General features: G+C 41.6%; 1 protein-coding gene across 2 annotated transcripts; it reads right to left on the minus strand.

Moving 5' to 3' along the window:
• Positions 1-19,841: 19,841 nt before the first annotated feature.
• On the minus strand, positions 19,842-43,189 carry VPS2.3 (vacuolar protein sorting-associated protein 2.3). Of its 2 annotated transcripts, none has more exons than XM_086492606.1 (11): positions 42,917-43,189; positions 42,719-42,763; positions 42,443-42,477; positions 42,302-42,352; positions 21,952-22,056; positions 21,799-21,870; positions 21,636-21,707; positions 21,044-21,124; positions 20,917-20,952; positions 20,771-20,823; positions 19,842-20,263 (listed from the first exon to the last, which is right to left on the minus strand). In XM_086492606.1, exons 1-11 carry the CDS (start codon positions 42,948-42,950, stop codon positions 20,209-20,211), a joined length of 639 nt encoding a protein of 212 aa, XP_086348732.1. In that variant the 5' UTR covers positions 42,951-43,189; the 3' UTR covers positions 19,842-20,208. The 2 variants fall into 2 exon arrangements, with proteins under 2 accessions (XP_086348732.1, XP_086348733.1); XM_086492607.1 differs by having other exon boundaries at positions 19,842-20,260; positions 42,917-43,188.
• Between the last annotated feature and the right edge of the window lie 18,038 nt (positions 43,190-61,227).

A 61,227-nucleotide genomic window follows, 5' to 3' on the forward strand; every position in this document is an offset into this window, starting at 1 on the left:
AGTTCGTAGAATCATTAAGTGCTACTGGGTTCTCTAAGAAGCCCCAACTGTGCAACCTTGAGAGTGAACCGAGATCTTTGAGAAATAATTAGAGCTAAACACAACACACATAATGATCGCAATTTGAACACATGACATAGTCACACTGGAGAAACATGTGCAAAGATTTTGGAGTTGGATGTTTTGGTGAGGTTTTGGAGAGTCTACTAAAACTTGAACCAACACATGTGGCATAGCCATGGAAGAAGATGAGGATTGGAATAAACAAATGTGGGTCCCTATGGAAAGTATTGGTTGCTTTTAGCTTAGAGACTTGGTAGTACACATGGTACCAAATAATGTGGTGTATTGTAGTTAAAAGTGTGGGGGTTAGGAAGCAAAAAGATCATACAAAAAGAGCAAAGATTGATAGAGAATGAATAGCTTTTGTATTAAAAACACATGGTCTATAGTCATCATCATGGTTGGAAGAATTGAATTTTGGGTCACTATGGAACTTTGGAGCCATCTTGTCTATAGATAATAACAAAGCAAGGCAATGGCTTTATCACTTTGGATCCACCAATGGGTCATAGCTCTTTCTTCATGTCAAAATAGATCCTCCAATGGGGTGCAAACATATATATGAGAATATTTTAATTGGAAAGCAAGAAAGGCAATGGCTTTGTCATCCCTAGACCTCACCTATGCCATCATGACTCTCTTTTGATGTCACAACAGATCCTCCAATGGGATGCAAACCTAGAGGAGAATATTTAATTAGCAAAGGCTTTAAAAATCAAATTTGTAAGGATTATCTATATCTATGTGGGTTTTTTTTTTTTCCTTTTCTAATGTTTTGAAGGGCTATGCCTACTCAAAAGGTTCCACCTTTTATGTTGAGTGTGAATATATTCACTAAAAATGAAGGAAGGGCAAGAAAAGGGGGGGAGAGGTGTGTGTGCGTGTGTGTGTCTCAAATTTCAATGAGTAACACACACACACACACACTCTCTCTCTCTCTCTCTCTCTAGTCTCTATCAAAGCCTCACTTGGTACATGTGTCTATTAGTTACCATCACATAGAACACAAAAAGGCGCAAAGGGTACTTGTGCTTGCCTGCCCATGCTTTGTCCTTCTCTACCCCTTCTTAACCCTTAGTCAAATCTTCCCTTTGTGCACCCCTTACATGCAAATCATTACAATCATGTCAAATTATTTCTCTTAACTAATTATCAACCACCCTCGCCCTAACTTTCAAGTCATGTGAAGCTGAATTGGCTTGAGTCAGCCTCAATAAGAACCACACAAGAAACACACCTCTCATATGGTGCCTTGTCGTGCGGTATTTGTCGACCGCAATCACACTACGCTTGTTTTTGTCAGTGGACATGCATGTTTTGCTGTTTTTTAGCGTCAAAAAGTGGGTAAGGCTTCTCAATTTTTTTTTTGTAAAACAAAACAAATAAGGGCACTCTTTTTTTAAAAAAAATAGCAAAATTCACAATTGTGAGTGAATTATATTAATCAACCCAAATAATTACAAGGTCTTGTCATGCTCATGTTGAGCCATGACATCATCCAGGGACCAAAATTACACCGGCTATCAGTGTAGCCATCCCATCCAACTCGCCCCCTTATCCTTGATACATAAGATCCATTATCATGTTCTTTTAAGATCTTTTAATTACCGAAAGCCAAGATTTTTCCCCGTCCTAGGCATACCCTATGTTGACCACAAGGCACAAGTAGTCCTAAACCAATCCTCCGAGTGTTGCTTACGCCGGAGTGTCCGGTTTTTAGGTTAGAATTTGTAGCATTTGCCAACAAATGTTACCAGTTTTCTTCAAGACTAGCTTCAAAATTTAGCTAGTTTAAAATATACTAAACCCCAATTTTTTGTGAACACTGATGGTGGGTAAAGACTCAAGTGTAAAGACTAAAGTTTCTAGGCAAAACCTACATTGATAGGGTGCATATCCACGGACATCCTAGTTGGTTTGAATCCAAGGTCCTATTGGCATCCTATTTGTCTCCAAACCACACAATGAGATAATTGAGTCTACAATGTTTGTGATGTGGATGCAGTGTTTGGGAAAAATGTGTCTCAGCTTAATATCATGTCGTTTTCAATTTCAAAAATGCCAGTTGAGGGCAAGGGGAAAAGGAGAAATTCCACCCCAAAAGAGAGAAAAATAGTGTAAAATCCCAAAAAAATAACCTAATTTCCTCTTGGCAAATTCAAGGAAGTAATTTTGTATGTTTCGAAAAATGATTTTTCCTGAAGACTGTGTGGATGATAACTCTATGATTAGGCACGCATATAAGTACCTTGACCATCGAGTCAAGATTCCACAAGCAATACCAAGGTTTTCCTAAAATAAATAAGTAGATTTATCTTTCATGATTAGTGTCAATTTCTAGCCTTATTTATGAAATATGAGATTACAAAATCATCTGAATCTCAATTGAATCCTTGATTACAACAAAGACGAAAGTTTGGTACAAGTAAGAACTATGATAGACCTATTCTTTGGAGAGATGAGGGTGAAAAGCCAAGCGCTCCGGGTATGCACTCAAGTTGTCATCTTTTGCTGCTTTAAAAAAACTTGGAAGGTTAGGAACCATAAGGTGTTTGAAAGTTGTCTCGTTACAACTAGCTTCAACAAAATAGTACTTGAAAGCCAGGAACTAATTATCTACATCGATAGAATAAAGGCCTCGGATGATTGACATTGGGCCATCAACGTCGTTTTGACGGAACATAACTGACTTGTTGAGGGGCTATTGGTTGCCACTTTGAGAAACCCGCTTGTTATGCAATGTAATCGGTTAGCCCTCAAGGTGGCTCGTCACGAGCTTGAGGTATCTTTGTACATTATTTTGGTGAATACAATACATACACTCACTATTGTGACTTTTTTTTTGGGGGTGTGTGTGTGGTGGTTGGGGGAGGTGGGGTGGGGGGGGGGGGGGGGGGGGGGGGGGGGGGGGGGGGGGGGGGGGGCGCTATGATAGACAAACTTACATGACATAAATTAATTTCCTACTTGCAAAAAGCATAAAAGGATTATATCTAAGTTTGGAAAATGGATTTATAAGTTTTTCCAAACACTCCTTTTGGTTTATTTGACTATGTGGACGTCTTTGATTGCATCTTTTATGTCTGAATTAGAATTCTAGCCTTCTAATGACGACCAAGAAGACCTTAAGTAGGGATATGCAACAAGCGATAGCTCGATCGATGGAACGTTTGTGTATGAATTGTGTGGGTTCAACCTCTATCGTAGCTTTGAGGTGCTCTATCAAAGGGTAGTGCTCATAAAAACACTAGGCTTAGAGCAACTACATCTCCAAAATTTGATCATCTCTACATTTAAAGTTAAGTGACAATACCTACAAGTTGGAGAGCTAACCTACAAAAAATGGAGGAGTTTCGCATCTAGAATTTTCAGCACAAAGGGTTTTTAAGCTTTTTTGAGAAAATATTTGTGTTTAAAAAAACCCATCTTTTTGTGAATTGCCATTAGAAATAGAAGACCAGTCCAAACACAATCCTTTTGCATGGCTTTTGATTGAAAATAGTCTGCATTGGCAAAAATTATGTTTATTTTCTAAAATTACCTATAGGACAAAGGAGCTAGTTTAGAGGCACCTTTTTAAAAAAAGGGTAATTTTGGGGAGATTTTGTAAATCTAGATATTTTTGAAATGTGAAACTTGCAGATTCGTCATGAAGAGATATTTTTTGGATCTTGAAAAATTCAAACTTAAGGACTTTTGGGGCATTAGGGACAACCAAGGTCCAATAATGGTACACTTTTTAGCCAATGACAAAGGTATACATAAGCAAGGTTCCAAGCATATTCCAAATTTTTGTCCCAAAATTTGGGGTGTGTATGTTTCCTTAGAGGTTAGTCTCTTAACTCGCTCCTCTATCCTTGCTAGAATTGCATTTAAGTGACTTGTGTAAGGTTGCAGTTTGATGTCGATCAACATCGGATCGTGTTGGGTCACCTATTTGGTGTTGTTTATCTTTTGGCACACTTACTAGTTGCAAGTTATTGGTGATCCTATATCACACTAGGAGACTTCAGGGTTGATTGTTGATGGGCACCTTTACCCTTACAATTCAAAGATTTTACATATTTTGATCTAATTTAGTATATTGGTTTATAGGCAACTTAAATTTAAAAATTGACAAAATATCAAAATATGGTTAAATCCCTATCAAAATCAATCTTGCTATTGGAGGAAAAGTGTGTCTTATCTTAGCTTTGAGCCAGCTAGAAATTCAAGAGAGACGGAGGAGAGGAGAGTCAAAAGGAAAAATCACTTGGCTTTGCAAGAAAATAGTGTAATTTGCAAAAAATTTCCTTGAGAATTGGCTCAAAGGCTTTCATGTATGCTTGGGATTCTTAAAGTTATGTCTCGGTAGGGCAATTTACTTAGGTGGGTATATATGCTACACATTGCCCCCGGTGTATTTGTATCAATACATTGCCAAGGTTGGTTGGTTTAGTTCTCTCTCTCTCTCTCTCTCTCTCTCTCTCTCTCTCTCACTTATATTCTCCCCATTGCTCTACGCTTTTTGATCAGCGACTTTGACATGGTATTAGAGCTTTGTGCTCGATGAGCATGGGAGGATAATTGCACAAAGAAGAGGAGTGGTGAGCATTGTGTCTTAAGCGTTTTTAGAACTCAAGTGGAAAGTTGCATCATTGGTGTTTTTGAAGCGGCTCAAGTATTTGCATTTTTTATGTAAGATGTATCAAAGGTTGAAGAGACCCGTGATCAACTAGGCTTTATTTCCAACAACGTGTTGAAACCTAGTTGGAAAGGGTACACGCGCTAGCGGGAGGAGGAGGAGCCCCGTGCGAGGTATTGCAGGGGGAGACCATCGGTAGGCTACAAAGGAGCAGCATTTTGAAACGATGTGGCAAAGGAACTCTTTATTAACTTGGGCATGTTGAAATGCAGTTAATAGTGGTTGCTTTGGGAATGGCTTTGTTTAGCTCAGGAATACAAAGCCAAAGGCAAAAGCAAGAACTCACAAGAGGACAAAGGTAAAGGCAAGTTGGACAAAAATAATAGTGATAAAGAATTGATAGAGGAGATCGGCATGACACAACGGTGGCGACGAGCACAATGGCCACGACACCAAATTTCTAGTTAGAGGGCAATTGCCACCAAAAGCTTCAGCCAGAGAGACGCTTATGAGAGTGGCAGGGAGGGACAATCAATACTCCCTATAAATAATTTGGACCCGTACATTGGAGTTCAAGTTATCAATGTTTGAATCCATGTTCAATGCACATGCATCTAGCAAGGAACCAATTAGACGTATCTGAAACACTATGGATCTGAGCGCCACTGTATTGTTGTTGGTTGGACTAGGACAACATTTGTTTCAAAATTCATTGTCTGAAAAGTTTGGACGTGTTGTATTCAAAGTTCATGACTAGGGATCCTTGGACATAGTGTGGTTTATATTTCAATTTTCTAAAAGACAACCGATGCTTAGGATGGCATTCTTCTACGGTAAAAAGTTGAGGGTAGCATAAGCGAGGTATACCCATTTGCAGGCCTCTTATGGGGTGTCCATGTTAGCTTCTTCATCGACTTGGTCTCACTATTTATGTCCACTATGAGCTTCAGAGAGGTTTTTGAACTTATGGCATCTCAAGTAAATTGTCCAATGTGATCCCATATTTATTTTGGCTTTTAGATATTTATTTCACTTACTTCTCAAAGTCTCTGCACGGCAATTTACTTAGGTGGGTATATATGCAACCCATTGCCCCCAGTATATTTATATTAATCCATTGACTAAGGTTGGTTGGTTCATCTCTCTCTCTCTCTCTCTCTCTCTCTCTCTCTCTCTCTCTCTCTCTCCCCCTGTATGTGTGTGTGAGAGAGAGAAAAAAGTAATTATAAAATTGGCTTCCATTATCTAAGAGTACTAGATTGGGTATTGCATTTTTTGTCATAAAAAATATAATGTCTAACTATACCAAATGATTTTCTCATATTAAATTGATCATTTAATGTGGGAGAAGAAACGGGAACAAGAGTTAGAATAGAGACATGTGCTTTTAGACCTATCTCAACACGGGACCAAAAGGAGAGATGGTTGCATCTCAATAGGGGTCCAAAAGGAGATGGTCTATCAAAGAGCAAGGTGCAATAATTGCTTCTACACTTACCTCAACAGGGGACCAAGAGGAGAGATGGTTATCTCTCAATAGGGGTCCAAAAGGAGGTAGTCTATCAAAGAGCAATGTGCATCTAATGGAGCTTAAAAGACCTTAGGGTTAGCTTCATTAAAGACCTCCAATGGTTAGTGTTAAAAGTCCTTTGACTTTAGGCAAGCTAGGGCTGAGCTTGAGGTGGAAACCGGACCCAGCTTGAGGTTCTGGTCGTGCTTGATGACTAAGGTGCTTGAGGTGCTTGTCGTGCTTGATTACTAAGGTGCTTGAGGTTCTTGTCATGCTTGATGACTAAGGTACTTGAGGTGCTTGTCATACTTAATGAGGAAGGTGCTTGAGAAGCTTCCTATGCATGGGGGGGTAAGGTGTTTGAGTCAAAAAGAGACCCTACAACTTAATGAGGAAGGTGCTTGAGAAGCTTCCTATGCATGGGGGGTAAGGTGCTTGAGTAAAAAAGAGACCCTACAAACTTAATGAGGAAGGTGCTTGAGAAGCTTCCTATGCATGGGAGGTAAGGTGCTTGAGTCAAAAAGAGACACTACAAACTTAATGAGGAAGGTGCTTGAGAAGCTTCCCATGCATGAAAGTCTCAAAGTTAAGGGGAATCTTTGACTTAACCTCCCACTCACCCAAAGGGCACCCATTTTCTCAAAGGGCACATGGGACACATGTCAGACTCTCCCTATGCTTAGCCACATGGTGTGCTTGAATGCTATTGGTTGGTCTAAAGAGGGGTCCAATGAGCTTCTAGTTCCATCCAACAAATATCTAGATATTTTCAAGCTCTCTCTCTCTCTCTCTTAGGGGTAAGGAGGACACTTGTCCAAAAACTACCCATGTATTTGAATGCATGTGGCATGTGATTGGCTAGGGGGCAGAGGGGTCCAATGAGCTTGAAACATGTGTAAAAACTACAACTTGCCCCAAGCAAGCAAGGGGAGTGCTGGGGGGATATACACCACACACACACACACACACACACACACACACACACTCATTTTGTGATTCATTCTCACTTGGTGAAAGTTGAGGAACTCCACCTCCTTCTCCAAGCTTGTGAGAAGTGAGAACCTATAGCAACACTCTTGGCTATAGAATGCAAATCCAACCAAGAGCCATGCTTCAATGCTTAAGCTTACCATCTTCTCCATCTTCATTACTATGCAATTATGTGTGCTAGCAAGAAGAGTGATGATAAGTGAGGAACTATTTCTTTCTCCTATGGAATGTTTCTTCTTCCTCTTCCCTACCCTCATTCCTTGCTAGCTCTCTCCACCTTCGAAGGTGTTTGAGGCCTTGGGACTGAGGCTTGGGATAGTTAATGCTTTCTACAAAGTTTATGTTATGTTTGTGATGCATGAAGCTTTCCATCTTCATTGCATCACCTAGGTCACAAGGAATGCAAAGACTGTATTGTACCAAGTCTCTCTTGATGGGAGAAACTATAATACAAATGCCTATTGGAGGGGGGACTGGCTCCGTATGAATCCGGTCCTCAACTATTGTCATGTTCTCTAAACTCTCTCTCTTGCAGAAGTATTTTTCATGCAAGTTAACTAAGTACCATGTTTATGTTGCTACCATCAATTAAGTTCACCCGCTATGCTCACAAAGTAATCTCACAAAAGTGCTTCATCTAATTTCCTAATTCCGCTACTCTCAAAGTTCATAGGCCATTTCCATTACATTTTCCATATGAGAATCCATCTTGAGTTCAAAAATTTAAAGATAATTATAGTAGGTAGGACATTGGGAATCTAGTTAATCCATTCATGCACGGCACTAATGAAACGGTAAGGTATTTGGCAACTTTACCATAGTCATAATTACCCCCCCATTTACCCGTGCTTGGTTGAAATGATAAATCTTTGAGGTCTCTGATCTATGATGTTAAAAACCTCTCTCTCTCTCTCTCTCTCTAGCACCCTTTCCCTTCATATTCTTTATCCATAAGAGAATAACGGAGCTACAATGTGAGCTGCAATGATCACAAGAAGCTCCATATAAATACTTTGTCCTATCCTTATTTTGGTGGAGAAAACATAATGTGAACAAGATAGAAGGATATTAAGTCATTGTTGTCTAATGCATATTCCATCTTTCGGTAACCATTTGTACTTGGTAACTTCATTGGTGGAGGTACTGAAGGCATGCATGGGTCTATGCACTTTCAAGCTATCAAATGTATTTATGCACCTTAAATAGAATTAAAATTTTGTATATGGTTATTTTGTAGACACCCTCCCTCAGGACTAAGTGGCACGAACATGGAAGGGTGGGATCTATGGCTGAGGCATTGTGGGCCGTAGATCCCAGTGGTGGTGCCGAAGTAATTTAGGGTACCTTAGATTACTTTTTATTACAAAAAGTAATCTAGGGTACCCTAGATTCCTTTCGGTGCCCGCCCTTGTGCGTACACTTTTTTAATAAATTAGGGCCCCCACGTTTCAGAACGCGCGCATGGCATAGTGATGAAGATATGCGTCTCTCATGGGTGAGGTCACGGGTTCAAAAACCACGCCTGTAAAAGTGGATACCCTATATTACTTTCAAAACATGGGTACCATAAATTACTTTTTACAAAAGTAATCTAAAGTACCCGTATTTCAGATCTACGACCCACAATCCCCCGACCGTAGATCCCATCTTCACATGCCCGTGCCACTTAGTTTCGAGGAACACCCTCCATCCTAATCAAGGGAGGTAGTACCTCAAAAAATGCTTATGCAATTTTGGCAAGTCGTGGGATAAAAACAATCGTACAATGTTGTATACCCCTAAGCAAAGTGATGTTCTTCAAAACAAAAATAGGTCAAATATATGGATATGGCACAATGCTCGCACATTGTATGATCAAATAATATGTAGTCTATCACTCCACACAAAGTTTTGAATGGCAAGAAGCCCTCTAATGGTCCTTTGTGTGTCTTTAGTTGCTTGGCTTTTGCTTTAATCCCCCGCTCCTTTCTTTTTCCCCTCAAAAAAAAGAGAGGTTTTTTCCATTGATTTTTAGCTTGTGATTACAATCTTTTGGAAGATCAAGTATGGATTGTGAATCCTAGCCTCACTCCCATGAGTATCCAAATTTGTTAATAATGTAGCCCTTGTTACGATCTTGTCTTCCCTCCATGACTCTAGGGGATGCTTGGTAGTCACCATGTTGCATGGGTTCTAGCAGCAGGATGTGTTTTAGGTCGTAGCTTGACTCATAGTGTTATAGTTGCCTTTTTCCTTAATGATTGGTGGTTTATAACTAATGTGTGGCTTGATTAATTTGTAGATTAGATCTTATGAAATCAAAAGGAAGGATTGTAATGAGTTAAACTGTCAAATAGCTAGCTAGAACAAATGCTCTTACCAAATCAATTTGTGCATAAGCTAACCTACACAATTTAAACTATTATAAAAAGGGGAGGAATTTTGTGGGGGAGAGAGAGAGAGAGAGAGAGAGAGAGAGAGAGAGAGAGGGGAAAATATTGAATTGTAGAAACTTACATCAAGTTTGAGAGAAATGATAGACATGGTTTGTGTGTGTGTGTGTGTGTGTGTGTGTGTGTGAGAGAGAGAGAGAGAGAGAGAGAGAGAGAGAGAGAGAGAGAGGTAGAATAAGGGAAATTTATTCATTCCCTTCCAAATTAGGTTGACCTTGGATGAGCATCAAAATTTTTTGGGAGATTATGCTAGAATTATGTTAGATAAGGCAAAAGGTTACATTTATGCGAGATAGAGCTTAGAGTAATTTGGAATAGGGTACAAAATGACGATACAACCTTTTAGACATATATACAATTATTGGTCGGATCTTACACTTTCAAACAGCTAGGTATACATATCAACAACTTTGTTAAGGTGTTCTTGAATGATGTCAAGCTCAACTAGAAGAGCTATATCCACGAGTTCACGTTCCCATTTATGATTTGGTTGGAGAAAAGCTACAGCGTGATCCACCATTCCTTCTGCACTTTTTTTTCTTCAGTGACCAATTATCTTTCTAGGTGGTGCACAAACCAAAGTCTGGTACGTAGATGGGTTTTTTCTTCAAATGCCTGCAAAATAGCATAGCAAGCCAATCATTCTCGACTAGCTGTAAGTTGCAGAAAACTTTATTACATCTTTTAATTCTGCTCAAATGGCATTCCAAAGAGGGTGGGAAAGCCCATAAAGTATCCTATGAGTCTTGATGCATTGTTAGCTCTTGATGAGTGTTATGTCTAGAGTTGAATAGTGGACTCATGTGCTAGCTTTCATGTGACTCCTCATAAGGAGTGATTATCTACATATCATGCTACACATGGTACAATGAAACTGGCTAATTCTTATGAGCTAGATATATGTGGTATTAGGGCCGTCAAACTTTGTATGTGTATTTTGGCACTATGCTGATCTCCACCTCAAATTTGAGTCCTAATGCATTGTTAGTTCTTGACAAGTGCTATGCCCAAAATTGGATAGTGGATTCAGGTGCTAGCTTTCACGTGACTCCTCATAAAGGAGTGGTTCTCCACATATACTGCTACACATGGTACAGGGGAACAGGGTAATTCTTATGAGCTCAATATATGCAGGATTGGAGCCATAAAACTTTGTATGATAATGGCACTGAATTTATGTTGCAGAGTGTCAGATATGTACTAAAATTGATAAAGAGTTTGAAAACAATTAGATGATTTGGGTTACACTGCTATGTTGGAACATGGTTCTTGGATTATTAAGAAAGGAAGTTGGTCATGCTTAAAGGCCAAAAGTTTGGTTCATTGTATCCATTCTATGTCTCTTCAATGAAAGAGAATTCTATTTCAGTACTCGAACTTTCATCTACAGAGTTGTGGCATAGCCGACTGAGACATATAAGTCAGAAAGGAATAAAGGTAATGTAGCATTCTGGTTATATCCCCATGTTAAATTATTTTGATTTTTCTTTATGTGAGCATTGCATTCATGGAAAACAAACGACTTATGTAGACCTATGCTTATTAAGACTCTAGGGGGAGCACTGATGACTCTACTAGGAAGGTGTGGGTTTATCTCTTGAAGTAGAAGAGTAAAGTCTTTATTGTCTTTTAGAAGTTCTTAGCAATGGTCAAAAACCAGCCAAGTAGAAAACTTAAAACTTTGTGAACTGACAATGGAGATGAGTATAGCTTAAAGCTTTGTGAAGTGATGATGGAGATGAGTGTATTTCCTTTGAGTTCAAGGACTTCTATAGTAAGCGAGACATTAGAAGACATTTCACCACGCCTAACACACCCGCTCATAATGGTGTGGCGGGAAGGATGAATAGGACTATCCAAGAATGGGCACCCCTATGTTGTCTATGTCCACTTTACTTCAGGAGTTTGGGGGGAAGTTGTTATGACAAATGTTTACTTGATAAACCGGCCGCCTAGTACACCATTGAAGTATAAGATTCTGCAGAAGATGTGGATGGATAGACAATGTAATTACGATAGGGTACATGTGTTTGAGTGTGAAGCATTCACGTACGTGCCACAAAAAAAAGCTAGATCCCAAATCACACACGTGCATCTTCATTGGATATGGTGTGGACGGAGAGATGGGATATCATCTCTGGCATCCTAATTTAAGGTCATATTCAACTCACAGGTAACATTCAACAAAACTGAGCGCCAATAAAAGAGATTGAATATCACAAAGTAAGGTTTGAGAATGTTGCCTCCCTCACCACCAATTACGTAGAATGTTGGACGTGCTTGTGATGTATCTTCTACTAGTACATAAATAAATGTTGCTCCAAAGAGAGCACAATCCAGCAGTCAGATACTCAAAAGATCTACTCATTTATCTCGTGCACCTACGCATTTTCAGCCATGATTGGACTATTTGTTATTCACTGACTGCGGTGAACCCACTTGGTAAAAAGAAGTTATTTAGGTGGAAGATAGCATGAAGTGGGAGCAAGTTATGCAATCTGAGTATAACTTGATTTTAGCCAATGAGACTTGTGAATTGACAGAGTAACCAGAGGATAAACAAGCATTGCCTTGCAAATGGGTGTACAAGAAGAAGTACACAGTAGAAGACCCAAGACTAAGTATAAGGCTAGATTGTTTACTAAAGGATTCAAGAAGAAAGAAGGCATAGATTTCAATGAGATCTTTTCCCGAGTGGTCAGGATAACCACACACCAATATCTTGTGCGTGGTCCGAATGGATGTGAAGATGGCGTTTCTTCATGGGGACTTCAAAGAAGATGTCTACATGATATAGCCAAAAGGTTTTAAGATAAAACCTGAGAAGCCAACAAGGGCACAACTGGTGTGTAAACTCAAGAAAACTTTGTATGGTCAAAAGCAAGGCTCAAGGCCACTGTGGTTCATCAAGTTTGATAAGTACATTCATCCGAAGATTATGTACGGAGAGAGGAGGATCACTGCTTGTACACAAGGAGGTTGAACGATGGTTCTCTCATCATTCTAATCTTGTAGGCTGATGATATGATAATAGCCAAAAAGTCAAAAGATGAGATTGCACTTCTCAAGGATGCATTAAGCACACAGTATTCCATGAAAGATTTAGGCGATGCGCATCACTTTCTTAGTTGTGTATCAAAAGAAACCGTAATAAGCGTGGAACACTTGAACTATCAAAGGAATAGTATACTCACAAGGTCTTTCAATGTTTTAACATGCAAGGTGGAAAGCATTGAGTACTCCAATGGCTATATATGTAAAATTTAGCAAGAATAATTGCCCCAAATCAGATGTTGAAAAGGAAGAGATGGAAAAGGTTTCATATTCTTTGGAGTTGACACTCTCAAGTTCGCCATGGTTAGCCGCTGCGATTAGATGTTTAATTTGCAATGGGAGTGGTCAAGGTATATGGAAATTTTGGGTAGAAAGCATTGGGAAGCAGTGAAGCACATCTCGAGATACATCAAGGGTTCAGCCAACAAGTGTTACCTTTTGGAAACAATGCTGCATCCATAATTGGATACGCTGATTTTGATTATGCGGGTTGTATGGACACTAGGAGATCCACATCTTGCTACATTTTCTTGTTTGCTAGAGTAACAATCTCTTGGATATTGTGTTACCAAAATTTCTCTTTGTCTTTCATCACTAAGGCTTTTAAGTATGTTGTAGTTTTTAGTGCCAGCAAGGAAGCTGTGTGGTTATCTCGATTAGTGGGAGACCCAGGTATACATCAAACTCTAGTGGTATATTGTGACATCCAGAGTGCGATTGCGTTAGCAAAGAACCCACTGTTTCATTCCAAATTGAAACACATCGAGGTCAAGTTTCATTTGATATGGGATATTCTGGCTAGCAAATGCATTGAGTTAGCCAAAGTCCACATGGATGAGAAACCATCGGATGCTCTGACAAAGAGCCTATCTTCAGAGCGGTTTGCACATTGCACTGAGATGATGAGCGTATGGTGAAGCTATGGTCATGCTTCACACATGTATAATCGTACATACTAACCCTTACACTTATAACCACTTGGGCCACATTGGCCTTCAAGTGGGAGATTGTTAGGGGCCGGCTGCAAAAGAATAAGAAGTGGTGAGATAATTCTTCTCATCGAGAGCTCCACCACACCCGGTCTCCTACTGCACTACACCAAACTCACGTACTCAAACGCACATGCTCCCATAGTGGCTCACAAGCTGAATGAGCAGAATGGGGTGAGAAAGCTACAAACCTAGGCTTCCTAGCTGAACAATCTTTGATTTTGTGTGATTGTAGACCACAATGGAAGCATACATGAGGTTGATCTTTGAAAACGAGAGGTTGCAACAATTTGTCTCCATTATCTAGGTTGACTCTAGTGAACTCAGACAAGGCTATGCTAAGGTCCTTTTCAACTAAGATTTGAGGATGCCACCGGGGATTAAATCCCTAGGTAGTTACCTAGAGCTTTTCCTACAGATGATGGTATTGTGCGATGGAAGTTGTAGTATTGATAAGGAAGATGAGGTAGATCATAGGATTGGCACCTTCTAAGCAAAATGACTATGACGAGCAAAAGTGACACAAGAGAATAATTTTGAAGATCCATTGGCCTGTGCTGAGGGCTCGGATGGCCATGTCCTCATTCTTCAATAGAATGATGTAGAAATTTTTAGGATGGACTTGTACTTGTTGTATCTTTATGCCTTGAGGTAAATATTGATCCCTACACCAAGTTCTTAGGACTTCTAAAGGAGGGTGCATCCCACACACCAAAAGCACTAGGGCTCTTTTTTCATATTCTACTTCATATTTTTTAACAACATCAGCAAAGCAGTATGCATATAGGCATACATGATTTACTTCTTGTTGTTGTTGTTGTTGTTGTTGTTGTTGTTGTTGTTGTTGTTGTTGTTGTTACTTCAGAGTCTCCATTGCCTACAATTTGCAGCATATCTTTGGCGGCTTCAACATTGGATTGACTGGAGATGTTCAAAGCAGGGCCTACACTTGGTGACGTTCCTCCGCCAGAAGGGTCTTGTTGCGAGGCATTATGAGGAGTTATGGGAGGTTGTGCACAAGATGGGGTATTTGGTCGTACATGCTAGGGTGTGAAGCTTGTGTGAGATGCAGTTGTTCAACGTGAGAGGAGGCAACAATTGGAGCGTAGGAAGCGGACGAAAACCCTAGAGATGTTGCTACATGAGGACCATTTTGTTCATGGAGGTGTATCGAGGAGAATTTTTGCTAATGAAGATGTGTTGTTTGAGTAGACGGGGGGAGAGAATGCAGCTACCATGCATGGGTGCCACTTGTTTGCTCCCGTAGAGAGTGGGGTGAGGGAGAGAGAGTCGATTATTAAGTAGAGGGGGAATGTCTTGCGCCATAGCTCCCTGCCACTACAAGCGATTCCATTTTTTATGAGCACTTCCTTTCTAATTTAACTTGCATCTTAAGCATCTAATTATTTCTCTGTATCATGCTCTAAAAGTGAACCATTTGCAGCCCACGAGTCCCTTTTTCTCTCTAGTAGTTGTCTGCATGTTTTTTGCACGGCTTCAAAATCCTCTCACTTATATTATGTGAACCTGAAAATTAAAGACTCGGTCATGTACCTTTAATACTAGTCTCATAAAAAAATGGACATTCTTGTGCCTTGAAGAGGCTTTTGTGGGAAAAAAAAACATTCAACAACTATTTAGATGTCTAAACAAAAAGCCCTCTTAGCTGAAACGTCCAACTCCCTTCGCTTAGGGCAATAGAACTAAATCACAACACATAGTACGAGTTGATAAAAAAAAAGTAGAGAAAATAAATCAATGGTTGAAGTTGTCTTTGCATGGCCATCTCTAAGGACTTATTTGGTAAAATGCTTATAGTTTTACTAAATTGACTCAATGGTAGACTTTTTTTTCTTTTTTTTAAACAGACTCAAACTTCTTTGAAAAATCCAATAGGTACTTAATGAGCCTATCACACTTTAATGAGCTTATCACACTTCTATGTCGCTCACATAAAGAATGACAACATTTACTACTAACCCAAGTTAAGTACTAAATTATAATTTTATACAAAAAAACTCTTTTTTAAAAAATGAGTTTTATTTTTAGCATTTTTAACTGAGAGTCTTAAACACATCCTAACAAGATGCTCACAAAGTTTCGTGGAGTTTTTTTGCCATATGCAAAAGTTATGCATAAAATACTAGAATCGAAGCATAAGCCACTTTTGTGGCCCATTACAAGACTAGTGTTTTAAGTTTTCAAGTTCTCTCGGATGTCGTCTCTCTCTACCTTAGTGATCTCTCTTCTCCAAAGGTGCCTTGTTCATGTATGTGGCACATTGCAAGTGTTCTATATTGGAGTTGAGGTGTCCACTAGATCATGAGCCAACTCTTATCTTCATTGCATCTTCTATGCCTACTTTGACAATAATTTCTACCTCAACAACTAAGAATTGTAGATGAAGGGAAGTTGAGGAGCCCAAAGAAATTCTACACTTGTGCTACTATTTTTGAGAATTGAAAGTTTGGTTTCTCCAAGGTTTTGCAAAATTTAAGCCATGTGAAAATCCGCTTTATTTGCTTCATAGCTTTACGAGTCCTATGTGTTATTCGTGAAAAAGAACTCAAAAAAGTTAAGGTTAAAAAAGTCCATGGAATGAGGGCGTTGGCATAAATTAACTAACAAGCAAATTTGATTTTGTAATTTTTGTTAAAACTTGGGAGCATGATGCACAAAAGATTAACAAGTTGGCAATGTACATTCATTAATGTGGTGAAAGGATCTCAACCAACACAGAGGGCAAGGAGAGGTAACATGTATGATTAAGAAAGGATCGAAAAGATTTTATAATAATTGTGAAAGGTGACAAGCACAAACGTTTAGCTGAAACTTAGCTGAAAATGTTTTGTAGTCAATTGCTATATTCCTCATCATGATTCCCCCTTTTATGGTTGTATAATCAAAGATTAGCCATTTTTTTATTTAGAGAAGAAAATTGCTTTTTTCAAAGGCAAAGTTAATGTTATTGTCTTTGGCGATATGAGTGTCTGCACAAAAACATTGCAACATGATACTCAAAAATTGATATGCCATACATTTTAAGGAAGTTGGAGGAATTTCCCTTGTATGATCGTACTTCAATGGATGAGAAAGAGCCAAATCACTGTGGAAAGATACTTACATATGTGCAATAGCACAAGTATGCTCATTGCCCATGTGTATCGTTATGGAATGGAACCAATGGATTTCCATGCGGAAAACACAAAGGAGATAGTGTGATTGACTATATGCTACTCTCTAAGCCGTCATGAATCACATAAAGAGTTTTACACTTGGCCAATGGATCAGAGAATCATACCATCAGACCTTATGTATTGATCATAGAAAGGAGAAACAATTAAGCATGGAATTCTTAGCCAAAAATAAGAGAACTTATCTCTTTTTGTGGATTTCAAACATGCACCAACGTGTATTGAAAATCTTAGCCAATGGGAAGAGAAGTTATCTCTTTGTATGGATTTCAAACAGGCACCAATGTATATTGAAATGGTTGTGAAAAAGTTATGGATGACAAAGCTTCAATATGATGCACCATTAGAAACTAAATGGGAAGCTTTCAATAAAGTTATATGTTCTTGTGCCGAAGAATGCTTTGCCATAAAGCATGTCCATGGTGTCAACAATGTAGATCACGCAAAAGGTGGTTTGATAAAGAATGTCAAGATCCTTGAAAGTCCTGATAAAGCTAGATGCAACTATAGACAAAGATAACTATTTAAGTCAGTTGCATACACACAAGACATTGATTAGAAAACAGAGAAGAACATGGAAAGTCAAGTATCAAATTTTGCAAGTCCAAGAAAACCACACGTATGTGAATGATTTTGGAGAAACTTGAAGGGCAAGCTGGTTGAGAGTTTTGGTAACTTGAGTCTTATGAATATATGCACACATTACAGGTAACTATATGAGCAACCAAATGCTGAAAAGGTGTCATTTTATGGTTCACTCCTATCTATATCCTCCTTTTTTACTATTGAGGATGTGTACAACGGGCTCAAAAAGTTGGCCACTAACAAACTGGAAAATCTTCAAGGTATCAAGCGAAAATGATTAAATGGATGGGAAATTTTACATGTGATTGGATGTGTGACAAGTTCAATGCTTCAATTCAACATGGTATGCCTTGTGATTGGAGCACTAATTGGATAAAGCTTTTGCATAAAGGAGGGGATGTAAAGAATGTAAATAGCTACCAGACTATAATGATTGGATCTCTGATGCCAAAGTTGTTCGATTGATGGGCTAAAAAAAATGGCAAGAGTACAAAAGGACACACGGATTTTCATTGACGTCTTAACACCATTGACCATCTTGTCCCTCTTCGTGTTCTCATGGAGGAAAGTCAACTGAAAGGCAAGCGATTGTATTATTGCTTTGTAGACATCACAAAAGCCTTCGATATGGTTTCATGTAACAACTTTTTGAAGAAGGATGGAAGAACTACAAGTGCCAAGTGTGTTATTCATCGTTTGGAAGCTAGGAAGAGAGCGTACTATGTGTTTGTGTAATGCAAGAAATGTCAAATGTTGGGTTCACAAGAAGTACCTTTTTGACCCATTGGTGACACCGCTTCTTCTTTATGGAGTTGAAGTGTGGGACAGAAGAATTCTCAAAGACTTCTTGGAAAGAGTTTAAGAATGTCCAAAATCAATTTCTTATAAGCTTTCTCAATGCTAAGACACAAACACAATATATGCTACTACTTGAGAATTGAAACTAGGTGGTCTCGAGCACGGTTCACAGCAGAGGATGAGCAAGCTTTGGGAATCCTTCTCACCACTATAGGGGATAATTGGATCCACTACCTAGTTGAATGCACTACTGCTTATGAAGCATGGGTCACACTTGAGAAACATTTTGGAGCCATAGCAAAACACTCCAAAATCTCTCTCAAAATGTAGCTCTATGGTCTCACCATGTAACCAAGAGAAGATCATCCTTCTCTTGTCAATAGAAAGAAGAGCATATGTACCCAACTAGCATACATTAAATGCTCCGGGGAGAACAAAGACCAAGTAACCATTCTACTCAAAGCAGTACCAGATGCAGACTATGGTCAGATTGTCATAGTTCTCAAGGAAAAGGAGCCCATACCAAACCTGGAAGACGTCATCAACTCGCTCCAATAACTCGAGAAGAAGATACAAGATACAAAGACTTCCGTAGGAGCTTTTGTGGTTGCATTATCAAGGAACCAAATGAAGAAGAGGTGCAAACACTACAATCACACCAATCACGCATCTGACAAATGTTACAAAATCAACCCTTGTGTGCATTGTGGTAAAAACAATCATGGGTCTAGGTTGTGTTTGTACAAAGATAAAAACAAAGATAAAGTCAAAGTCAACATCACTGAAGAATCCAGGAACAATTTGCTACATAGATGTACTCTAATGCACTCAATTTGTTCTTTTCCTACACCCTAGTTGCTTAGAGTTCTATAAGGGAGGAATTTCTACCCTACACCCTTGTTGACTACCATTGTCAAGGGGAGGGACTTTTGGCCTACACTTTACTACCATTACTCTCTACGGGAGGCACTCTTTTGTACACCTATCTAGATGGGAGGCTTAGACCCCACTAGAAGGTACCTTTGACATTTGATGTGCTCACAAAAAAACACGGGAGGATTGTTAGGACTTGTGCCTAAGCCCACACCAAGGAGCTCTTCCCTTACTCTACTTTGTCTAGATTGAATGTATCTGCCTACTAGACTTGCCTACCACTATTAATTGATGCTTGCATTCACTCAACATCCTACACACACTCACCCATGGAGAGGTATGCACGACCAGTAGGAGATTTGGGCTAATATTGATGCCTACCATCATCTATCATGTCATCCAAAGCTTTCCTCAAAAGCCTATATGATAGTTCAATGTGTACTAGCATACTAGTTCAATAATCTATCCACCCTAATCTATGTACTTATCAGACAGAGCCTGCACCAAAGAGTATGGCCATCATTTGCTCAGACTAGACTCTCAACACCATCTCATTATTTGTAATGGGATGGCCCAATGGTCCTTGCTCCAATGTACCGCATTCTACACCCCACCCGCACCGCACCGCACCCCACCCGCAATGCACTAGCTCTCTCTCTCTCTCTCTCTCTCTCTCTCGCACGCACACACACACACACACACACACACACACACACAACCCCAACAACAGAATGCAATGCACTAGAATTATAACAATGGCTCAAGTGAACATAGCATAAGGCCAGTGTAAACTGTCAACCAAGTGTAGCCACAACATTATAGTGGTTGATCTTCTGGTTGAACGAGAAAACAATCTTTCTTGAAACCCTCTTTACCTGATTGCTCGCTGTAGGTATTATCATTACAAATAAATGAATAGCAGTGTCCATATGTATACAAAACTCTTGCCAGACCGAGAATCCCACCTCCACATCCTGATGTGAATGGAGCATGCGTCAATAACAAAGACCCAATCGCGTTTTAATACGACACAAAGCATGTTTGCTGATGTGAATGTCCTCTTGTATGATTCCATTTGCATATCAGAGTTATGCACTTAAACATTTCGCAGTGCTGCCAACCGTTGTTCCAAATCGTCCACCTCAGAGCTGCTGCAAATAGTTGAAATCAATCTCACACACAAGATGGGCAAGCTGATCTTCAAACAATCTAAAGAATTCTTTTCTGTGGAAGAACACTTCATTGAGCACCTAGCATTTCATCAACCATCATGCTACACTACAAAACCTTCAGCTGAGTGGCACATAAAAGAAAGGGATCCCCAACATAAAAGCTGAATCTACTTGAAGCATTTCATCCAACCTAAAGATCTCGATAATCAGGGATGCGACACAACATACACAAAGGACGTATGAAATGCATGAGAGGAAGTCAGATTCGCCCCCGAATCCAAAGATAACTTTACCCAAAGTCTCTAGGTCTTATATGCCAAGCATTTTACATAGTTTGTCACTGCCATTTGATCTTAAGAAATCAACAAGACAACTTTCTTGGCTTTGCTACCTCTTTTAAACCCATTCCCATAAATCTAACGTTACTGTTTGCAGACTACACAAAACAAAATACCCATTGATTAATCTGGTTCCATTGAAGTATACCTTGTGCCTTGAGCTCTCTTGTTTGCACTTTTTCCCTTTGGAGCTGATGAGAGCTGAACAAAGCAGAAAAGCATATCGTTTCAGGCATCTCTTTGGTTCCTATTGAAATGCTCCACTCATAGACATCAGAAAAGACAACTGCTTACCTGGGCAGCAATATCGATGCCAATCTCATCCAGCACCTGCAGGAAGGAAAAGAGAAACAACAGTTGTTTTTTTTCGATTCCACCAATTAGAAGGCATAAATGGATATGACACTCTCCGGCCACAAACCTGATTAGTCAACTCCTCTGTCTCTTCCTCGGCTTCTTCATTATCCAGAGCATCATCAATAGAGTCTGAGATCATCTCCGTCTGCATCCATGATCACAAATATTTAAAAATTTAGTATTACTCCATATTGAAGTGCGAAAAGAATAAAGCATGCCCCGATCCCACGAAATCCACTTCTCTTACAATAGCGCACTAGTGTATGTAATGACAAAATTCCCATGATGCATCATGCATAAATGCAGACAAGCCTTCACTCTGGAGAGTCTACTTAGTACACCGAACTTTGTTGTAGTAACATCCTCTTCTGTTGGCTACAATGAGTGGGATTATAAATAAAGCTAGACAAATATGCAGAAACTTCTGATGTCTATCTTTTTGCAGTCCCCTTTCACAAATCCGTATCAAACCCACACATCAGTGTCTAATAACATGGATGGAAACTTCCACTTTCATCAAAACAACTTACCTTCATGCACTAACACAAGCACAGGGAAGTGAAGACGTGTTTTTAACAGCAAAAACACGTATACTACAAGACTCTAATTAACACATAAAAAACCATGATCTGGTAGGGTACTAAGCATGTCATTACCGTCATGTCCATCTGTGCTGACTGTTTTTGAAACTCTTGCATAACCTTTGCCTGCTTTGCTGGCTCCATTTGCTGTGTTCAAGAATTATCAATCACCAGGCAATCAAGACAAAATTTGCACTGGATTAACCAAAATATGCATTAAAGGCCACTAGAAGTACACCTTATTCATAGCAGCCATGGCCTTGCTTGCACCTTTCATAGCGCCTGCAACTGCAGTATTTGCATACATCGCCTGCACAGAATATAGCCCAATGAATGCCCAAGCACGATATTATAAAGAGGCAAGACCCCTGAGAATACAAAGTTGCTGTACCTGTGTATGCGTTGCAACTCCTCGCATCTGGGCACGGCTGCCTTGTAACTTTGCTATCTGCTGCCTCAATCTGATAAGCTGCCTAGCCAAAATCTTGGTTGCTGCCTACAATACAATGATCACAAAGAGAAAAAACGTTAACAATGGCTAACAAACAGATAGAAACCAAACACATAACACTAAGATTGCAATGAACTGGGTAAAACAGCTCAATAATTACAGTCACCATCTTATATTGAGATGCAACATACAGAACGGGCATACGCATCTTTTCAATATTACCTACTAGGAAAAGAATCCTAACCGTGATTATCACGAGTGTTTTCTTTTAATCATGGTAATGCTCAAATGTGTGTTAGATGTGTTGTGCTGATCCTCATTGCTGACTCTAGTTTAGCATGCTTCACAGGTCTCTCTCTTGTCACTGCTCCCACCTCCAGTGATTAGGCGCAGGAATGGCTGAGAAGCGGCTCACTGGGCTGTTGAGGTCTGAGTTGCAGCACGAAACGCGCGTTAGCGAGAAGGAGGCCTTTCCGGCGAGGAGAAGTGCGAAAAGCTGAAAATGAAAGGGCTGCTGGCTGAGATGCAACGCTGGGGCTGATCTGCGATCTGGAGCAAAATACGTGAGGGCTTGCTGTTGCAAAACGCTAGGCTGATCTTCTGACGCCGGCTCATCTGTTGCAAAACGTTGTTGCAAAACGTTGAGTAATAATGGGCTTCTTTTATAGGGAATTTCAGGTGCCAGATCAAGTGTGCCAAGTCGGGAAAATGTGCGCACATGCCACTAACTTTATTTGTTAGTTTCTTTCCCTTGATTTTTATTTAATTTTTGGGACCCTCTTTATAAGGTCACAAATGCCCGGACATTGCAAGGCCAGTGTGAAACACCCGATGGCTGAGAGTTTCACCCGCAAAAGTGAAGGCCAGGCAGCCACGAAATGGTTGGGCCGATCGGCATTGAAATCTGACTAGTAAAAGGGTGGCTAGGCTCAGCTAAAGTCATTTAGGCCCCTCAACGAGAATAAGGTGGTGGGTACTAGGAATTTGAACCAAATGGGCAAACTGAAGCCTTCGTAGTCTATGGGCATTCTACAAGACAACTCAGCCAGAAGTCCATTTCTTCAAGAGAACACGCTTATTTGAGCTCATTGTGAACTACTTTGTGAACTACTGTGTGTGTGAGTAGTGGGTGCAGGTGATCACAACTTTAATGGAAAGCTTGCCTTCTCTATTGTCGTATGTAGCATGATGATTGCGCTCTCGAGCACCTCGAGGGCTATTCATTTGTATGTACAATTGTGGGTAAAATATGCTCGATTGCCGAGACAAGAGCCTCTTGCACAAGTACCGGATTAGCTAATTGCTAATCCCAAGCAAGTATGGGTTAATTTAGAGAGATTTCTCGCGAGAAATCTTGTCTAAATCAAAGGGCAAGTAGCCCTACAAGTGAAGGAACTCAAAGTCTCAAGGGCTACCTACATGTGCGTTCACTATGCAAAACGGAGCTCAAAACACCTTGCTTGCACGTTTAGGGTTTTGGTCCTTTTTTGTGCCCAAAAGTCCCTCAAGATTTTGAGAAGCTAGGGAACTGTCAAACAGGTTGTCTGTGCATTTAAAAGGCTAAAGAAAAGCAGAGAACCCACCCATGGTAGCTATCATACGCGTACTTTATTTAGAATACGGGACGTCTCCTATTGAAACGTAAAATACATCTCATAACATTTTCTATACTAGCTTTTTATTGCTCAAAACATTTTCTATCCTAACGTCTTTTGCTAGTTTATCAAGTCTGTTTTAGAGCTTCATGGTGCTTGTCTATGTATATTATGATTAGACATTGAAGAGTCATAGAGGAAGTGCATGACCAGCTTCATTTGTCCTTATTTAAGTATCATATCTCAAAAAGCGTATCTTATTTTGATTCTAAAAAATACGTCTAGTACACGATTGTACACCGCGTATTGAACGTGACACGTCCCATCCTGTATTGTGGCTGCTATGAATCCAGAGTGCTATATTTTCTCGCTAGATTTGTAAAAGTGCTCTAATGTGCCTGGAAAGTAATCTATTACATGGGGATTTGGTTTGTGAAGCCTTCCACTGTCGTTATGCTGAGGGAATTTTCAGCCCGATAGAAGTGGGACAGCTCGTAGAAGTTTACAGGTTTTCTCCTAGTTTAATTGGAATAAAGACATAAAGTACAGGTAATGTTAAGCAACGTATAGATCACGTAAAAGCCAAAGTTTACTGCCCTTTAATAAGGCTACAGGCCAGTTTCATGGTTCCATTGCCGGGACAACCTCACTTTTTCTCGAGAAGTGAGCCTTGGTTCATTTTAGGCGAAGACACAAAGTACAGGAACTTGAAATTCCATTAACCCTTTTATTGATGTGAATGCGCCACAGGTTCAAGGGATAATGACTAGGCAACTAGACGAGCATGCATTCAGGACACAATTGGTTTCTATTGTGAATGTGTTTAACCAATTGCTATAGAATCCAAAGTTTATGGATTTTGCAAGCACAGGTTGATGTAGAATCCCAAGCTTAGGGATTAGCAAGTACAGGTTGATTTAAAGCTGAAGAGATGGGGTTCACAGTTAAAGCACCTCTGGGCATGTCGTGGACATTCAAAGTGTGTAATTCCCCTCATTGGAAAGCTATGTCTGCATATTCGGTCGTATATGGACATAAAGAATTTTATATCATACCCTCGGACGGGTGCAATGCTTTGTTGGGAATCCCGTAGGATGTTAACACCATCTACACGAAGTGTTGGATGTCTTCAACAGAAAGGTAACCTTGCAGCATAGGGACAAAACTCACATCTTGGAAGTAAAGCTAAAAAAGGAGTCTACCCCTATTGTATCAGCTTCGGCTATCACTTTAGAACTTAAAAACCATCTTTCTATGTACTTGATTTTTGCACGTAATGTTTCAGATAATTGTCAGTTGAATTTATTTGTGTTAGATAAAGAAAAATCAACATTTCTGCAAGAGTTTAGTGATTGTTTCTCTGATTCATTACCGTCTCAATTGCCGCCGAAGAAACCTGAGGATCATGCGATAGATTTGATACCAGGTTGTAGCCACCAAAAAGACCTCCCTGTAGGATTAGTGCGGCCCATCGGAAAGAGATTATAAGCCAAGTAGAGTCAACCCCTATTGTATCAGCTTCGGCTATCACTTCTGAACTTAAAAACCATCTTTTTCTACGTACTTGATTTTTGCATGCAATGTTTCAAATAATTGTCATTTGAATTTATTCGTGTTAGATAAAGAAAGATCAACATTTCTACAAGAGTTTAGTGATTATTTCTCTCATTCATTACCGTCTCAATTGCCGCCGGAGAGACCTAAGGATCATGCGATAGATTTGGTGCCACCACCAAATAGACCTCCTTGCAGGATTAGTGCGGCCCATCGGAAAGAGATTATAAGCCAAGTAGAGGAACTGCTAGAAAAAGGGTTGATTCAACCTAGTTCTTCACCCTTTGCTCTTTAGTGCTCTTAGTGCAGAAGAGATGGCTCTTGGTGCATGTGTATTGACTACAGTCCGTTCAACAAGAATACTATCAAGAATAGATTTTCCTTTTCCAAGGATTGATGATATTCTTGATCGCCTAGAGGGTTATTCTCAATCGTCAACAAGATAGATCTTAAGAGTGGATACCGTTGTTAGATTTACACCACTTTGTTGCTTCACACAGGTCTAGGGCACTTCCTTGTACGGCTAGTGTCACCAGGTTGGCCACCCATAGCATAGTTTGTCCCTTGTTCGGTTGCCCGAGTTTGGGGCCGGCCGCCCACTTGAGTTGGGCGCCCACCTTGGGCGCTCATATATACGAGACCAAGGTGGTACACATTTCATTATCATCTGGTCATTGTGTATTGGGTCTTCTGCTCATGGGAGTCGATCTGCCCCCTCTTCACCATATTTTGCATTTGTGGTCTACTCTCTCTCTCTCTCTCTCTCTCTCTCTCTCTCTCTCTCTCTCTCTCTCTCTCTCTCTCTCTCTCTCTCTCTCATGCTTCCGCACACGCACACTCTCATATGGTATCAGAGCATAAGGCTCTTCATGTTCTGGCGCCTCACCTACAGAGGTACTCTCTCCCAAGATCACATCTGCCATCATTTTTTGCATCAGCCAGGCAAGCGACAGGATGCTGAGTTTCTGTACCGGAGGGCCCCTCTACCTGCGTTTTTGAAGATCTGCATGGCGACCATCTTCTGGATGGTCTCCTCGTAGGAACACCCCTCCCTCTACCTGCATTTTCAGAGAGCAAATCTGCATTTTTTGGACAACACCGCCTATGTTTTTGGGGCTGAACTGCCAGCATTATGTGGACAACAATACAACATTTTTTGCAAGAGGGGCCAGCGTTGGGCCTTGCCCAGTGGATCTTGCTAATCCTACACAGCTCGGCATCCGATGCCTCGCCGTCGAAATTCCTCTACATCTGCTATAGATTTCCGCCATATACACTTGCTGTTTTGTCTGTTTACAGACCATCAGGGGCAGTGACTTTGATTCCCCGCCCTCCGGAGCTACACCATCTGCACCACTCCGAATCCTGCTGAGCACGCTAAAAATCGCTGGACAACAGCGTTTTCATCACCTCGCAGTTCCGTTTTTGGGTGGACAGCAGCCCCATGGCTTGTGTTTTCCACAGAGGATGAAGTTACCTCCTGCCAGGACACCATCCAATGGTGGTCCATGCGGTATCTCGGTGATTGTTGCAGTGCACGGTATCTTCGACATCGGCTTGATCATCTACGGGTGTACAATCGTTGGGAGATCCATTCATTCCAGCCATTATTGGGCGGTTCCGCACTCGAAAGGGGACTCGTGGTTTGCTTTGGACACACCTATACACTCATCAGAGGAGTTCACACAAGATATGGCCATGCTCATGGCATATGGGATTCCGACATTCCTAGGGAGAAGACACCACCATCTTTGGTGGACACCACTTACCACTTGACCTCGACACGTCCGATCACTTGCTTACATAAGAGCATCTACATGAACTTAGGGAGATGATCTTGGTTCTCTTCTTGGACAAGTTCATTGCTTGGATCTACACACTGGAGTGGGACTTCAATGCTTTGAACTCTCCTGGAGAATTTACCCGCGAGATGCGGGAGATCAAGCATTAGGTGACTACATCCGGAGTTACCCAGAGCTTGGCTTGGATGGTAGTGCACTCGCTCTTCTACACTCCTGACCATTTGGATTGCTACCTTCAAAGTTGCTTACAGTCACCCTCGGTACCCTCACAACAAAATTATGCCCCGACCTAGGCAATAGGCCACTCCCAGCTCTTTCACATTAAGAGCCACATCCAATCGCGGTTTGGTGGCGTTGTTGGCGCAGATTCTGGTTTGGTTGACACTGGAGGATTGGAGGCAGGAGATACATGCAAGACGGCGCATACAGATTGGCCTGGCCTTTCCTCTTCACAGAGGTTATTCACAGCGTAGACTTCTCAGCCTGGCTTCCCTACTTCTACACGATGATTACGGTGCCGACAAGTTGGTCTGACCACACCTCTTCTCAGAGGCACTTCACACAGCGCAGACTGTTGAGTCTGGCTTTCCCCTCACCTTGGATTACCCTACCTACTGACAGGACACCATCCAATGGTGGTCCATATGGTCTATTGGTGACTGCTACAACTTTCGGTAGCTTCTACAGTGCAGACTGCTTAGTCTGGCTTTCCTTGATTCAAAGGACATTTACGACGCAGATTGCTACATCTGGCCTTCCTGGAGTTTTACACAGCTTAGCCACCTAGCCACACTGGGTTGCAGGTTCATGCATTGACAGGCTTCTGATCATTCTCGTGACGGTTCCTAAGCATCCCCATTTTCTCTAGGACTTCTCAGTCTAGCTTCCCTACTTCTGCACGATAATTACGGTGCAAACAATTTGGTCTAACCACACCTCTTCTCAGTGGCACTTCACAGCGCAGACTGTTGAGTCTGGCTTTCCCCTCACCTTGGATTACCCTACCTACTGACAGGACACCATACGGTGGTGGTCCATGCGGTTTATTGGTGACTGCTGCAACTTACAGTAGCTTCTACAATACAGAGTGCTTAGTCTGGCTTTCCTCAATTTGGAGAACGTTTACGATGCAGAGTGCTACATAAGGCCTTCCTGGAGTTTTACACACCTTAGCCACCTACCCACACTGGGTTGCAAGTTCATGCTATGACAGGCTTCCGATCATTCTCATGACGATTCCTAAGCATCCCCATTTTCTCCAAAAGGTTTGACTACAGACACCACAAATCCTATTGGGCAAGACACTTGCAGGTCTATTGGCACTTCTTTTATGACAAGGAGTCCTTTTCACACTTAGTTCGGGACCTTCACGCAGCATCTTGGGGGTGTTAGATTAACACCACTCTGCTGCTTCACCGAGGTCTAAGGCACTTCCTTGTACGGCTAGTGTCTCCGGGCTGGCCACCCATAGCATAGGTTGTACCTTGTCCGGTCGCCTGAGTTTGGGACCGGGCGCCCACCTTGGGCACTCATATATATATGGGGCCAAGGGGGTACACATTTCATTATCATCTGGTCATTGTGTATTGGGTCTTCTGCTCATGGTAGTCATGGGCACAAATCTCTACAATACTTGGACTTGCTGACGATGAGGACGACGACGAGACGGGATGAATGTGGAAATGCTAAGGGACTGAAATCTGCAAATCTTTATCTGCTGAATTCTAACTCTCTGTCGGGGACGATGTCGATGACGACGATGCGACGACGACGCAGTGAAAACGCAGATGCTGAAATCTGCGTTTTCCGGGCTGAAACTGTAAACCTTGCGGCAACTGACCGTGCGGCGAGGAACTGCTGCGGAAGGTGAGATCTACGAGGTTCGGGACTTGATCTGCGGTGTCTAAGGGCTGAAAACTGAAAACGCTGAGGTTTCTTGATGTTCCGTCGCGGTGAATCTGCAAAACGCTGGGTTATGATGCAGATGCAAAAACGCTAGGGCTGAAAATCTGCAGACCTGTCGCCGGTTGTCTTGCAAATGCAAAACCCTAGGCTGATCTGATGTTCTACTGTCGCCGGAATCTGCAAATGCAAATCGTTGGCTGATCTAGTCCAAAAACGCTAGGTTGTTGCTGTGGAGCAAAAACGCTAGGGCTTGGGGTTCTGCTGAGAAGTTGCATGTTGAGCGTGTGCTCTTGCTGCCTCTTCTGCCAATTAGTGCTAGCCTAGGTTTGCTTATATACAAACTTACTCAATTTGCCCTACGTACTTTCCAACAAAAGTCACTTAAAAATAATAAGTGAAAAATGTCAAAAATACGAAAAATAGGTTAAATGCCCTGGAAAATTCCCCTGAAGGATTCTGATGGATACTGATGGGAATGCTTATGATCATGTTGTGTACAACCGGCGGATATGCATCTACTCTAAGAGTCTGGACATGCACAGTCTGCGAACAGACTCACAAAAGTGCCACATCACTTCTAAATCTAGACTGACTGGACTAACTGAACCCTTGTCGTGTTGTAGCTTGTCCACGAACACATAGGGTTCAACCGTCAATTCCTTATCATCATGGGCTCGATTATATGAAGGAATAGTATGCTACTCATGAAGATTTCACAAGAATCTTTAAACAATTGTTAGATGCACAACGCCATGAGCACGATCTCCTCAGGAATGGTTTCATAATAATGCATGGCAGACTATGTGTCACCAGGCTACTACGACAAAGTTATGGTAAAAAGTGATGTCCCCCCGTATGCAGGGCATCGTGGTATTAATGTGACAGTGAAAGCAATCACAAGACATTCTTTTATTGGTCTACTTTGAGGAGTGATGTGGATGCCTTTGTGCAAGCATGCATAATTTGACAAAAGATCAAGTTTGACAGGCAAAAGGCACCATGCTTGTTACAACCACTACCTATTCCAAATAAGCCATGTCAAAGTATGGCTATGGATTTTATTTGTGATCTTCAAAGAACACCGACAGGAAATGATGATACACTTGATTTATTGAGTGACCTTTGGGGGGTAAAAATAAAGTGAATCATAGTAGACTAATTCAGCCTGCTCGATCCAGCCTGCGCCTCCTATATAGGCAGCCCATCGAGCGCAAGAAGGAGTAGAAGAGGCAACACCAACAGAGCACTTGCAGACCTAGCATTTGCAGGCTAGAGCCCCAACGATTCCAGCCCTCTTTCTCTCAACGTTTTCAGCCAGCAGTCAATAGCGTTTTCAGCACGTTTTTAGCATCAACAGACAGCAAGCGTTTGCAGCAGTACATCAGTTTTCAGCCGACATTACATCAGCCAGTTAGACCAACGTTTTGCTGCCACTTAGTTCAATGTTTGCAGAGCTCAGTCACCCAACATGTTTGGCCTCTCCATCATCGCGTTTTCAGCCAGCAAGACATCCCCGTCATCGACATAGCCACCAACAGAACCGTCGTCGACTCCATCGTCTTCGACACAATACGAGTCATTGTCGACTTCACCAACTTCAACACACAACCGTCGTCGACTTCACCGTCTTTGACACAGAACCATCGTCGTCAACAAAGACCCTTAGTACCTCTTCGTCGACTTCATGGTCTTCGAGATAGACTTCGTCATCGACCTCCCCGTCTTCGACATAGAACCCGCAGTACCTGCGGTAACCGTCATCGACATCATCGTCTCGACATAGACCATCAACACCTCGGTCGTCGACATCATCGTCTTTGACATAGAACCTCAGTACCAGTACCCAACATCAGTACCCATTAGCATCAGCATCATTGTAGTAGCATTGTGCAAGAATAAAGAAAGTACTTGCCCGAGCAACAAAGCAAGGGGGCCCTTGAGAGTTGGGACCCGACATCCCTATGTCATCTCTTTTCTCTCTCATGTCTCTCTCTTTCTTTCAATTCAGTTTAGTTCTTTCTTCTTCCAAGTGAAGTAAAGTGTCCTTTGTGTTTGTGTGTGAAATACTAGATCCGAAAAAATCCTTATTCTATTCCGTTGCACCTGACATCCATGGACAAAATCCCAAGTTAACAGTGAATTTCCACACACTTAAGAGCAATTTACAAAACTTGGTGAGAAATTAGAGTACGCTGAATTCTCTGTTTTTGGCCCCCAACTTGCACCAAAACACCTTTTGGGTGATTCCCTAGCTTCCCCGAAGCTCCTGGGACATGTAGGCATCAAAACTGGCCAAAACCCTAAACCTGCAAAAAATTACAGCAAGCTATAATTTTTTGTTTTGCGCTACGATTTGTGTGCCGTGTAACAAACTGCTGAGGTGGCAAAACGCTAAAGAATGGAGCCAACTTGCAGATGTCGGACAAGGGGCCTAAACCCTAAGAAGAACGAGTAACAGAAGAAGTCCACCCAACTTATGGGGACTCCGTCCAATGGGACCCCAAGTGACATAAAGGATTAAAATAAAGCAAGACCCGCACACACGCAAAAACTGATGGCGTGGCAGATTTTCGAAAATTACGCTGACATGATGACGTGGCATGCTGTACGGATTTCCACGTTTTGCGCTGGCTGATGACGTGGCAAGCTGGACGGATTTCCGTGATTTACGCTTGCAGCTTTTGAGCATTGCTTTTGGACCAAAAGCTTTTGAGTTTTGAAGGCTTTTTACTGTAAACTACTTGTGGGGCCTAGGGCCTTTAAATATGAGGTTAGGGCTCATTCTTTGGCATGCTTCCTGGAGAAGGTGCAGAGTCTGGAGTACCGCCTTGTACTGTGTTGATGCAATATAGAGAAATACCGTAAGGGGCGCCAAGGTTTGGGGCCAATACTTTCTGTGGTGGAATTCCGCCACTCCGTGTCGCGTGTCATCTCTCTCTTTCAATTCAGTTGTTATTGAAGTGTTGAAAGTCTATTCAGTCTGTTCTTTTCCATTGGCACGTGGTGTCCGTCTTGTGACAATGGTATCAAAGCATCAGGCATGTGCTTTACTGAAAGCATACCGATCCTACAAAAGAGCAGACAGAGCTATTGGAATTTTATTTAAGGTATCCCACCCCGACTTACTAGCCACTCCCACCCTAACTTCATCGCGCATCGAGCGCGCTCCGTTCTTCACCGCTCATGTCTTACAGGGCATAAGCCAATTAAGATCACCTGCAAGAGAAGGATCCAGATTTATTTCAAGTCACTGTTTTTCTCAGAAGCAGTGCTATGCAGATATTGATGTCTACAGCTACCAAGCAGCATACTCCAAGGACTTTGCAAGCTTTCAAGAAAATTTTTCTCCGAAGTTATATGGTTTCTGACATCTTCCTTCGGAGTGCAACTTCAAGCAGAGTGGGGTTATCCTGAAATGCTTGCCATGGAAACCCTAGCAGATTATAACTTGAAATTTCTCGACATCTCTCAGTAGATGTCTCTTCACGAGCAGATGACCTTGGAGGTTCAGTGTGATTGCTATCTCTTGGGACTACCATCGCCGCCAAAGAAACACTGTTTGTCCAAGCTGATGGACCATGCTGTGCTCGGCTACGACCTCATGGAAGGAACCTAACCCTAATTTTTCATGCAGGTTTCAAGATGGAAAGTCAGTCGACTTTTTGAGCTCGACTGATGTCGAGATTGCTTTTTAAGTTTGACTTCTGTTTGAAAACTTCTTTGGTGATCTTGTTTGAAATTTGTTTGAAATGTATGGTATCTATTTTGAACCTGTTTTGGTGCAGATTTGAATTGTTTGACTCTGGTTTGATATTGGTTTCAATGATTGGTGATTTTACTCCCGCCTGGAGAAGAAAGAAATACTGTTTTGGTATTGTTTGAACCTCGGAACGACGCAGGCCGATGCCTAGGGAGCATTTCATTGTATGCTAGAAAACCTCTGAACGACGCAGACTGCGGTCTGGGGAACATTTGGTTGTACAGTCCTCTGAGCTCATGGTCCGAACCTTTTTAGGTTATTTGCGGGTGGAGTGACGAGGTAGTCGTTGAGTAGCTTCATACCGCAGACCGTTTGTCTCGGGGGAGTGCTCAACGGCGGCGTTTGTTGTGTCTTTTAACATGCATATGTAAGCATTTGTGTTGCATTGTAATGTGCCAATTACTGAATATTCCTAATTGGATGAGATTGCCTGGGTATGTAATTTTTTAGTGCATCAAGACACCCGTGGAAGATCAGTACGGTCTGGGTGTGATGGCTAATTTTACTACGCCAGAATATCAAGAGTTCCGATCTGGAAGGAAAGAGAAGTTAACTCCTTGATCAAAACAACCGAAAGGAGAAGCTAACTCCTTCATCAAAAGAGCAGAAAGGAGAAGCTAACTCCTTGATCGAAACAGCCGAAAGGAGAAGCTAACTCCTTCATTAATAGAGCAAAAAGGAGAAGCTAACTCCTTGATCAAAACAGCCGAAAGGAGAAGATAACTCCTTGATCAAAAGAGCAGAAAGGAGAAGCTAACTCCTTAATAAAAAGAGCAGATTGTCGCTTGGAATGTCTCTCAGAATGACCCTCGGAAATTTTTTTGTAGCTAACTTGAGCTGTTTTGCAGATATGCTGTAGTCGCGGACGATTATTCTCTTTCAAGAAGGGGAGATGTAACAAATTGCTAACGTGGCAAAACCCTAAAGAATGGAGCCAACTTGCAGATGTCGGCCAAGGGGCCTAAACCCTAAGAGAACAAGTAACAGAAGAAGTCCACCCAACTTATGGGGACTCTGTCCGATGGAGCCCCAAGTGACGTAAAGGATTAAAATAAAGCAGGACCCGCTTACACGCAAAAACTGATGACGTGGCAGATTTTCGAAAATTGTGTTGACATGATGACGTGGCATGCTATACGGATTTCCACGTTTGCGCTGGCTGATGGCGTGGTAGGCTGGACGGATTTCCGTGATTTATGCTGGTAGCTTTTGAGCATTGCTTTTGGACCAAAAGATTTTGAGTTTTAAAGGCTTTTTATTGTAAACTGCTTTTGGGGCCTAGGGCCTTTAAATATGAGGTTAGGGCTCATTCTCTGGCATCCTTCCTGGAGAAGGTGCAAAGCCTGGAGTACCGGCTTGTGCTGTGTTGATGCAATATAAAGAAATACCGAAAGGGGCGCCACGGTTTGGGGCTAATACTCTCTGGGGTGGAATTCCGCCACTCCGTGTCGCGTGTTGTCTCTCTCTTTTAATTCAGTTGTTATTGAAGTGTTAAAAGTCTATTAAGTCTGTTCTTTTCTATTGACACGTGGTGCCCGTCTTGTGACATGCAGATCACTCCTATGGGTAGCCCGTGAGCTCTCGTGTAACATTTAATGCACTAGTAACTTGTGTGTAGCGGAAACAAATAACATAGTAAACATTTCATTAAGAATCAGTTCCTAATGAGGCTTGAGCATAGAGAGAGTACTTAATTTGAGAAAATAACATAGCAATTTACACCTAGCTAATTTGGCATTGACAATACTTGAAAAGAGAAAGAAATATAACAATTGACAACAGTTGAGGACCGGATTTACATGGAGCCGGTCCCCCCTCCATAAAGGCTTTGTATTATAGCTTCTTCCATCAAAGGAGACTTTTGTACAATACAATCTTTGTGTTCCTTGACAAAACTAGTTGGTACAATGAAGATGGAAGCTTCATGCACCAAATTATGCTTGAAAAACACACCTAATGTTCTAGCTTCAGTCGCAAGACCTCACACACCTTCAAAAATGGTGAGAGCTAGCAAGGAATGATGATAGATTGAGAGGAAGAAGATGTATGTTACGAGAAAGAAGTATTCTCTTCACATAATCACTCTTATAGCATAGCTTAGCTTAGTAATTAGCACGATAGAGGAGATGAGCATGCCATTGAAGCTTGGCTCTTGGTTGGATTTGCATTCCATAGCCAAGAGTTGGTGACACATCCAACCCTATGTGTCTGTGGACAAGCTACAGCACGACAAGGGTTCAATTAGTCCAATCAATCTAGATTAGAAGTGATCTTGGCACTTTTGTGAGTCTATTCGTAGACCGTGCATGCCCAGTCACTTAGTGTAGATGCATATCCTCTGGTTGCACACAGCATGATCATAAGCATTCCCATCAGAATCCTTCGGGGGAATTTTCCAGTGCATTTAGCATATTTTACTTATTATTTTTAAGTGACCTTTGTTGGAAAGTAGGTAGGGCAAATTGAGTAAGTTTGTATATAAGCAAACCTAGACTAGCACTAATTGGCAGAAGAGGCAGCAGGAGCTCCACCGCTCAACAGGTAACTTCTCAAGCAAAACTCCCCACCCTAGGCGATTCCACCTCAAGAAGAGCCTCTTAGCGTTTTTGATTCCTCATCGCCTAGCCCTCTCAGTACTTTGCGTTTTTCAGCAGATCTTCACCGCAAGGACCCCTCAGCCCTAGCGTTAGTAAAAAGCCCAGATCGCCCTCCCTTCTGGCTGGCGTTTTTCAGCAATGAAGCAACTTCAGTTTCAACCATAAAGACCATTAGTTTTGAGCCTACAAGAAGTGCAGTTTTCAGCCATAAAGACCAGTAAGAAATCAACATTTTCAACAAGCCAAATCAGCGTTTTTCCGCCGCAACAGACTTCAGCCATTAGCATTTTTTGAACAGCAGTAGAAGGACCTCAGATTTCAGCCCATAGCGTTTTTGGACAGCAGATAAAAGGTTGCAGATTTCAGCCCTTGGGTCGGTCTCACCATCACCGTCGTTGACACCGACATAGCCTAGACTTGCATCAGTCACATGCATTCAGTTTGTACCAGTTTGTGCAATCATAAGGAGACCACTCTCGCCGACGAGAGTGGGGCCTTCAAAGGAGGGTTTTACGTCTCTGGTGTCGTATCTCTCTTCTCTCTCTTTCTCAGTCTCATACACTTGGACACACTGTGTCCATTCACTTTGTTCACGATCATAGCATTCTCTCATTAAGAACGGAAGGCTCTCCCCTCCATAAGAACAAAAGAAACCTTGAGCATAGTTCAGAGCACTCATCTTGAGCAAAGCGCAAACATTCATTCCGCTGCACCTAACATTGGTATCAGAGCTTTGGAAGTGTTCTGTATCACTCAAGGAAAGAACAACAAGAATCACAAGAATTTTTTTGCTTGTTGTGGTCGCAAGAACCCAAGTTCGCTTGGGCGTATCGATTCCTAATCATGTTTTTGAAGAGTGACAGGAATCCCAAGAAAGAAAGGCTTGTCCAACCTCCCCTTGTGCCTCTTTTCACTCATTGAGAGCGGACCGTGAACTTAGCAGCCGGCCAATCGACCTGAGGTGGGAAAAAGCAACCTTGGTGTGAGCGCAAGGCCGCCAAGGGGGTGCGCCCGCGGAAAAGAGCAGAACTCGGGTGAAGAGAAGATCCTTCTCTAACACAGATTGCAAGCGAAAGAAGAACCTCAAGAACCTCAAGAACCCAAGAAACCAAGACCCCAAGAACCCAAGTTCCTCGTGAACTTAAGGACCCAAGACCACAAGAACCCACGACTTCAGAATGGTCATCACTTGAAGCGGAATGGATACTTCGCTTAGAGATGATGAGCACGAGAGAGGCCAAGAAGAATTTTCCCCACCAATCCGACCCTCCCCCTTCCCCATCTACGTCAAGGATTGCACTAACTCCTATGGAGGAGTTGGAGCAGATGTTTATGAGAAGGAAGTTAGAACTCGAAGCAAGAAATGCATAAAGAATGGCAGAACTGGAACGCAGACACGCAGAAAAAAAAGGAGAAAGAGGATCAGAAAGAGACGCAGCAAGAAAGCCAGCCAAAGCAAGACAAGAACAGAGCGACCGACACAGGAAAGAGTTCTTGCGACTTTTTTCTCAAGTTCAGGCACAGATGCAAGAGATTTGGGAAAAGGGGACTCTCTCAGTCTCTTCTTCTCCCAAGCATGACACATAGGATTTGCATGATTATGCGAAGCATGATGATTTGAATGCCAATGATTTGCATGATGATTTGGATGACAATGACAAGCATGATGATTTGCATGATCAAGATGTGATTTCTCACAAGCATGATGATTTGCATGAAGATGACTTGATTGTTCACAAGGATGATGGTTTTGTTGATTCTTTTTCTAGCAAAGCTAACTTCGTTGCAGATTCGATCAATCACGACGATCGATCTTGGCTCTCGAGCCTAGGTTCAAAGAATCCTCACAGGAAGTATTATGTGTTCGCATGATTAGTACGCACGCATTGTACGAGTGTTTCATTCATAATCGTTTTCTATATTTTCGTCAGCGTCTTTATGTGATCCCTTTTCCTAGGCATGACATATTGTACGTTGAGCACGTTTCACTCATGAATGAGCACGAATGCGGATTTTTCATGAAAAGCTGAAAAGTATGCATTTAAGGAAGTCACATTCCATGTCTCTTCCTTGGCATGACACGGTTGTAGAAAGAGCACATGAAAGTATGAGCACCAAGCATTGGCATTTCCGCAGTGAATTTCCACAGTTGATTACTTTAGATCATAAGAGAAAGATTCGATCTAATTGTTTGCGTGTGTGTGGTGAACGGTTTGGCACTACGTCTCTTTGTTCATCTACATTGCATGCACAATCTTTGAGGAAGACAAGATTTTTTCCACTCGCTTTACATGGAATGGGTATGTTCATGGTTTTGTGTTGGAAATAGTTTCAATTTTCAGCCGTAGAGATTCTTGAAGAAGAAAGAAGCATGACTAAAGACGAAGTTGAAGCATCAAAGGAGTCACAGGAGACTTTGTGTCGCTTTCAGCGCGGCTTATAGAAGAAGGCATTGCAGACCTTTATCAAGTTCAAGTATCGCACGACCCACACATCAGAGTGGGCCGGCGAAGAGTCCCTTCCAAAATTCCGGATGCTATTGGTGATCTCCCTCGATGCCATACAGTTCGGTGACACATCCAACCCTATGTGTCCGTGGACAAGCTACAGCAGGACAAGGTTTATATTAGTCTAGTCAATCTAGATTAGAAGTGATCTTGGCACTTTTGTGAGTCTATTCGTAGACCGTGCATGCCCAGTCACTCAGTGTAGATGCATATCCTCTGGTTGCACACAGCATGATCATAAGCATTTCCATCAGAATCCTTCAGGGAATTTTCCAGTGCATTTAGCCAAATTTACCTATTTTTGACATTTTTCACTTATTGTTTTTAAGTGACTTTTGTTGGAAAGTAGGTAGGGCAAATTGAGTAAGTTTGTATATAAGCAAACCTAGACTAGCACTAATTGGCAAAAGAGGCAACAGGAGCTCCACTGTTCAACAGGCAACTTCTCAAGCAAGACTCCCCACCCTAGGTGATTCCACCTCAAGCAGAGCCTCCTAGCGTTTTGATTCCTCATCGCCCAGCCCTCTCAATACTTGGCATCTTTCAGCAGATCTTCACCGCAAGGACCCCTCAGCCCTAGCGTTGGTAAAAAGCCCAGATCGCCCTCCCCTCTGGCTGTCGTTTTTCAGCAATGAAGCAACCTCAATTTCAACCATAAAGACCATCAGTTTTCAGCCTACGAGAAGTGCAGTTTTCAGCCATAAAGACCAGCAGGAAATCAACGTTTTCAACAAGCCAAATCAGCGTTTTTCCGCCGCAACAGAATTCAGCCATTAGCTGTTACGAGACTGGGCACCCTCCTGTTGTAGTGGTTAACTGCAATTGGGATAGCTGGGCGTAATGGTTAATTATGTGCTGTCTATTTATTTTACTAATTGAGTTGATGATGATTTTGTAGAGTGGAATGCGGGGAGTTGATGAAGAGGCGACGGCAATTATTCTTGGCCATTTTATAGTTGCACAGTATCTTAGAATCTCATTTCAATAAGCCACTATGGCTCTGTAAATATTTGTAGTGGGAACTCCCCTTATGGGTCATGCAAGAACTAATGAGCTTCACTAATGAACTAATGAGCGTTTTGCATCAGCACAGAATCGGCTCCTGACATTTTTGGATCAGCAGAGTCTCATAGCGTTCTACAGATTCTTCGCGACAAGACCCAGATTAGCATCAACGTTTTCAGTTTTCAACATCAAGACACCGCAGTAGAAGTCCCGAACCTCGCAGATCTCACCTGCTCGCAGCAGATCCTCACCGCACCGTCAAATCCACCGTGGTTTGCAGTTTCCACCCGAAAAAGCAAATTTCAACATCTGATTTTTCAACGTGTCGTCATCGTCATCGCCGTCGTCACCGACATAGAGTCAGAATTCAACAAATAAAGATTTGAAGATTTCAACCCTAAGCCTTTTCAGATTTCAGCCCGTCTCGTCGTCTTTCTCATCATCGTTGACATCGTCCGCAAGTCCATGCATTGTAGAGATTTATGCAATCAATAGTAGACCGCTCTCGCCATAGAGAGTGGGGCCTTCGGAGGAGGGTTTGACAACATTCTGGTGTCATATTCTTCTCTCTCTCTCTCGGTCTCAGCACCTTCATTCACAATGTTTGTCACTTTAATTGTAATCATTTGCACTCTCTCACTAAAGGAACGGAAGGCTCTCCCTTACGGAAGTAAAAGGAACCTTGAGCACAGTTCAGAGCACTCATCTTGAGCAAAGTTCAACATTCACTTCCGTTGCACCTTACAGATAGCGTACTCATCTATCATAGAAGATAGATCCTTGTGAGTTGCTATGGACACCGCATTCACTCTCAGTCTTCTTGAGAGTGTATCGGCTACTTGATTATGCTTGCCAGCAATGTGAGCAATATGAAAATGAAATTACGAAAGGAAATTTGCCCACCTCATTTGTATGTCGGAGATCTTGGTCTGCGTCATGAAGTACTTAAGGCTTTGGTGATCCGTTCCCAAAATAAAAGGATCCCCAATAAATAGTGCTTCCACGAGTCTAGAGCATGTAGAACTGTTAAGAGTTACTTCTCATATATGCCTAGAGCTTGCTCAACAGGGTCGAGCCTTCAACTTTCATAGGCTATGGTGTGCCCTTCTTGTAGCAAAACAGCTCCAAGGCAATCACCATAAGCATCACATTTGACCTCAAATGGCTTTGAGAGATCTGGTAGTGTAAGCACAGGTTGAGAAATAAGCTTCTCTTTAAGCTTTTGAAAGCATTATTCTCCTTGGTGAACCATATATACTTTACGTTTTTCTTGGTTAGGTCATGTAATGGTCCTGCGATTTGTGAGAACTTTTCTATGAAGCGTCTATAGTATGCACACATACCTAAAAAGCTTCTTAATTCATACCAATTCCTTGGATTAGGCCATCCTTTCATTATCTACTATGATGGATCCATTTGGATGCCATCTTGAGAGATAATGACCTAATATTGAATCTCTTGTAAGAAAAATTCACTTTTCTTTCGATTTATATAAAGCTTATTCTCTCGTAATACTTGAAATATTACGTGGAGGTGTTGCTTGTGATTATATCATCAAAGAACACTCCAGTAAAGGTTCGGTGAGGCCTGAATAACTTCTCCATCAAGCGATTAAATGTGGCTGGTGCATTGGTCAGGCCAAAAGGCATGACAATGTACTCATAAATACCAAATGTAGTCCGACATGCGGTCTTTACAATATCTTGATCAACTATCCTTATTTGATGGTAGCCACTTTTTAGGTCAATCCTACTGAAGTAGGTCGACCATTGTAGCTTATCAAATAGGTCTTCTACACGTGGAACGGGAAACCTATTCTTGAGAGTGATTCTATTTATTGCTCGATAGTCGACACACATACGTGCTGTCTTTCTTTTGCACTAATAACACTGGTGAACAAAATGGAGATGAGCTAGGCCTAACCATGCCTTTCTCAACCAACTCATGCACTTGCCGCATAATCTCCTCTTGTTGAGCTTGAGAAATTCGGTATGGGTTTATTAGGCGGTGAGCTTCCTGGAAGAAGTTCAATTGCATGGTCGTCATTGTCTCGTTTGGAAGGTAGTTCACAACGGATATCGGTAATAAAAACATCTTGAAACCCCTTGAGGAAATTGGATAACTCTAGAGCTAAGCAACATATACATCGGGTGAAAGCCAAAGTTTTCCATCCTTTAGTGAGGCTACAAGCCGGTTTGAGCTGTGTTTTGTAATCCATTTAACGAATGGACTGGACCGACACGCTCCTCTAACCTAGACCTACATGCTCGTCATGTCAGATGCCCACCGAAGTGTAATAACATCTGTCACAATGCTTGTACAATCCATTTATGCAAGAGGGTTTCAAAACTGAAAAACCTAATCTATTGGACTCCTTTGGACATACAGATCTTGACAACATGCTCACAAAGGCTCACAAAATTACTAGTACTAATCCTCCTAGGATTCTAGACACTTCTATCTAGGGATAGGTGCAAAATTGGCTCTAGGAGTCGATGAAGCATGCATGTCCACATGGCATACAGAGCCATGTGCACATGCAGTTGTATCTTGTTCTTGCAATATAAAGAAATACCGAAAGGCGCACCAAGATTTGGGGCTCGTGCCATCTAAAGTGGAACTTCGCCACTCCATGTCTCGTGTCGAGACTCTCTTTTTTATTCCAGACATGGTATCAAATTCACTATGTTGTGACAGCTTGGTCTCATAGGTCATTTTGGCCTTTTGAAGAAGTTAATATATCATTTCATATCTCTCTCTCTCTCTCTCTCTCTCTCTCTCTCTCTCTCTCATAATAGGTCTTGAGTTCAACTCTCCTCGTCGGCTAGATCTTTAAGGTCTCTTAGGATAGTTTCCTAGGACATTAAAACTCTCTTCTTCTTTTCCCTCTCTCCCTCTCTCTCTCTCTCTCTCTCTCTCTCTCTCTCTCTCTCTCTCTCCACTTGTTTGAAATGCTAAGCACATGTCTCAGTCTGTTCTTTCAATTGGCACACGGTGCCATCTTATTACAGTTTAACCACTAAAAGATTATGGTGAAGAAGAAAAATGATCTAAAGCTTGTGGCTACATGAACAAAGGGGAGAGACGAGATCACTCTAAATTGTTCTAACATCTACACGAGCATTGCATTACTCGCATGTCTAAGGGAAGGGGAGTTCTACAATGGTTTTCATCCAAAATAGATCTTTATAGCTACTCTTGAGATTATGACCCTAATAATTCATACTTTTGTGGACAAGACCTCTGCATTCTCACTTCAAAGTTTCTTATTGCTTTGCCATCATGCGCATCCCAAAGCAGTGAATGCAGTTAGACACCAAATAGTAGAATTCAATTTCAACAACTAAAAGGTGGTGCCCTACTAGCTTGATTTAGGTAGCTAGTCAACCACAAGGTTGCAGTACTCGTACTTATTAATCTACTCATAGTGTATATATAATATGTATTAAGCATAATACATGGTATTAACATGTGCACCATCCAAGTGTAGGGACAAAAGAAAAAAGAAAATAACAAACTAAGTAGCTCACAAAGTTGATCGAGAGGATGCTCAAGAAGTGTGCACCTCATTTCCAGTCTTTGCAGTTTTCTTGATCTCTGCAACAAGCTTCTTCTCCTGCAGCAGCACAATGACACTTTATTGAAGAACTTGGACGAGAAAAAAGTTTAGAAGGACAAAATAACACAAAATCACTGAATGAGTTACCTCTAACTGTAGAGCTCCAATTTCTCTTTCAATTCCTAAAAGAAGACTGAGGTTCAAATTGAATTCTCTCTCTCTCTCTCTCTCTCTCTCTCTCTCTCTCGCTCGTGTGGGGGTTGGGGGCCTCTTGGCATTAACAATACATTTCGTTTTATCGTGTGTTTTGTGTGCTTCAGGGTGTAGATAGCTTAAAGCAAACAAGCTGACTTCCGTGATGAAGTGAAAAAAAATGCTGATCCATAGACTAAACAACTGCACTCGGAAAGTGACAGGTAAAACCTCTGGTGGCAACCGCTGTTTCCCTTTTGCTGGTCCGAAGGGCATCTGAATGGGCAATCAATCAGATTGGTGAGATGTTAAAAATGTCGGGCAAAGTCATTCGTCTAAAAGAAAAAAACCTAATTTGCAGACGAGATCAGAGAATACAAAGCGCCCATGAAGCAGCAAGAACCTAAAAATAAAGGCAACGATCTTTACCTTTGGCGGTGGCCTTCTTTCGAAAGAGATTCATGGTGTCTGTGTGTGTGAGCTGAGCTGCAGACAATGCTGGGCACGAAGCTGCTTGGGCTTGAAGTAGAAAGGATTTCAAGAGCCAACAGGGAAGTATACGGTCCCTTCGCCTCTCTCTCACTCTCTCTCTAGAGCTCTTTCTCTCTAGATTGCTCGCTCTCTTCGACGAAGGCGCTCAAATTTTGACCGTTGCCAGCGCGTCAAAATGCCTCCGTGCAGACCCAGGCACAATGTAGAATCTAGGGTAGAGGGACAGAGGATTGGGAGGTTTTTTATTAAAAAAAAAAAGCAAAACTCACAATTGTGAGTGAATTATATTACTCAACTTAAATAATTACAAGGTCTTGTCATGCTCGTGTTGAGCCATGACATCATCCAGGAACCATAATTACATCGGTAGTCAGGGCAGCCATCCCAACCAACTTGTCCCCTTATCCTTGATACATAGGGTCCATTATCATGTTCTTCTGAGATTTTTTACTTACAGATAGCCAAAATTTTCCATCATCCTAAGCATGCCCTCAATTGACAACAAGGCACAAGTCGTCCTAAACCAATCCTCCGAGTGTTGCTTGTGCCCGAGCGTCCATATTAGCACTGTGCTTTCTTGTATAATTTCTATGAAGCTTGCCACCTCAAGACCTCCTTCAAACACACGGCGGTTCCTTGTCTGCCATACATTATGTTGGAGGTTAATGTTGGAGTTTTTGGCTTGGGAGGTATTGGCCAGAGTAGCCAAGTGTTGCTGAACAAGTGGCATTGGGATGATGGCCTTCTAATCAAGGCACATGGGTTTGGTGAGGGGTTTTCTATTTTGTGTGTTAAAAAAAGGGGTTAAGTGAGAATACCATCGTAGCCCTAAAGGAATTCATACTTAAAGCCTTGGTGTGGTAATTGCCGAAAGAGAGTGTTAGCACTTACCACCACGAGTCCTATGGATCAACTGGAAGGATCCAATGAGCACCCAACACTCGGACCCCTCGACACGAGTTTCTAAGCTATTTACGAGCCCACCCCCTCTCGCATGTGTGTCTCCCTCGCCTTCATCGCCACATCCCACCTTGCAGCAACTCACACACTGCTTCAAATGCCACAAGACATTGGTGCTCAAAGAGGAAAGCACAACCCCCCTTGCATCAGCTCACGCATTGCTCCAAATTACACAAGATGTTGGTGCTCAAGGAGGAAAGTAGGCTACCCGTCAAAGCTAAAGAAGAGAAGAAGTGGACAACCCTTTCGGAGAAGGCCCTCTCCAAGGAGGCCATTTCTGCAATCACATCAACCATTGATGCCAAAGAATCTAGCTCGGTGAGTACTTCCTCTGCAATCAGCTAGATATCAGATGCTAATTCCGCATCTGACATTCCCACTGCATGCTCAATCAACACAGTCGAGCTCAATCAAAGAACAGGAGGGGCCTTCTCCTATTTCTCAACCTGCGCATGCAGGTGCACTACAAACCCCAAGTACGAGTTCTACATACATGATGCCTCTCTTGTCGAAGACGGGTCGCGCAGCCTCTTGGGCTTCAAGTGTCGATGCGGTGGGGTGTTTTCTCCTCTCCCCGATATTCAAACAAGCATGGCTACTTATATGACTACAAGGTGGCAGCAAGAGATGCCATAGCCAAGGCCAACCCTGTGGTGAAAGCAAAGAAGGTAAAAAAGATATGATGGGACATCATTATGGCAGGTTATTTTCTCATGATGCACATCATAGGAGTGGGCTTCATGCACAATGTAGAAAATGGTCGATCTAGATGCACAGATATGTATGCGGGAAAAAATTCCAATATTTTAACTTGTTTGTTTTTTCTCTATTGCTTTGCATCAAGGGTGTATGGACAAGATGTTGGGACCTAGTGGTAAGCCTTAGACATGTCTTGAAGGTGAGGTTCCCTTGAATCTCACTCAGAAATTAGGACCGTATTTCACATTTTTGATGCAGGTAATTGACGCTTGAGATTGATTACAGTGATGTATGCATGTCCGGTAGCTTATTGCTGTTGTTGTGGTTTAATATAACATGTTTGGAACTTAATATGGCGAATGTACCATACTCTCCCATGGTATGACTCGTTGTCCTTATGCCACGACTTGAAAGTTGAGGCATTGTAGGGAGAGAGGGAAGTAGATGTGTAATTAAACATCATGAGTCAGAACATTGAATGATAAAAAACTGTATCTCAGGTTTATTGTTCCTTACAGTAAAATGTAATCAAACATCATGAGTCAAAACATCAAATGATTAAAAATTGTACTTCAGATCTACTTTCATTTCTAGCTTTTATGTCGGACTGAAAATATCCGATCGAGACTACCAAGGGAGGAATTAGATATGAGATCAGGAGGATTACAAATGTCACTATAGAGAGTGCAAGAGACTTAAGACTTAAATTGATCAAGGTTGTGGAGATGCTGGCACCAAAACTTGTCGTTCAAAAGAGTGAGTAGTATCAAAAAGTTTATATTGTCTTCGATTGTCGAGAGCTTAGCATCTTCTCCAACCGTCGCCTTCTAGCATAGGCATGGTAAGGTTGGTCGATGTGTAAGGGCATGTAGTACAAACCCTCGGTGGAACCTTGCTCCCAAAGCACTAAACGTAACTTTCTCTCAAAAAGTTTTTGATGTGCATCCCACTACTTTCTGGAAGCCTTCGCTTGTTGGGTATGGAGCTTACATTGTCATGATGCCTCCTTCTCTACCAATGTTTGACGCCGCTTCCTTTTGTTTTCTACCTTCGTTTCCTCTCGCACATTGGCAATTTCGTCTTTCTTTGCATTTTTTACTTGCATGCTTTGTACATACTGATCTGAGGTAAGTATTAAGCTATTTGTATAGTCCACAAATGCCTCTCTATTTGCTTGCCTGACTGTGACATCCATCATAGGCAGTTGAAGTAGATCAATAGTTTTGTTGGTTTTCTGTGAAGAAAAATGTTGAGAGACCTGTAAGGGATTAGTATTTTTGTTTGCAAAGTGGCTCCTCTTAGGCATATTTGCATGCTGTTCTTGATTGCTGAGAGAATCATAAATTATTTCTTCCTCTGCTAGAAGTTGAGTGTGGCTGATTCTGTTGGTTTTCTCTCCTTGATATGTCGGGAAGTCTTCTTCTCCTTGATTTTGAGTTGCCATACTGTTAAGTGCAAAAATAGCTTCATCTTCTATATTTTCTTGCAAAGGCATGCTAGGCACTTGCGATATAGTGTCATCAATTGTTGTTGGTGCATCTTCCACAATGTTGATGTGTTACATGGCATGTAGTCAAATTTTACCGCGGAGGGATTGAGGGGCCAAATACATATTTCCTTGAACCCCTCTTTGATGTTGGCCTCTGTGAAAGGGGATTGCATGGCTTTCGCTCTACGATAGTAGCTAGTTCGGTTTTGTTGGCTTGTCGACAGACTGTCCTCAAATGCCAAATGTCCCTCTCCTTCTGAAATTGAGCATTCAATGGCTTGAATATAGAAACATCTAAGGGCTGGAATTTGTGTGATGTATGGGCTGGCAAAGTAACGATATCTATACCTGTGTTTTGTGCTTTTTCCACCACATCTAGAGAAACATGACTGCCATGACCATCTAGTATAAGGAGATGCCTGCTTTCTTTCCTTCGGTTTTTTGAAATAGCATTGTCAAAGTGCTCAAGCCAAGCTTGGAAAAGCTCTCCTGTCATCCATGCTTTCCTTTGCATCCAGCTAACCTCTTCTAAGATGCTTAGGTGGTCTGAAAATTACCAAAATACCCCTCTAATTTCAAAAATTCCCAAAATACCCTTGTATCTATTTTGGTTGGATTCTTCAAGGTTTTCTAATCTTTTTTCCTTTTCAACAATCGAAATCTGTTTTTGAGTGCTTAGCACGGATTAATTACCTCGCCAAAAAAGGCGATTATGTTTAGAAATAATGAAGCGATTCATCTCCAAAGCCTACGTAACCAGCTCAAATTCTAGTTTTAGCGTCTTGTATTGATAGACGATCAGTCTTCTTATGAAAAGCTACAAACTTGTTTATATCTAGAGAAATTTAATTTCATTTTGTGGTATCTTAACTAAATTGCCTTGGTTGAAAAGGCCAAAGGGGAAGAGGGCACTTGGAGGAGAGAGAGAGAGAACGAGAGAGGAAGATTTTTATGGGTTTAGAGCCAGCACCCCTAAAATTCCAAGATTTTCTTATCTTTATTCCTTTTTGACAATTGAAGTAATTCATCTCCAAAGGCTACATGACCAACTCTTCTTATGAAAAGCTACAATTTTTCCTATCTTTGAAGATTTAATCTTGCAATCGGAATATTTTGGGAATTGCGGAAAATTTGAAGGGCATTTTGGGAATTTATGACAAAATATTGAGGGAGCTTTGGGAATTTCTGAAATTCGAGGCAAAACAAAATGAACATCTGTCGCGGATGGCTTTTGGCCCAGCCATGGATGGCGACAGACGGCGATGCTGGGAAGAAAATGCGCACGAGAGAGAGAGAGAGAGAGAGAGAGAGAGATGGATGCCATCTCTCAGCACAATGGAGAAACAAGAGGAGAAATTTTTTTGGTCGCCTTTGAAGGCTTGTGTATTCTATGCGTGTAGTCGCCGTGATGAAGAGGTTGTTGTGATGCTGCTGTGAAGCGCAACCTTGCCCAATGCCTTGGCGCATGATAGGAACCTGCAGAACGGAAGGGGCGGAGGGCAGGAATACGTCCGCCTCACAACATCATGTTGTGGATAAAGGCAACAAAGGAAGCAAGGATGGGGATTGTGCGAGAGGCGCAGGTACTGAGATAGTCAAATGGACGCGAAGGGGTTTATTGGCTCCACATTGGCGGCGGTGAGGGTAGACGGACCGTGGGAACCAGCAAGGAACAAGCTTTTACCTTTGCAAAAGGGGAGGCAGAGGGAATCTTCAGACTTAATTAATGAATGAAATGCCGGAGAGACCCAGTGGTATCAGAGCTCTGTCTAAGTTCTTACATATGTAGGTAAAGCTATGGAAAACTTTGTCTCTCTCTCTCTCTCTCTCTGTTCGCGTCCGGCGTTTCATGTGCTCTATGGGATTTGCCAAGTATACAGATTTGTGTGTTTCATGGATTGCAGTATGTTGTCTTTGGTATTTCACAAAGTCTTCCATGCATCCATTTGTAGCAGTGGTATCAGAGCTCCTTCTACGTTCCTACATATGCAAGTAAAGCTCTAAGAATTAGAGCTAAGTGGTTTTTTTAATTCTTTTCTTAAATTTTTATCATTTTTTCTCTAGCATGGTAGATTATACTAGTAGAAAAGTGATAAAAAGACTGAGATTGATGTTGATTTCAAGCCAAATAGGTCCCCAAAACGCCCAAAACGATTTTTTCATTTTTTTTTAAAGAGGAATCAAAGGAGATGCTTAGGTTCATTTAATTTGAAAAAGGGAAATTTGAAGGGAAAGTTTTTCTATCTCTTTTTTAACTTTCCAGCTTACCTCTTCTAAGATGCTTAGGTGGTCTGAAAATTACCAAAATACCCCTCTAATTTCAAAAAATACCCAAAATACCCTTGTATCTATTTTGGTTAGATTCTTCAAGGTTTTCTAATCTTTTTTCCTTTTCAACAATCGAAATCTGTTTTTGAGTGCTTAGCACGGATTACCTCGCCAAAAAAGGCGATTATGTTTAGAAATAATGAAGCGATTCATCTCCAAAGCCTACGTAACCAGCTCAAATTCTAGTTTTAGCGTCTTGCATTGATAAACAATCAGTCTTCTTATGAAAAGCTACAAAGTTGTTTATATTTAGAGAAATTTAATTTCATTTTGTGGTATCTTAACTAAATTGGCTTGGTTGAAAAGGACAAAGGGGAAGAGGGCACTTCGAGGAGAGAGAGAGAGAACGAGAGAGGGAGATTTTTATGGGTTTAGAGCCAGCACCCCTAAAATTCCAAGATTTTCTTATCTTTATTCCTTTTTGACAATTGAAGTAATTCATCTCCAAAGGCTACATGACCAACTCTTCTTATGAAAAGCTACTGTCGTTGAAGATTTAATCTTGCGAACGAATTTTTTTGGGAACTGCGAAAAATTTGAAGGGCATTTTGGGAATTGATGACAAAATATTGGGGGAGCTTTGGGAATTTTTCAAATTCGAGGCGAAACAAAAGGAACATCTGTCGCGGATGATTTTTGGCCCGATCACGGATGGCGATAGACGGCAATGCTGGGAAGAAAATGCGCATGAGAGAGAGAGAGAGAGAGAGAGAGAGGGAGAGAGAGAGAGAGAGATGGATGCCATCTCTCCGCACAAAGGAGGAACAAGAGGAGAAATTTTTTTGGTCGCCTTTGAAGGCTTGTGTGTTCTGTGCGTATAGTCATTGCCGTGATGAAGAGGTTGTTGTGAATGATAGGAACCTACAGAAGGGGAAGGGCGGAGGGCAGGAATACATCCGCGTCACAACATCATGTTGTGGATAAAGGCAACGAAGGAAGCAACGATGGGGATTGTGCGAGAGGCGCAGGTACTGAGACAGTCAAATGGACGCGAAGGGGTTTATTGGCTCCACATTGGCGGCCGTGAGGGTAGACAAAGCGTGGGAACCAGCAAGGAACGAGCTTTTGCTGTTGCAAAAGGGGAGGCTGAGGGAATCTTCAGACTTAATTAAATAATGAAATGCCGGATAGTCCCAGTGGTATCAGAGCTCTGTCTACGTTCTTACATATGCAGGTAAAGCTATGGAAAACTTTGTCTCTCTCTGTTCACGTCCGACGTTTCATATGCTCTATGGGATTTGCCAAGTATACGGATTTGTGTGTTTCATGGATTGCAGTATGTTGTCTTTGGTATTTCACAAAGTCTTCCACGCATCCGTTTGTAGCAGTGGTATCAGAGCTCCGTCTACGTTCCTACATATTCAAGTAAAGCTTTAAGAATTAGAGCTACGTGGTTTTTCTAATTCTTTTCTTAAATTTTTATCATTTTTTCTCTACGATGGTAGATTATACCAGTACAAAAGTGATAAAAAGACTGAGATTAATGTTGATTTCAAGCCAAGGTCCCCAAAACGATGATTTCATTCCTTTTTAGAGGAATCAAAGGACATGATTAGGTTCATCTAATTCGAAAAAGGGAAATTTGAAGGGAAGGTTTTTCTATCTCTCTTTTAACTTTCCTTTCCAGCTTACCTCTTCTAAGATGCTTAGGTGGTCTGAAAATTACCAAAATACCCCTCTAATTTCAACAAATTCCCAAAATACCCTTTATCTATTTTGGTTGGATTCTTCAAGGTTTTCTAATATTTTTTCCTTTTCAACAATCGAAATCTGTTTTTGAGTGCTTAGCACGGATTACCTCGCAAAAAAAAGCAATTATGTTCAGAAATAATGAAGTGATTCATCTCCAAAGCCTACGTAACCAGCTCAAATTCTAGTTTTAGCGTCTTGTATCGATAGACAATCAGTCTTCTTATGAAAAGCTACAAACTTGTTTATATTTAGAGAAATTTAATTTCATTTTGTGGTATCTTAACTAAATTGGCTTGGTTGAAAAGGACAAAGGGGAAGAGGGCACTTCGAGGAGAGAGAGAGAGAACGAGAGAGGGAGATTTTTAGGGTTTAGAGCCACACCCCTAAAATTCCAAGATTTTCTTATCTTTATTCCTTTTTGACAATTGAATTAATTCATCTCCAAAGGCTACATGACCAACTCTTCTTATGAAAAGCTACAAATTTTCCTATCTTTGAAGATTTAATCTTGCGACCGGAATATTTTAAGAATTGCGGAAAATTTGAAGGGCATTTTGGGAATTTATGACAAAATATTGAAGGAGCTTTGGGAATTTTTGAAATTCGAGGCGAAACAAAATGAACATCTGTCGTGGATGATTTTTGGCCGGGCCACGGATGGCGACAGACGACAAATGCTGGGAAGAAAATGCGAGAGAGAGAGAGAGAGAGAGAGAGAGAGAGAGAGAGAGAGAGAGAGAGAGAGAGATGGATGCCATCTCTCAGAACAAAGGAGGAACAAGAGGAGAAATTTTTTTTGGTCGCCTTTGAAGGCATGTATGTGTATTCTGTGCGTGTAGTCACTGCCGTGATGAAGAGGTTGTTGTGATGCTGTTGTGAAGCGCAGCCTTGCGCAATGCCTTGGCACATGTGTTGGAATTAGGGTTGCAGAGAAACGCACACAGCTTGGAGAAGACGAAGGAAGCTCAAGGCACACAATAGAGAGTGTGTTACTTAGTATGCAATGGAAAGATAGATAGCCCTAGAGTGATGGGCATATATACAATGCTCGGGGGAAAAAACCTCCTAAAGAGGGAAAAAATGCCCCGGCGGTCCTAGTGTGTTCACACACATCACTACCACATGTATATGGTAACAAATCCCCCCTAGAGTGATGCGGTGAATGAGAGCTGGCACATGAGTAAAGGGAAGTGCCATGCCCTAAGGACATGATCAGTCCACAAAGGGGAGTAAGCCCAAAGCTTTGCAGAAAGCTTCAAGCTTCTCACAAGACAATGCCTTTGTGAAAAGATCTGCAAGGTTGTCCTGTGTTGGCACATAAGCCAAGCTGATCTCTCTTGCTGAGAGCCTCTCCATGACATAGTGGTAATGCACCTCAATGTGCTTTGTGCGAGCATTGAAAACTGGGTTTCTCGCAACTGCCAATGCGCTCTGACTGTCACTGTAGATAGTGTTGGCAGTGTCCTTTCCAACACCCAAATCACTCATAAGGCATCTGAGTCATACACACTCAACCGTAGCTGTGAAGATTGCCCTGTACTCAGCCTCACAACTCGAAGTGGCCACAGTAGGTTGCTTCTTGCTTAACCATGATATACATGAACTGCAAAGCATGAAACAAGAAGCACTTGTGGACACTCGCGTGTCAAAACAACTAGCCCAATCTTAAGTCCGAAAAAACATGTAAGTCTGGCGGCAATAATCCCCCCTTGGGATAAAACAAGCCAAGATGTAAAGTGCCACTAAGGTAGCGGAAAATCCTCTTGACAACCTGCCAATGCTTAGACCCTGGGCTATGCATAAATCTGTTGACTTGTGAGACTGCAATCCTGCCTCGTATTGCTTACATAAATGAGGCAGCCAACAGTAGTTTGGTAAAGAGTGACATCAGCAGGATCGCTAGCATCATGTAGACTCAATTTCAAACCTTTTTCCATTGGAGTGTCAATAACAAGTCCAAACTTAGATAGCAATATCTCTATGTAACTTTTCTGACACAAGGCAATACCACCATCACACTGCTTAAATTGTATACCCAAGTAATGATGCAACAACCCCAAATCTTTTCTTGAAAGTAGCATTCAAATCAGCCTTGAATTCAGCAATATGTCTCTCATTTGGTCCAGTGATTAGAAAATCATTGACATAAAGAACCACGATGAGAAGTACATCACCCTCACGCTTTACATACAATGTGCTTTTTGTTGGACTGTTACGAAAGCCTCATTTAACCAAATGAGTGTCAGCTTTCTCATACCAAGCACGAGGAGATTGCTTCAACCCATACAAAGCCTTCTTAAATCTACACACTTTGTCCTCTTGTCCTTTCACGACAAAATCGCGAGGCTGCTTTACATAAACTTCCTCAAATATGTCACCATTCAAGAAAGTAGTAACAATGTCTGATTGATGTACATCCCAACCAAAATGAGTTGCCAATGCACATAGAAAACGCACAGTCGTCATACGACAAGTGGGAGCAAAAGTCCCTTCATAATCTATGCCTTTTTGTTGTGCATAACCCTTTGCAACCAGTCGAGCCTTTTCGCAATCAATCTCACCATCCGGCTTGCTTTTCAACTTGTAAACCCACTTCGTACCAATGGCCTTTTTTCCAGGAGGCAAATCACATAAAGTCCACGTGTCATTTTCTATAAGTAAATCATATTCTGATTGCATGGCAGCCATCCAATTTTCTAAATTTTGTGCTTCATCAAAAGACAGAGGCTCCTCAACATCATGTAAGCTAGACACAGCCAAAGCATAACAATCTGATGCATAAGATGCATTGCAAGAGCTTGAACGAGTACGACTAGACAAAGGTGCATACAATTTACACGCAAAGTGTGCACCAGTCATTTTGGCATACCTCTAGGCTACTCATTTTCATCCCTTTCCTCATCAAGTACATCATGTAAATCTGCATCAGTAATAGGCTGATCTGTAACATTTTCAGAAACCCCCATAGGCTGTACATTTGCCTCATTGGAAATTACATTCGTATTTCCACCACTGAAAGGAGGCAACAAAGTGTCATAAATGTTCTGTGAGCTTACATTACTGTCTCTAGTACATGAAAGCAAGGGCTGAACAGAATCTTCCACAAACACTACGTCCCGTGAAACCAGAATACGCTTTGTTTGCGGACGACATAACATGTAACCTTTGCTTTTAGCACTATAACCAACAAAAATACATTTGACAGCCTTATCATCCAATTTTCTGCGTTGTGTTTGTGGCACCAAAGCATATGCCAAACAGCCAAAACACGCATGTGCTCAATAGAAGGCTTTCTATCATGCCATGCTTCATATGGAGTAATAGACTGCAAAGCTTTTGTAGGACACCTATTAAGTACATAAATGGCACACATGATGGCCTCAAGCCAAAAAGAATGCGGCAAAGCTTGACTTTTGACCATACATCATGCTATTTCCGTGAGTGCCTTTTTTGCCTCTCAGCAACACCATTTTGTTGAGGTGTATAAGGCACTGTACATTGGTGTTTTATCCCATGACTAGCCAGAAATGCATTTAATTCATGAGACATATACTCCCCCCCTCGATCGGAACGGAGGGTGCCCATAGTACATTTCAAAACATTTTCATCCATAGCCAAAAATTGTTTGAAGCACATAAAAACTTCGGACTTCGCCTTAAGTGGAAATACCGATGCATGCTTGGAGTAATCATCAATGAAAGTCACAAAGTAAAGGTAATTGCCCAAGGACGGAGTTTGCATGGGCCCACAAACATTACTATGCACAAGCTACAACCTGCATGTGGCCCGAACTGAACCATCCTTTGGAAACTTAGAACGCTGCATCTTACCCAAAATACAGCCTTCACAAACATGTTTGACAGGTGCTTCAAGAGGCGGCAAAGAAGCAACCATATCATATTTCTGCAAACGCAGCGAATTTGCAAAATTCAGATGACCAAAACGTGCATGCCAAAGTTTTGCATCTGAAATAGCCCTTGAAACTGCAACAACCTTTGCAAAATTTTGTCCACACTTGTCATACAAAGTGAGCTTATACAGCCCATGGCACAAAAGGCCATATGTAACAATTTCATCACCGAAACTGAGATGATGAAATGTACATCTGTCATCCACAAATTTGACTACAAGTCCAAGTCTAGCAAGTGTGGATATAGACAAGAGATTCTTCTTGATCCCAGGTACATAAAGTGCACCAACAAGTGTGAAGGAACTGCCATTTGCAGCAGTAAGCACAATCTTTCTAACTCCCTGAACCGGATAAGAGGCATTGTTGGCACAAGTGACTGAATTCCCATGAGGGACAGACTCGAGAGAGGTAAACAATTCACGATGTGAGGTAACATGCTTTGTAGTATCACTGTTGAAATACCACATATGTGAATCTCCAGCAACTGACAAGCATGCATCATGGACAACAGGATTGTAAGTGCACTCTACGCTAAAAACCCATTCTGCATCAATATCAGCAACACAGTCTCCTTTCATAGAAGACTCAACAATGGCTGCATTTGTAGTGGAACCAGCATTTGCAGTGGAACCACCCTCTTTCTTCTTAGCCTCTTTGGCCTTCAACTTAGGAGACGACCTGATGAAGTGATCATTAGCTTTACAATAATGGCAACGTATATTCTTTTTGCCCTTATCACCAGAATTTCCAGACGAATTGCTGCTAGCAGAAGCATTAGGAACATAAGTTTTTCCACTCGCAGCAGAACCATAAGAAGTGGCCGCATTGCTGTTACCACCCTTTCTTTGAGAAGCAATAAAAGCCTGTTCAACTACACGCTGCCTAGTTCTGTGTTTTCTGTAAAGTGACTCTTGCAACAATAATGTGCATAATGCATCAAACTTGACAACTTCAGGATTTCCTTGGGTCATCAGTCTCCAAGTACTAGCAAAAGTCTGGTAGGAATCTGGTAAGGCATCAAGAACAATCTGCACAAGGGAACTATTTGAAATGACTTCACCTGTAGAAATAAGTTGCTCATTAATATCCTTGACACTAGCAAGGAAAGTGTCCATATCATCTTCCTCATGCATAATCTTCGACTCCAGCTCTTTATGCAGCAAAGTAATTTTAGCCTCATTGAGGCTTGCATAAAGACCTGCTAGAATATTTTGCAGATTTTGCTGAACGAATGTGATGAACAATGGTGCGCTTCACAGACAACACAATCAATGCATAAGCCTGCGCATCCTTTACATCCCAACGAGCTTGTTCTACCGTAGGCAAAACAACTCTAATAGCAGCAATCCTTGCAGCAAGACCTGCAACATCCTCAACATCGCCTATATCCTCAGAACTAGGATGTACATCAATGCCCTGAACAATGTTCCAGACGCCCTTTGATACAAGAACATGTTGCATCATATAAGCCCACATAGGGTAGTTGTCCCCATCCAACCTGTCCTCAGCAGCAAACATCTTGAACACATAGGTGTTGTTGTCAGCCATGGTAAATGCTGCACCTGATGTGAAAACTGCCCGAAAATAGGAGAAACGGAGCGGGAACAACACGTGCTATATAGCACAAACCGTAGAAGACTATGAGGCACCTGTTATGCAGAAAACGGCACTGTCAGAAATTCTGCACAAAATGATGAAATAGCCTGTGCAGTACTGCCTATACTGGAAACGGAGGCCGAAATGAGCCCGAATCAAAAATACGAGCTCACCCGAAATATTTGTCAACATGCGAACGCTCGCCAAAGCTCACTGAAATCGGAGAAAGTGAGCAAGCGTGTGCTGGAGCAGCTGGCGACTAAGCCCGGGAGGATGCAACCTGCTCTGATACCAATTGTTGGAATTAGGGTTGCAGAGAAACGCACACAACTTGGAGAAGACGAAGGAAGCTCAAGGCACACAATAGAGAGTGTGTTACTTAGTATGTAATGGAAAGATAGATAGCCCTAGAGTGATGGGCATATATACAATGCTCGGGGGGAAAAACCTCCTAAAGACGGGAAAAATGCCCCGGCGGTCCTAGTGTGTTCACACACATCACTACCACATGTATATGGTAACAACATGATAGGAACCTGCAGAAGGGAAGGGGCGGAGGGTAGGAATACGTCTGCGTCACAACATCATGTTGTGGATAAAGGCAACAAAGGAAGCAAGGATGGTGATTGTGCGAGAGGCGCAGGTATTGAGATAGTCAAATGGACGCGAAGGGGTTTATTGGCTCCACATTGGTGGCGGTGAGGGCAGACGGAGCGTGGGAACCAGTAAGGAACGAGCTTTTTCTTTTGCAAAAGGGGAGGTAGAGGGAATCTTCATACTTAATTAATTAATGAAATGCCGGATATATCGAGTAGTACGACTAATACAGCAACTTCAAAATTTGGATGAGAACAAAGCCAAATGATTGTCCTTTAGTGTATTTTAGGGATTGAGTTGAGACCCATTTGAGGCTGACTTCAAGTATGTATAGATTAGGGATGTGTTTGATAGCCATTCAAAACTGCTTACAAATAGGGCTTAGAGTTGAGTAAATAATAATAATAATAATAATAATAATAATAACGTAGGGTTGTCAAGAAAGATTTGCACTGCGTTTTTCCTTGTATCAGGGGAGGCGATGAGGATTAAAGATGCTCAGAGTTAGATATTGAGAGGAATGGGAAAATTAGATTTCGGATTCGGTTGATCAAGGTAACCACCTGAGACATGTGAGAGAAGAATTGTCCAATTAACTCGACTTGAAAGAGGTATCGTCTAAGAAGTAAATGGTTTTGTGAAGAGGGGACCTTCATCCCATCCCCAAATTAAAGAATTGCATAAGGAGCACGAGCATGAGGCAAAGGTTTGAGAAGCAAAACAATGCATAAGTGCTACAAAGAACCATACACCTCAATTACATGCATCCACATGGATCTACAGTATTTCCATATGAGTACCGATCGTGCTAAGGAGCACATACCAAAGTAGAGGTGCAAACAATGACGGCCGACATCACGAATGACAACCTGCATTGCATGGCTAACTTGCCCATCATCCCCTACAATTCAGTGCATGCTTGCATTGCAGCCGCAACCCAAGTTGCATGCACATAATGCCCACACTCACGGAACTTTACAAGCAGCAATTGGTGCCGGCCTTCCTGCACCACTTGTGAGTGCATGTAAACCAGAGAAACAAAAAGGGCACTAGCCCCCATTTCAAGCAGCCAACAACCTCACTTTTGTCTTCTTTTTTTGTGAACTATAGACCACCAGCTTGCTCACCACCACACACACATGCACACACACGCACACAAAAGAAAAAAATCGTGAATGCATGGCATTGGCACATGCTATCATAACGGGCTGCATTCAAAGACTAGCGGCTACCATTGCATGGCGCACCTACCACAAGGTCGAGTACTAGCTCCCGTTCAGCACGCCAACTCCTTCTGTGGTACATTGTTTTATTTTTCTAGTCTCTCACACACCCACAAACTTTGCATGGCTATCAACCCGCCCCCACTTGCATGCAACTGCTGGAATATTCACTCTCCTCCCTCTGTAGCTAACCTTGCGGCCTTGTTTTTCACCATCGAAAAAACTCCTGCAAATGTCGTGCGGACTCGCATGCAGCTACTTGTCCACTTTTCAAGGCCCAGAGGTTGAGCTTGGCTCCTCTAGTGGCTCAGAGGTTGTAGTTTCAACCATGGCTTGGATACCATATGATGAATTTGTGTAGTGAGGCAACATCGCTTAACACAATACAAGAGATTGATAGAGACTCAGTTCATGATAATGACTCTATTGCATTTTCGAGAGTATTCAAAAAGAATACCTTATATAACTATGCATGTGTGCATATGATATCACTGATTACATCAGTGACATGTCTGCATGCCATCACTCATGAGGTTAGTGGTAGCGAGCTAGCTATGGGGTGTTTCTCACTAAAAGAGTGACACTCTAGATCAACTAGACCTGCTACAGGAAGAACAAAACCTACATGCAATCCGCAAATCATATGGCAAGCTTGTGATGAGCTTGCATGTAACCAGTTGTTGTGTCTGGTGCCAAAGTAATGACCGTCGTCCAACTTTGACGGTGCACTCGAAGAAGGGAACTACTGCACCTCCAAGATCGTGATGGGGCCACTGCCACTCTCCTGGATCCTAGTAAAGCTTCAAGATCAGCCCGCCCTCCCAAATCCACAACCTCCAAGAGAGTGTGTTGCCTGAGAGGGGATGAGAGGATCCACACACGATGACAGTTTCCATGAGCTCTCACAACACACATATGTATACGGAGGACATATACACATGTACTTTGATTTCTTTGGCCTCTCTCTCTCTCTCTCTCTCTCTCTCTCTCTCTCTCTCTCTCTCTCTCTCTCTCTCTCTCTCTCTCTCTCTCTCTCTCTCTCTCTCAGTTTGGCTACTTACAACAGAGATTGATGATGTTCTTCAGCGACCGATGCAATACCACCTCGGACAGCGGCCGACGTCAATCTTCCTCATCTATTGATTCCATTTAGCTTTTACTTGATTTCATTTTATTTTGTACCCAAACATTGTATTAGCTCCATACGGATTGTCGCAATTGGTCCCATAGGCCTTCAGTAGACATCATTTCATTTCATTTCTCTCTTAACCCTCCCAATTCAACTCCTTACCGCGATAGCCATTGTCGAAGCTCTACAACGACCGCTACCACACTTTCTCAAACGACGCCTGTATTCGGGCATCCTCGGGCATTCACGATGATGATGCTGCATTTCCTGCGATGCTTTCAGACTTTTAGTTTTAGTCTTTCACTGTAAGTCATTTTATTTTTGTACCCACGCATTAGATTAGATTAAAAATTGTATCAGTTTGGCCTCATATTTCATTTTGGCATTTTGAAGACTGCTAACATAGCATTTCATTTCCCTCTCCCCCCCCCCCCCCCCCCCCCCCCCCCCCCGCGCGCTCGCCCTTTTGTATTTACCTTTCTTCTTCCCAATCAAGCCATGGGATTATTTCCCATGAAGAGAAGGTCGAAATCAAATTCTAGCAAAACTTGGCGTCAAAGACAAAATTGAATTGTAAATACACCTTCAAGGACTCTTGGTTCTTTTCTACAATTTTATCTCCTTGCGATAGTAATTGGCTTGGCAGTAATAAACTCCTCATCATTGGTTTTTGGATAATATATTTGTTACTGGTCTTTATTCTTGCAGAAAGCTAGTCTCAAATGGTTAAATCTTACTTTTTAATGGCCTTAGCTTAAGATGCGACAAATCGTTCTTGTGCATTGGTAATAGGTCAAGTTTATGTTGTTTGCCCATTGACATTCACAACTAAACTATTGATCTATCTCCTTCAAACCACCCTAATTAAAGCCTATAAATTTTCAAGGAAAAGCGTGTCCATCAACTAACCCTAAGTGGATCTTTAATGGCTCGTGACATGATGAGTCCAAAATTTATGTGTATTTTGAATGATGGACTATAATATTAGTGATGTTGCCAGCAATAATGGGTACAATTCATGTCAATTATTTACAATACCATTCTAAGTTAATTGGAGACTCATTAGAGACCTATGTTCAGCCCACCCCAACAGTTAATGATTACACTTAGTACCACTTTGAAGCAAGACCAATATCGATCCTCCCCGCCCCACAAATCATTCTACAAATTTATAAAACACCTTCATTATCTGCTCAAAGTTGACTGCTCTCATTCTCTTTTACGGGTAGCCAATACCACTTTTTACATCAAATTTTTTGCCTTTAAAATGTTAATGTACTTACTATCCGGTTGAATTGTTGTTAAATTGGATAGGCAATCATCTTTAGTATTTTTTTAAATCTGAGTAACACTTTTGCCGATAAAGCTCAGTACAATGCTATCACATCATAAACCCCCATTAACTATGTTTTGGTCGTAGTTTGTTAGTCGCAAATCTTTCTAGTTTATAAAAAAATTCTATTTGCAACACCCCTCTCGTCCAAATTATGACTCTTTCAATTATAGCTCACTCCACACGCAGACATGTAGGTACATAAATTTTTAGATGCAGAATATCCTCCAGGTATGTCCCTCCAGTACGTAACTTCTTTTTTTCCTACTTTATTTATTTGCATTGTCTTGTCAATTGAATACTCCAACGCTGATACTGTCAGGGCTTACTACTTGCACTGTAATAAATTTTTATTGACATGATTATTCATCAGCTATGCAGCTCCTCATATGAGCTAGGGTGCTCTGGGATATGGAGCCACAGTTTGTAAGTGCTTTGCTACTAAAACATACTCTAATTTGGTGTAAAATAGGTGGCAAATGTTTTCTTTTTATGCCTTGCTTGGTCCATTGGTCACAGACACACAGATTTGCGCGATTTAGGTAGTCACATTGATAAATTGCATATTCTTGATTTTCAAACAATATCAAATGCAGATCCACTGATTTAGGCATCATTAGTGCAGATTCTCCGATTTAGGCAGCACGTCTTATTGGTGTAGATTCGCCGCTTTAGGCAACACCGTTCACAAAATAATGTTGTAGTGCCTTGCCACCATTGTAACTGGTATGATTTTGTTACCCGAGTATACAAAATGAAGGATATTTAGCTTTTGGATTTGAAATGGGTATATGTTGCCAGATATTTGGATTTGGACTTGGATTGGGAATTGGTATATGATGCTTTTCTATCGCAACAGTATTTATGAAAGTGAACTTGAGATTGATGAGTATAGATTATTGGATGATGAGTTGTATGACCAATGATATCCTGATTCATAAGGGTATGACATACACTGCTTATTCTAGTGGTATGGAACACTAGAATAGGTAGTATGTGGATGAGAAAAGGACGAACAATGTTGTTTACTTTAATAATTTCTTCCTTTTCTTATGACATGTTCCTAACACAGAATACTAATCATTGTTTTTGACAAGTATTGTTTGTAGATTCTTATCTTTGCAATTGAGGACAATTGCTGTCTAACGAAGAGGTATGTTATGGAATTGATATTTTAATATTTAGTGTAGCTCACATGTGGAAAAGGCTTGACCAATCTAAGCCTATGCGAACATACATACATATATACACACACATACACACACACACACACACACACACATATATTGTAC

This window comes from Adiantum capillus-veneris, chromosome 20 (genome assembly GCF_014529385.1).
Source record: "Adiantum capillus-veneris isolate H3 chromosome 20, ASM1452938v2, whole genome shotgun sequence".
Classification (NCBI taxonomy): domain Eukaryota; kingdom Viridiplantae; phylum Streptophyta; class Polypodiopsida; order Polypodiales; family Pteridaceae; genus Adiantum; species Adiantum capillus-veneris.

Bases quoted from the DNA above. Each gene is read 5' to 3' on its own strand.
- VPS2.3 (XM_086492606.1), bottom strand. From the start codon at position 42,950: ATGAATCTCTTTCGAAAGAAGGCCACCGCCAAAG. The intron at 42,764-42,916 runs GTAAAGATCGTT...TTGCCCATTCAG, and splicing joins AAAGAAGGCCACCGCCAAAG to ATGCCCTTCGGACCAGCAAA. The intron at 20,264-20,770 runs GTATACTTCAAT...AACTATTTGCAG, and splicing joins AAGAGAGCTCAAGGCACAAG to CAGCTCTGAGGTGGACGATT.